This window comes from Jaculus jaculus, chromosome 5 (assembly GCF_020740685.1).
Source record: "Jaculus jaculus isolate mJacJac1 chromosome 5, mJacJac1.mat.Y.cur, whole genome shotgun sequence".
NCBI lineage: Eukaryota > Metazoa > Chordata > Mammalia > Rodentia > Dipodidae > Jaculus > Jaculus jaculus.
Window position 1 is genome coordinate 151582783 of NC_059106.1, and position 72089 is coordinate 151654871.

A 72089-nucleotide genomic window follows, 5' to 3' on the forward strand; every position below is an offset into this window, starting at 1 on the left:
TGTAATGAGAGCAGTAAGAGTTAATGTTGAAGGTGGTTTTGCAGTTTGAGGAAATATCTCAGTGCTCTGCCATGTTGAAGAAAGTCCCATCCAAAAGCTGTGAAAAAGCAGGTGATGCAGATGGCAAAATCATGCAGGTGGTTGGTCCCTGCATTGCAAAAAGGAGGTAGAAGAGTGTCTTGACCTAATTAGGGAGACCAAGGGAGGTTCTCAGCCCTGAGTGTCGGCATCACTAAGGCAAGCAGCAGCAAGGCCCCAGAAGCCACAGCCGTGTGTGCATCTGGTACTACACGAGTGGGCTTGAAACAAATAATTCTATTTATTTACATATGTTTTAGAGCTCCTATAATAAAAATAAAATGTGGATACAGATGAAGAATGACCATTCTGAAGTGTTTTCTCAGTTAATATCATATTAGTCTACATGGTCTGTTAGTGGAGATGCTTTGGGCAGCTAGGTAAGATTTTCCTGGAGCATGATTCATGTCCAACAAATACCTAACAAATTGACAACATATTAGAAATTTCTTCATTCAAGTCATCCCCTGGTCCCTCACTCCACTCCACTCCACTCCACATACATAAACTCTCTTGTAATTATTACTTGGTTAAGTTCCGAAGCTCCAATTGGAATACTACAATCCAATAGTACCACTGAATCACTTCTGCGATATGTAAAAGACTCTTGGGATGAACACGATTTTGTGTGCTCTTTGTGAACATGGATTTGATCTGCTCACAGGACAGGTAGCATAGCTGAACTGAACGGATGCTATTATTGTCTGAATCTATGTGAACTTCCAGACCTGCTACTGCTCACACACAAAGCATTGTAGGAGCTGTACAAAGCAGATTTTACCAGAGAGGCACCCATGGTACTTTAGTTTTATTTAGTTTTCATGTGCATGTGTGTATGTGGGGAGTGCTTGTGTGTATGTATGCATGTGTATATGTATGTCCTTACATATAAGGACAGGTACATGTGTGCATGTGCACATCTGTGTGCAAAAATTCAGAGATCAATATGGGCTATCTTCTTCAATCACTCTTCACCTTATTTTTTAGACTTAGTCTATCTCTGACCCAAAGGTCACCAATTCATCTCGGTTAGGTTGCCAGTAACTCTGACTGCCCTACCAGCACTACCTTCATTGGCCTTAGTATGGATACTGGGGACTCAAATTCAGGTCCTCATGCTTGTGTGACAAGAAGTACTTTATTGACTGAGCCATCTTCCTAGACCACCTACTTACCTTTGTAAGGGTTGATCCCATCCTACACATGACTTCAAAAATGAAGCTGTCAGGCATAAGAACAGTTTTCCTGAGGTAGGGAAGTTTGAGTAGGACCCTGAAATAAAATCTCCTATAAAAATGTCATTTCTTCCTATCATGGAGGTTTGCAGGGTTATTCAGTGAACTGAGCCCTGACTTTTTAACTATATCAATGTTTCTTTTTCTACATGGGTATAACACAGACTTTAATGTGTTATGTCTCTTCTATCAGACTGTCACCCCACACAATTTGTGAGCAATACAAGAATAAGGCTTGAGTGTGGTTTATTCTTGTTCTCCTGGCACATATCAGAATGTTTTTCACATAGTAGAGCCTCAAAATGTGATGTTGACTTAATTTTCCATAGTGAGTCACTTAGTCAATTATAACCCTTGATGAGCTGTTTAGATGGAAAAGAACTTTATGTGACTTAAAGGGTCAAATAGATCTAGGTAGAGAAGTAACCAGGATTGGACGATTTATTCATTCTTCTTTCTTTTCTTCCTTTCCTCTTTCTTTTTTCCTTCCTTCCTTTATTTCTTCCTTCCTTCCTTCTTTCATTCTTTTTTCTTTCTTTCTTATGCTTTCCTCTTTCTGCGTTTCAGTAAATATAATTGAACAAAGGACCTCAATGCAAATATTCTACAATTGAGGTATTAAATCTTCCACCTTGTAAATTGGAAGCTTTATAGAAGAATAATCAGGAAAAGTTTTCAAGATGATCTACACAAGTCTGGACACTTCTGTCATCTTTAGTCTCTTCTACAGATGCACAATACACTGCTAAGGAACCCAGCTAAAGGCTACTTGCAGCTTATGATCTTGAGGAGTGGATGACAAGGTGAATTAGTCACAGAAAATGTATCATTCTATAATGGTGGAAACTAATTCCCAAAAATATGAAAGTGAAAAATGATAATAACAAGTTAACAGAAACTTGAAAGCAACGAGAACATTTACCAACCTCTGAACAACTCTTACACTTCTCTGTGATACCACTTGTTCTGTGCCAAGGACTGCATAGATCTTAACATGTACCCTTACCCCAGTGATTAGCCAGACAGGATGTGCCCACTGGTGCAATAGTGGCCAGCCTATTATAGAGGTAACCCATTTCTCTATGACTGGGTGTAAGGCCCACTCCATGAGAGAGAATTCCTGACCAATGCTGACAACATAGTTTAGAGCCTATGTCTTGGGAGGCTATAGGACCCAAAATGGAAGCTATTACTATAGTTTGGCTAAGTGGCTAAGTTTAACAGCCACCAATTGTCATCTAAATACAAATGCCTATGCCCATAGATTTGCGTCATTTTCACCTTTGGTTAGAGAAGCTTCTCTTTTCTGATGGTTGTTGGCAATTATGGATACACAAAACATCAAAGTGGTAAGGATGAATGACACTGGAGTGTTCCACACTAAATGCTCCCTCTAGGGCTAAGAAAACCATGTGGAAAAGGTGGTAGAAAGAAGGTAAAAGCCACAGAATAGGAGATGCAAGGAGTTCTATAGAACACTGTCATCCTTCCATAACATGGCAATTGCTTTTATGATGTCACATTGACTGTCATAATCCACACAGGACCCATGGAAACCTGAGCCCAGCACTATTCTATAATGGCTGATGGTGGTTGGCATAAAACCCCCGACCTCTCTCCCTGAGTAGTTATGGTTAGAGATTCAGGACACCCTTTTTAATATATACCCATGTGATATTGTAAATAATCCTACACTGGTGCCTACACAAGCAACCCTGATTAAATTCAGTCTGTCATTCCACACAGTAGAAAAATGAAAAGAGGCATCGAAGTAAATGAGTGACTAGTTGAGAATAATAAGGGATTCTGTGGGAAAAGAAATGGGAGACATGTCAAGAGAAGATAATGGGAAAAGATTATGACTATGACTGAAATACCTTATATAACATGTGTGAAAATTGTCAATAAAATGTATGTTATATGAAATACTATGAAAATAATTTTGAAAAATATATCAACATTCTCAAAAAATTCTGGCAGATTAGAGGTATATATTTTCAAAGATTATAAAAATGTCATCATGTTGTATGGAAGTTATAAATTAGAACTAGGATTAAGTAAGGGCATTGGAAGGTCAGACAAAAGTGGGAGGAGCACCCATGATCCATGATGGCCTGAGAATTATTTTACCAGGGAGGATTACTTTCATTTGGAATCCCAAATCTGGATAAATTTCAGTCACTAGAGAATAAAGAGGAGTACATTACAGAACGGATGATAAATGTGAGTGAAGGTATTGATTTTGGCCTTTGTAAGAATTATTTGTTGTCTGGATACTTGAATTTCTTTTAAAATCCACAGACTAGTAGAAGATAAGAAAGAAGGGCTACAGATATAGATGAGTGGTGGAACATTGGCCTAACTTGCATAATACTCTGGTTCAACCCTCAATGCCATGAAAAAAGTGAGGGAAAGGCTAAACGTTTATGTGTGAACATTAATGCTATACTGCAGACATAGAGAATATTAATGTGTGGGCAATATAAATACAATGGGGCAAAGGTGGTAAATGAAGTGAATAGTAATATAGATCACAGGTTATATAAATGAGAGTTCCTAAATACCATGCTTTTGAAAAATAATAAACAGCTTTTTGCTAAGTTGCCCATGCCATTTTTGGAAGAAATCCTGGAAAAGAAAATGGACTATCAATGTATTATAATCTACCGAAAATATACAGAAAAAATACATGGTTTGATTAGCAATTGAGAATGTGGATTAGTGAATCTCCAGAGCATAAGAAGTTGTGTGTGTGTGTGTGTGTGTGTGTGTGTGTGTGTGTGTGTGTGTGTGTTTGTGTGTATATAGAAGAGAGAGAGACAGAGACAGAGACAGATAGGCTAAGGTTCAGTCCTCAGCCTCACACATGCTAAGTTCGGCACATACTCTACCACTGAGCCACACTGCAGACCAAGTCAGCGTAGTCATGAAATTATGAAATGACTGTCAGTTTAGTAGTTTGGGTTGGAGTGGAATGGAGATTGAAAGGCTGAATCCTTGTCACTGTTTCCTTCTCTACATAGTCAGGACCTTCAATACCTTTGTTCTTTTCGACTAATCCATCTTCTCTCCTTCCTCTGTAGGCATTCTTAACATCACCTTCTTATCTTTCCTGTCAGAACACAAAGTCTTTTTTACTCTTCTCCTCATCCATCCCTAAATTCATTTCTCCCTTTTGACTAATTTACTGTTTGTAGTCAGGAAGACAAACACATAACTGGGTATCTCAAGCTCCCACAACTAGGCACTTTAAGTAATGTATTTACTACATTCTTTAAATTGTGAAAGGATTGATTCATCTTGGCAATGACCACCATTCATTAATTTTATTGCTTGTTTTTTATTGTAACCTTAAAAGGGGTAATGTTACTGTGCTTCTTTTAACTATCTATTTTAATATCCTGCCTTGAGAAGCAAAACAAATTGAAGTTCCATTCTAGAAGTCCTGCTGATAGGAGAAGCAATGTAAAGGGTGTGGTGACAAGAAATGTCTGTTGAAAGAAATCCATTGAGAAAGATGTACAATCTCCCTGTAACGTATTAAATCTCAAGGTGTAAAAGGAAGGTGAGTTCTCCCCTTCTTTTGGTAACAGGAGTTTATGAAAATACTGAAAGTATTTCCTGTACTTTAAACACAACAATTTGACAAAAGAGCAGCCAAAAATAAGGATTTCTTAACAAAGGAGGGAAATTCTTCTGTAAAGATAAAATTATTTAATACAAACTGAAGATGTATTACTGAAGTAGGCAACAGGTGATGTTAGAACAATTGCATAATCATGTGGCAAGGGGATCCTGATTCATTCTGTACCTATAATTAAAAAATATAAAGTTTGCCCAGTTTCTTGGTCTGAGTTGCCTGCAGTGGATGGTGGTGCAGGTAGGTGCAGTGGTGTGGGGGGAGTAGGCCAGACCATTGTTTCCCTGTTCCTCACAGCTCCCTGGGTCAGGTTCCCTACATTAGCCTGTATGTGTGGGCAGGCAGAGGCATGGAGTAAGTAGGCTATATTCCAGTTCCCTGGCTCTTCCCTGTTCCCTGGTCCTGGTAGGGCCCATTGTGCCTTGCTTGTGAAGGCCTGGTGCTGGTATGGGCTATGAAATCAAGCCTTTTGCTCTCTTATCATGACTGGCCACTGGGTACCAACATCCCTGTTCATCTGAGTCAGAGGTTGCATGGGCCAAAGAACAAAAACTTGCTTCCTCCTTAATAAAATAAAGAGTCTCCCTAAAATAAGTAGACCACAATGCAAAACAGCCAATGAAAGTCAGAAAACTGAAAGATCTCCACAAAGGATGCCTAGTCATACAATGCTCCATTGGAGTCAGAGACTTCAGTACTCCACTATCATCAATAGACAGATCATCCAAGCAGAAAATCAACAGGGAAATAATAGAGCTAAACAATATCATAGATCAATTAGACCTAATGGACATGTACAGAACTTTTCACACCAACTCTGCAGAATACATATTCTTCTCAGAAGTCCATGGAACCTTCTCCAAGATTGACCAAATATTAGGCCATAAAGCATGCCTTCATAAAGTCAGAAAAATTGAAGTAACTCCCTGCATCATGTCAGATCACAATGCTTTAAAGCTAGAAATTAACAACAGGAGACACATTAAGAAATTTTCTTCCACCAGCTCCTGGAGACTAAACAACACACTTTAAAACAATAAATGGGTAGAGGAAGATATAAAAACAGAAATTGTAAAATCCCTAGAATTGAATGCTAATGAAAACACAACCTACCAAAATTAATGGGACACAATTAAGTCAGTCCTAACGGGAAAATTCATAGACCTACCTGCCTTCATTATAAAGACAAAGATATCCCAAATCAGTAACATGACTGAGCACCTAAAGCACTGGAAAAACATGAAGAATCAAACCCAAAGAGCTTGAAACAGAAATAATCAAGATTAAAGCAGAAATTAATGAATTGTAAACTAAGAAAACATTTTTTAAAAGGAATCAATGAAACATAGCACCGGTTCTTTACAAAGTAACAATTTCATGAATCAAAAAAAAGAGAAGTCTCAAATTAACAAAATCATAAATGGAAAAGGAGAGATCACAACAGACATCAGTGAAATTAGAATGATAATCAAGGCATACTTCCAAAACCTGTATTCCACAAGATTGAATAATCTAGAAGAAATGGCTGAATTCCTGGACACATAGCACTTACCAAAACTAACTTGAGAGCAGATTAATATGCTAAACAAAGATATACATCAATGGAGATTGAAAACGTAATCAAAAATTCAACAAGCCAGGCATAGTGACACATACCAGCACTTCAGAGGCAGAGGTAGGAGGATCACTGTGAGTTTGAAGCCACCCTGAGACTACATAGTGAATTCCAGGTCAGCCTTATCTAGAATGAGACCCTGCTTAGGAAAAAGAAAAGAAAAGAAAAGAAAAGAAAAGAAAAGAAAAGAAAAGAAAAGAAAAGAAAAGAAAAGAAAAGAAAAGAAAAGAAAAGAAAAGAAAAAAGAAAAGTCCAGGACCACAGGACCACGTGCATTCTCAGTGGTTTGTTTGATTTTTTTTTTAATTGTTTAGTTTTTTGAGCTTTTTGTTAATTCTAGATATTAGGCTTCTGTCAGTGCTGGTGAAGATTTTCTCCCATTCAGTGGGTAATCAATTGGTTTTGCTTATGGTATGCTTGTTTGTGAAAAGCTTTTGACTTTATTATTTTATTTTTTTATTAGTTATGTACATAGTGTGTATACAACCATGCTGGTACCATCATTAGCCTCCTCCCTGTCCTCCTCCTTCTGCAGGGACCCTCCATGTGATGGAATGTGGATTGTGCATTGTGGGATTAGCCATCAGTTATGGGTAAGAGGCAATGTCTTTGTGTATAAAGTCCCAACATGGGGCTCTAACAACTTTCCAACACCTCTTCCACGAATGAGCCATGTTGGGTTTGTTTTAAGTCTACATCAATGATAAAGTCTTGGTAGCTTCTGTTTCTCGATATCTGGTTTTGTAGGAGTTAAGTGGTGTCTGTATCTATCTCCTTCACCCTTGTGCTGGTACCAGGTTCACCAAGAAAGCAGCACTCTTGCTCATTTCCCCAATTACTCTATGGTTTCATTTTTCAAAGTGTTTGGCAGTCACTGACACAAAATATGTTTGTTACATGAGTAAACAATCTATCTAATTTAGCTATTTCCTAAGAAAAGTAGAAACATATATTCACCCAAAAGTATATACCTGACTCTTGTTGCTACTTTTTATAGTTACATAAGCAACTCAATCTATCGATGACTAAATGGACAAATAAGATATGGTGTATGTATGTAATCTAGTAACAAGCAATAATAACTAGCTTACCCAAGAACACAGATGAACTCCAAACACCGAATATAGCAATTGCTAAAAGTTAATCATAGACAGATATGGTGGCCCATACCTTTAATCCCAGCACTTGATACTCAGAAGTTGGTGAGCAACTTCCCAGCCAGCCTGAGATTACTGACTACAGAGATTACAGGTCAATCTGGGCTACATTGAGATCCTATCTTGAAAAATCAAAGAAAGTTTATAATTTCTTCATAGAAATTATTATTCATCTTTTTAAAGAATGTGCTGGACTACTTGCGTGCATGAATTTGTTAAATATCTGTTGTTGTATTGTGATTATTCTGTGAATTCTTTCTGCACTGTCTACATTACTATGGCTCTGACATGAGTATAAAAATTAGATGGAGTTAGTCTTCCAATGTTGGTATTGGTTTTCAAAATTATTTTTATAATTCTAGCTCCTCTGCATTTTCATATCAATTTTATAACAAGTTTGTTAATATTACCATAAACTCCTGGCATTTTAATAGAATTATAATTTAATTAATAAATAATTTAAAGAGAAATGACATATCTTAAATTGAAATTTTTAATTTTTGAAAAGAGGAATTCTATGTAGATAAACTGAAATTGAATTCTAAAATTATCAGAAAAAACCGGTGAGATTGAAAATATACACTTACTAAGTGTAGGGATTTATTTTTATTGGATTTAGATATATTAAATATGTATTGACACAATTTTTTAAACATTAATTTTAACCAGTTGTCACTTTTTCAATGTGTTTTTTGTTTGTTTGTTTACATTGGAGTAACATTTAGGAAAACAACAGATTATCTCTTCCTGTTCTGTTTTATATCTTTGTTCTTTATGCCACTATAAATGATAAAGTTTTCTAATATCCCACTTTGACTTCAGCAAAATATGTATTTTAAGTTATTCGTTCATATTTACAGGTAAATTATCAGTCAAGTATTGTTTTTATTACTCCAGAACAACAGAAAATATCTTTAAATTTTATTCTGATTCAGTTCCTAGTTACTGAAGGATTGCTTTTGTTCCCTGTTAAGATGGTGAATAACTCTACATTTTGCATAGTACATTTGGGTTCAATATGGGATCTACCATCAAAACATTTAGGAAAATCATATTTTCTGTTATATTATAACCATTTTTTTTAGTATTTTAAACCTCACTTTTTCCTGATACTACTTTACTATAGTTACATATTTTTAATATTTCCCTCCTATTTATTTATCAAATCAAACCACAAGTTTGAAATACATTAAATTAATTCATTAATGCTTTTCTTTCTGGGCTGGGGAGATGCCTTGTCATTAATCCAAAAGCAGTTGTTTGCAAAGTCTATCAGCCCAAGGTCAATTTTTCTGTACCCTTGTAAAGCCAGCTGCAAAGTGGAGCTTGTGCTCATCTGTGATACCTATATGCTTGCAACAATGGAAGGAAGTGCCAGGACAACCTGAAGCTCTCAGGCCAGTGCGACAGTCTCTTGAAGTCTTGCAGTTTCCTATGGTGAAAGACATTGTTGCAAATAAGGTGAGGCATGAACACCTTCACATCCTCTGACATCTCATGTGTGCTAAGACACATGTTAATGCCACCGTCCGCCACACACACACACACACACACACACACACACACACACACAGAGGGAGAGAGAGAGAGAGAGAGAGAGAGAGAGAGAGAGAGAGAGAGAGAGAGAGAGGGAGAGAGAGAAAGGAAAATTTTAATCCTGAGACATGCCAAAGAATCTTTAAAATTACATTTTAAATTTGTAAATATTCTTATCAGCTGTTCATAAAATTGTACTGTGATTGGATTGGTGAGGGAAAACTGACTTATGTACAATTTGGCCTAAAGAGGTGAAGAGAGAAGTCCAATTTGCTCACCGTTCACCTGTGGTTATCTTACAATGTATAGAAAGCCATGGACAAAAGTTAGGGGTAGATGCAAATATCAAGGTTAGATAGGGTCACGGGGCTTTTCTTCTTGGGGATGAAGAGATCAGATTCCCAAGTTACTTTTGCTTTTTGATTCAAAGAAGACTTTTTATTTGAGTCTAGAATGAAGAAAATGGGGTGCTTTTAAAACATACTTTTATTTATTTAGTCGAGAGAGAGACAGAGAAAGAATGAATGGGTGCCCCAGGGTCTCTACCCGCTGCATGTGAACCCCAATGCCTGCGCCACCTTTTGCATCTGCTTTTACATGGGTACTAGGGAAGTGAACATGGGTCCTTTGTCTTTGCAGGCAAGCAACTTAAGAGCTAAGCCATATCTTCAGCCTGAAAATGTCTTAAAGTTTCCACATTTTAAGAGAAAAAAAATGCGTTTTGTTTAAATACAAGATTTCTCCCCATTTCAGGCTTTGCAATGTTGATAGCAAGGCTATTCCTTTGATAGATGTAGAGTATTAGCCTTTGCCATCTCTTGTTTAGAAATGAGCTTTATATCTCATGTCTGCATTTCTAATAAACTCCCGATATGCAGCCTACTAATAAAAATGAGACAAACAGGTGTCTTTCTTCAGACCTCCCTTCTGTCTTCAGTTCCTCAGCATAGGATCATCTCACAAGAGAACTCAGCATCCTTAATGAACTGTAAGAAGGTGAATATTACTAGAGTAACTCCTGGTGATATAGAAAAAGGGAAGCTTATCTGTACTTGAGCTAATGCACCTCCTTGCTCACTATATCTATGTATCTGGGCTTGACTCAAAGAACAATGGTTATAATGGAGTAAGTAAAAGGAAATCATCACTTACCTTTACTGGATCATTTATTTTTTAATCTTAAGAAGTTTGCTATTAGGCATTGTTACTACAATATATTTGACCATAGACAAACAAGATGCCATGGCTTGGAAAGTCAAAACCACATGGCTCCTAAACTGGGAAGGGTCACTTGGCCATCTTATAATATGGTTGAGAAGCAGAGAACAAATCATCTGTATTCAATAGAGAGTACATGTGGGAAGGAAAAAGTAAGTGACTGTGGAGAAGCCAAGCCTTTTCTTTTGTAACAGCCTACGCTCAGGAGAAATAAGCCAGTCCTAGAAGACCCAACTTACTCCTGCAACATTATTGACCTATTCATGAGGGTGGAAACCCATGAGGACCTAATTACCTTCCTCTAATCCGCACTCCTTCAAGGTCTCACCACTTCAGTATTGCCCTTCTGGGGTCGATATTTTGAGCACATGAGGCTGTGGAGCACTTGTGAATGAAAATGACTAGGCTGTCTATGTCTGACAAAGTACTTTTCCTCGATGATGAACTTAATACCTTCAATGTGAGTATGATTTAATACACTGAATGCATTATACATGTATGCATGCCAGTTTCTGTTTCTGGGAGGCAAATGGGGCTATGAACAAAACAAGTGGTAAGTCATGTTTAATGTGAGTTTAGGGATATACAGGCGATCAACTCATGAGATCATCTTGCATGCCTTTCCTCGCCAACTCAGTATGGATTAAACTCTAGCCTAACCATTTCCCAGGGGTGTGCCTAGTCTAATTTTAAAATAATCTAATGAAGAATCTTCAATACCTTGGGGGAAATCGCTGCTTGTATTAATAGATTTAGTTGCTAGAGAATTTTTCTCTGATAGTCTCATCAAATTTTCTTTCCACAATTCCCGTTACCTTTAATTCTGGTTTAAAATGATATGAACACTCTATTTTCCTTTAAAATGGTCACACAATCACTTGATGTTAAAATCAGTTGTTGTTTTTTTTTTTTTTTTTTCTTTTAGTTCGCAGATTCTATTTTTCTCAAAAGTGTTTGGACTGAAATTTTTCTTGGGATTTATTAGCTCATATATTTTAGATCTGTTTCAATTTATTTTTTATTTGGGCTTTATCCATTTATATCTTCTTTTTTTATTATCATCTTCTCCAGTCGTGTTTGCATCATGTCCCTGATGAGGATAATTAGTGAGCCATTTGTTCCCATCTCACAGCCTCAAATAAAGATGTTCTGTAAAATAAAATCCCCATATTGATATTTACTAGGTCCCCTGGGAGGCTTCCTCACAGCTATGTACTCTGTCATTACCATGCCTTACTTTTTTCCTTTCCTCCAGTCTTCGAAGTATGCTAATAGCAAACTATGAAAACCTACTGAACAATTTCAAATGTGGGCTGACGAAGTACAAGATTTAACAAAGAAGAGGCAATTCAATGTGTTTTCTACTTAAACATGATCCAGTCTTAATATTCATGATTTATAGTTTTTACGGATTCCAAAAGAGAAAACAACCACATGGTAACTTGCACACTCAGCAGAACTGTAGGGAACAGGTTCTGGAAGCTTTGGCTAATGATGCAGAAATGTTACCAGGGGGTTGACTTTCTGCAGTGCTTCAGGCTATGGCTTTTAGAGTTTAGGCAGAAGCTCCATAGGGAATTATTTTTGTATGTTTGGCTACTTTTGATTCGGAAGAATCATTATTCTAGGTTGATGAGCTCTCTCCTATGCCCTCAGGATATTTTTATTAGCCAATCTTTATTTTCAAAGGACATTTTCAATATTGCTTGCTGGTCTCTGTGTACGTACATAAACACATGAAATATATGTGGGTAAGATGCCAGTCCTGAATGCATTAGTTATTTTTATCCAATGAATTATCTTCTGAATAAAAGATGCACTTTAGTTGTAACAAATGGAAGAGTAACTCAACAAGGGACACACACTTTTTCAGGCTATATAGAGTAATTTTCTCATGTTGTAGAGAGACTTTATAAGGAGCATATAGATGTATTCCTGATATATAGGTTAAGAAAATCAAGATTAGAGAATTTAGTTAAATTTTCCAGAGTTCTTCAGGACTAAACATTGTATTTGTATTCACACTCATGGTTGTTAGCTAGATAAACCCATTTGTAATCACTATAGACACATTAATATGGGTAGCTCTATCAAATGTTGCTTCTGGCATAGAGTCACATTTTATTACCCTTTTATTATTGTTAGCAACCTGTATGGATAACATACAGTTATAGTAGACAGCCTCAGGTCACTGGAATGAATGCTTAGACCAAGTACAACAATGTGAGGAAGGGATTTACTGAAGTGATGGAAGTCTTATAATGGCAGAAGAAGCCGGCCCACTCTCACAGATCCAAGCTGAGAGAGAAAAAGCCACCACCAAAAATCAAACAAGCAAGCACACATTAGGAAATCCAGGAAAAGCTCAAGCACTTTTCACTCTTTATACTGGAATTTCAAATCAACCCTCACATTTAGGGCTAGACTCTCAGATCTGCTCAGTGAGACCAAGTTACAATCTTAAATAAAACTCCTGAAACAATTGAGGGACATTTACTAAAACTACCACATTCTACCCTTGGCACCCAATAGATTTATAACCATCTCACATTATAAATTGTGTTTAGTCCAATTGTAAAGGTCTCCATAGTTTTTATTAAAATAAGATAATTCTAAAGTCCCAAGTCTCATCTGAGATTTAAGATTGTCTATTAACTGTGAGTCCTGGAAAATCAAACAAGTTATAAACCTTAAACATATAAGGGACAGAATAAAAATTGTCAACTTTTATAAGGGATAGCAAGGAGAGCCTGGAAGAATGTAAACTAAATAATAACCACCAAGCAAACATCATTTTTCTCCATTTTTCTTCAAATTTCATTGTGTTGTTTATCCTTACTGCTGTGTAGAATTCCATTGTGTAGATATACCACGTATTAATTATCCATTTGTCTAATGATGGACATCTGGGTTGATTCCAGCTCTTGGCTATTATGAATTGAGAAGTTATAAAGATGGTTGAGCAAATATCTCTGAGCTGAGGCATGGAGCTTTTAGGGTACATGCCCAGTAAGGGAATAACTGGGTCCGTTGGTAACTCTATAGTCAGTTTCCTTAGGAATCTCCATATTGCTTTCAATTGTACCATATTACATTCCCACCAACAGTGGATGAGAGTTCTTGTTTTTCCATATCCTTGCCAGCATTTTGTATTTTGATGTTTGCTATCCTTACTGGGGTCAGATGGAATCTCATCGTTGTTTTAATTTGTACCTCCCTGACATTTCCTTTTTAATTTTTTTTTGTTTATTATTTATTTGAGAGCGACAGAGAAAGAGGCAGAGATAGAGAGAGAGAATGGACACACCAGGGCTTCCAGCCACTGCAAAGGAACTCCAGACGCATGTGCCCCCTTGTTCATCTGGCTAACGTGGGTCCTGGGGAATTGAGCCTCGAACCAGGGTCCTTAGGCTTCCCAGGCAAGTGCTTAACTGCTAAGCCATCTCTCCAGCCTGAACATTTCCTTTAGCATGTGTTTGTGATTTGCATTTCATCTGTGAACTGCCTGTCCAGTTCTTTGCCCCATTTTGTGAGGGTTGTTTGACCATTTTTTGTTGTTGTTTAGGATTTTGAGTTTTTGTAGATTCTAGAAATTAGGCCTCTGTCAGTTGGATATTCAGCAAATATTTTCTCCGATTTTGTGGATAATCTATTGGCTCTGGTTTGTATGTTTGTCTGTGAAGAAACTTTACCAGGGTGTTAGAGGGAACACTGGATTCACAAGGTCCTGGAGAGGGTATGACAAAAACTGACCATTATCTCCTCCTACTTTGTTCTCTCTCTCTCTCTCTCTCTCTCTCTCTTTCTCTCTCCCTCTCTCCCTCCTTTTCTCCCTCCCTCTTCTCTTTCATGTCTCTATCTCTTTTATATCAATTATCCTTTGCTTCATCCTCTTCTTGGGTGCTGACCTGTAACTCCCAGTACCAGCAGGTGGATATCATCCACAATGAGCTTTTGATCACAAAGATCTACAAGGTCTCCCAAAAGAAAACACATTTATGTCAGAGTGCTTGATGACCCACCAGAGGTTAGTGGTAAGACTCTACTGCTAAATACACCATATATTGTTGGAATGTATCATGGAGTAACATGGCTGGAAGCTAGAAGAGAGTCACTCCCCAGGCAGTTAGCACATCTAGTGCCGGAACGTGCTACATGAGCTAATGGGGAAAAAGACCAATATCTCTCCAAGCTATGCATGGTATAACCTACCTAGCAGCAAACAACCTGATGTGATGCTCATACAAAGTGCAATAGTGGCATATAGCCATGGTGGGAAACCAACTGCTCTCGATTTGGCTAATTGATCTGCTTAGTGGAACAGAACCCATAATGGGAGGTGGGAAACAAGTCAGAACCATATCCAAAAATGAGCCTGCTCTCCAGTAAACACTCTCTAAATAATAATGGTTATCACATTTACTTGGTGCTGACTTTACACTGGAGAATCTGCTTCTCCTTTTCAGATACACACAGATCCTAAGGAGATAACCACCCTATCATACCTCAAAAGGGCCCCAGCTGAAACTAAGAATAGTCAGGGAAACATGAAAGAATGCTGTTCTCTCGGCGAACCGGGAACCAGCACAACAGTGAAGGAGATAAACACAGAGAACAATCAACCCCTACCAAATCAGATATCCAGAGACACAGAGGATCCCAAGATCTCAACACAGAAGCTGACCTAATATGAACCCAAGATGGCTCAGGGAAATTTGCAGATCAGGGTGTGGAAAGAAAGTCAGAGCTACACGTTAGGTCATGACACACAGAAAACTTTCCTCCTACCCAAGACTAAAGGCTAATCCCACAGTGCATGACCCATATATCCCAACAAGGAAGATCCTTGTAGAGGGGGGAGGAGAGGGAGGAGGCTAACAATAGTTTCAACTTGACCATATTCACTGACTACAAAAGAAAAAAAAAAAATTCCTAAGGGTGTGTGTTGTTCTACACCCTTAATCTTGTCAGCTGGGAGGTAGAGATTCCTGTTCAGAATTGCATCCCAGTTCAGCCAGAATTTGAATCAGACACTGTACCAAACAATGATAGAAGCAAAATACAAAGGCCCTATAAATATGAAATTATCAAAGAAAACAATATTCAATCTCCAAATACAGCTTATATGAAAATGGTAACACCAAATATGAATATCTAACCCATTACCTGCCCTGACAAGGAAAGAGAGAATAGCTCTTCCAGTGCAGGCCTATGTACCTGTTTTTATTATTATTATTATTATCATTATTATTATTACTTTTTTGCCCAGTGTGGCTTCCAATCTCACTAATGCTGAGTGCCCATCTCAATCCCTCAGTACTTTGCTGTGGGGCTGAAGCTCTGATCAGCTGTGCTGGCTGTGCTGCCACTGGGGTCTAAATGCTGGAGGTTTGCAGTTCTTTTTTTTTTTTTTATTAGTTAGTACTCAGCGAATACAGTCAATTTGGTACCATTACTAGGCTCATCCATGACCTACCCCCTCCCCTTGGCCCCTCCTTGTTGAGATATATGAGTTCTGCATTCTGGAGTTAGCCCACAGTTATGGGTAGGATAAATGTCTCTGCATATCATGACCCAGCATGTGGCTCTGACATTCTTTCTGCCCTCTCTTCCACAAAATTTCCCTGAGCCATGTTGGGTTCATTTTTGGTCTGCTTCAGTGATGAGGTGGTGGGGCCCTCTGGGTCTCTGGATCTCTCATTTGGTAGGAGTTGATTTTTCTGTGTTGATCTCCTTCACCCTTTTGCTGGTACCTGGTTCACCAAGAAAACAGCACCCTTGCTTGTTTCGCCAATTGTTCTTAGTTTCAGCTGGGGCCCTTTGAGGTGTGATGGAGTGGCTCTCCCCTTAGGATCTACATCTATCTGAAAAATAGAGGCAGATTCTCCAACAGAGAGTAAGTTAGCACCAAACAAATGAGGTAACCCTTACTTTTTTATAGAGAATTTAGTAGGTGTATGCCCTCTTGTAGTGCATGATTGGTGGTAGCTTGATAATGGAGAGTGAGCTTATGTTTGGATATGGTTCTGACTTGTTTCCCAGCTCCAGCTAAGGGTCCCATACCACTGAGGGGATCAGTTAGCCAAATCAAGAACAGTTGGTTTCCCACCATGGCTGTGTGCCACTATTGTACTTGTGTGAAAATCACAACAGGTTATTTGCTGCTAAGTAGGATAGACCATGAGTTGCTTGGACAGATATTGGTCATTTTACCCCAGTCACCCATGTAGCACCTTCTGGCACTAGGTGCACTGACTGGGTGGGGACTGAATCTCTTCTAGCCATGCCATTCCATTTTACATTTCAACCACATAAGGTGTCTTCAGCAGTAGGGTTTTATCACTAACCTTTGGTGAGTCATCAAGTACTCTGACAGAAATCTGTCTTTCTTTTAGGAAACTTTGTATGTCTCTCTGATAAAAAGCTCATTGTGGATGATAGCTCTATTCTGGTACTGGGAGTTACAGGTCAGTGCCCACTAATAAAAGGAAGATAAAGATAACTAAAATAAAAGGGTTAGAGAGAAGAGAGAGAGTGAGAGATAGGGAGGGAGGGAGAGAGAGGGAAGCTGTAGAAGATTAAGCTCAGTCTTCATCATACTCTCTCCAGTGTCTTGTGGCTCAGGTGTTCCCTCTAAGGGCGTGGTGAAGGTTCAGCCATTTGGTCTACATTTTAGGATGTAGAATTTTATGGTACCATTGCTGCTTGGGTCTAGATTTGTGTTTCCCACCCCCTCCGTTGCTCTCCCCTCCCTCCATACCCATCCTATTGTGTAGTCCACAAGATGCTTGCTGGATATGTAAGGCATCTTGGGTAGATTCAGGTTAGGTGCTGTAGATGAGAGAGACTATGTGGCAATTATTTTTCTGTGATGGGGTTAGTTCACTGAGAATGATCTATTCCAGGTTCAACCATTTTTCCTCAAATTTCATTGTGTCATTTTTTTCTTAATGCTGTCTAGAATTCCATTGTGTAGATATACCACATCTTAGTTATCCATTCTTCTAGTGATGGACATCTGGATTGATTCCAACTCTTAGCTATTACGAATTAAGGCGCTACAGATGGTTGGGCAAATCTCTCTGGCCTGTGGTTTGAAGGTTTTAGGGTAGATGCCCAGTAAGGAAATAACTGGGTCTGTTGGTATCTCTATAGTCAGCTTTTTCAGGAGTCTCCATATTTCTTTCCAAAGTGGTTGTGATGTTTGCAGTTCTGATGGCTGTGGTATGGTAGAGTTCAGAATCCTGTAGTTGCTCACACAGTTCTGCCTGTATCCCTTTCAGTAGCTCCTTAGATGATCTCAACTGTCTTTCCTCCAGACTTCTTAAATTTTCAAGCAGGTTGATGAAGTTGAAATACCTCCTTGTTTGGTCTCTGCTGCTGCCACTGGTGCTGCTGCTGCTACTGGTTGGTGTGCCTGGCAGGGTGGTGCTGTGCAGGTGCATGGGTCCTGTGCATTGATGGGCTGTATGCACTTCAGTGGGATTCTGGCAGTTTTCCTCCTTTCTCGTGGTTCTTGGTCTTTCCAGCTTCTCCAGTGTGTCTAAGATTTACCTATATTCTTTCACTTTCCAGAAGAACAGTGTATGGTGTTGTGGTTTTGCTTAAATCCCTCCCTTGGATGGTTTGGTGTCACTCCTATGCCACCATCTTACCCCTGATTTTTTAATATTTTATTTATTTAAGAGAGACAGATTATACATATATACATACATATATATACATATACATATACATATACATATACATACACACACACACACACACACACACACACACACACACACACACACACACACTGGAAAGGGGAGAATGGCCATATCAGGAGCTCTAGCTATTGAAAATGAACTCTAGATATATGCACCGCCTTGTGCATCTGGTTTATGTGGGTATAGGGTAAAAGAACCTGGGTCCTTAGGCTTTACAGTAAAGCTCATTGACTACTAAGCCATCTCTCCAGACCTTTCTTTCTTTCTATTTTTTTTTTGAGTGTGTGTGAGTGCATGAATATGTTATGTGTTGTTTGATGTGTGACATTTGCAGTGTTTACGTATGTACAAGGAAACTGTCACATGTTCCTGTTTCCTTGCTCATTCACATGTCCTCAAGATGGAAACTTACTCAACCTAGAGCTGCGGTTGTGGTCAGTGACTCCCTTCTCCATACCCCACAGGACGGGAATCACAGAATTGCATCACCGTGTCCAGCTTTTCACAAGGGTGCTGGTTATGTAGGATTTTGGGACAAAAGAGGGGCTCCCAATTTTAAGGACCCCAAGTTTTGGTGCTGTTTTATAGTTAAGAGGAATTGATAAAGATAAGCTCAAAGGGGTTGGAGAGGTGGCTTAGCGGTTAAGCGCTTGCCTGTGAAGCCTAGGGACCCCAATTCGAGGCTCGGTTCCCCAGGTCCCACGTTAGCCAGATGCACAAGGGGGCTCAGGTGTCTAGAGTTCATTTGCAGAGGGTGGAAGCCCTGGCACGCCCATTCTTTCTCTCCCTCTCTCTGTCTTTCTCTCTGTGTCTGTCGCTCTCAAATAAATTATAAAAAAAAAAAAAGGATAAGCTCAAGGAAGATAAATTCTGAATTATTAAGTTTGTTTAGGAAGGAATCAAATTGTGAGTTTTATTTAAAGGAGATTGTATCTAGGAAGAAGGCTAGAGCAGAGTCATAAACATATGGGAGGTAGTAAATATGCTCTCATGTAGAAAACACTGCATAGTTCATCATGTAAGAAAAATTGACATTGTTAGGGAAGGACTGGAGGGAAGCCACAAGCACATGGAGGGTGGAATTTAGGTGCTTGTATATGGAGATTTAGAAGGAATATACAGAGCATCCACCCTGAGTTTCCCCATGGGAGAAAGTTAAAAAAAAGGGCAAATGGTGGTGACTTAAGGAAAGGATAGCACAGAGAAAATATCAAAGCAGAGACCAATAAATCAAAATGAGAAATCTTAATGAGGAAAGAGAGTTGTACCCATAGATACCCTGGGTTTAGAGACATGGGTAACAGGCCTCAAGTTAGTGAAAGGATTCAGCTCATAGATTTGGAGTGCAGGGGAAATACATATGGGGTAGATTCAGGGGATGGAGGAAAATCACACATCTAATTAAAATGAGAATTTACCCCAATGTATGGAACTGAAGCAAGCAGAGAATTATGCTGTTCCCCAGCCCACATTCTCTTCACCATGGGGGGAGGCCATAGTTTCATGTGTTCAAGCAGTATAAAGTACAGCCAAGAGATTCACATAGAATGGAAAGAAAAAGCAAGACAGGAAGAAGATGAGAACCCTTACATGCAAGGGGAAGACCAGATTGGTTTGTAGATTTAGAGGGCGAACCCAAGGGCTAGCTCACCTGGGCCATTTATCTATGTGGCTGCTATACTGTGGCTAGCAGGAGGTTCTATAGATCTGTGTTGAACAGACATGTGTTGCATTTCTGCCAACCATTTCATTCTTGTGCCAGGGCAAGGGGCCATATGGAGTGGCATCTCCTAGCTTTCTCTGAGCCTCAGTTTCTAACTGAAGCTGCCTAAAAGAAGCTTGCTTGCTTCTATTCTCCTTTACTGGGAACTCAAACTCAGGCCTCCTCAGATCCTTCTATGTGTGTGACAAGGACCCTTACTCCTTGAGCATCTCTCTAGCCCCTGGTATTTCTTTCTGTAGAATGTAATTGTGCTTTATTCCAGGTATTTTTTACCACAAGGCTTTTACATATCAGATAAGGCACTTCAATTCATATATCAAAAATAAAAGACGATTCAGTGGAAGGCATTGTTTGAAATAGAAAGATGTGCCCTCATTCTCAGGCTGCTTACAGTACATAGTTATAAAGCGAGGGCACATTAACTAGTAATTATTGTCACGGATGCACCAAGAGAGGACTTAAAGGCTTTTGCCAAGTGCTGCAAGTATTTCCAGTTGTGGGGATCAGGAAATGATTAATAAATACCAACAAGGTTATAAGTGAAACCACTAAAGACTTGGGCTTAAGAGAAAGCTAGAGATTGAGGAAAGTTGCTTATATTTATGGGAAAAGAACACAAATCCAGGAGAGAAAGAATACAATGAAAAAGTATCACTGATAGAATATTATTCCAAGCAGGAACTATTCACTGGAAATTTGTGGACATGTTTCCTTTGACATCTGTAAAAAGGAGAACCTTTTACCAGAGAGGTTGAAGGAAAACCTTGTGGAAACACAAAGAGAATTTTAGGGGAGGAGGATGATTGAGAGATCACACACCAGGTGGTCGTGATAATCTCAGTACACTATTGGTGAGGTCATTTGTTCATCTGTTAAAATTTACGCTCCCAGGGAGGTTGGGGACTTCAAGATGTTGAAGAAGGCTTGCATCTGTTGCTATAGAGAATCAAATACAGAATCAACAATGAAGTTTGAATCACTTATGTTTCTAATGAAATCAGCAAGTCGAAAGTCATTTTTCCCCAGGCAAGCACTTTTATCCAAAGAGGGATGAGGGAAACAGACAGTGAGAACTTCCCAGCACTGGAACTGGGAAAGAAGAGAGCACCCTGCAGGAGGCATGATAGCTACATGGCACCAACCTTTTCAAATAGTTTAATAAGCTGTGACTAAGTTGAAAGAAAAGTGAAATCACATGAGCATAATTGTCACACGCGTGATGGGAGAGGGAGAGCCAAAGGCCTGAGGTTCACATCAGAAACAAGTTAGTTCAGTGTGGAGGAGCAGGGCATGCTCCCAGTGAAGTAGTGGACAGAATCTGAGGCCATGAAGAGAAGCAGCGGTAAGGAATGGAAGAACTAGATTATAGTTGTTGAGTGCAATGGAGATAATGCCACTGGAGTTTGAAGGTCTTAAGTACTACTTCCAAGCTTCAGTGTGATAACACTGAAGGACAAGGGTAAAATAAGATATGGATCAGGTGATATGAAGAAACAAGTAAAGAAAATTTCATGAAAGTTGGTCATACAAGATAAAAAGAGGTGATGGTGGAATATTACCTATATGGTTGTTTCCAGTGAGCTTTGTAAAGGGGCTTGTTCTTCTGGGGAACTGTTCACTTTATACAGCCTCCGCTTGACTTGTTATGTAGGCCAAAGGTGAGATTATGAGTTTTGTATCAGTTTTGATAAATGCAGTATTCTTTACAAAAATAAAATCATATGTTGAAGCATGGTATCCATCAGTCTTGTCTGAGGTGGAGTCTCATATTACTTCATATGTTGAAACACCAGTCTAGAGCAAACAGGGTAGCAGAGGAATTCAAGGGCTTTATTGTATTGGGGAAAGTTATCTAGGGAAGAAGACTTAAGGGGGAAATATGTCCCAAGTTTTATGTTTCATGTAAAATGATAAATTGGTTTTCTTGTTTTATTGTTTGGTTTTTCAAAGTAGGGTCTCACTCTGGCTCAGGCTGACCTGGAATTAACTATGTACTCTCAGGGTAGCCTTGAACTCACAATGATCTTCCTACCTCTGCTTCCTCAGTGCTGAGATTAAAGGCATGCACCACCATGCCCAGCCATAATAGGGATTCTTAAACAAGTGAGAATTAGGTTCAAGGGATGGTAGTCATTGAGTGGCACATCTTGATTTAATTCAAGCAGAAAACAATTTGGACTAGCCCCAGATAGAAATCACTGCCTCTAAAAACAGTGAGCTCCATTCCATGGCATTTGTTCAAAATGCACTAGAGTTCTTGCATGTTATGAAGTCCACAGAAGAACAGAGTTAGTGTGGCCAGCAAACCAGTTAGAAGTTCAAACTCTCAGCACCTGAATTTGTGCCATCTGCATTGTAATGGCATCTGCATTGTGTCTGTGTACAAGGCAGTGTTGAGCTGAAGATGCTTCCTTCCACTAAGTGAATTGTGGAGCTCAGGCTTCTCGAATCTCTTAACCTAGGACTTTTCTTGGACATTCTGACTAAAAGCAATTCTCTCCTTGGTTGCTCCCTGTCTCTTAAAATGTCAAATTCCGAAAGAAAAAGTCTACCCCAATTTGAGGTTTTGCATTTCATTTGTCTTCATAGGATTATTTTCACTGGACATCCCTCCAAACTTCATTTACACTAAAAGAATTTTGAAACGGTGTACATTAAAAAATTAACTTTCACTTTAAGGCCAGGCGTGGTGGCACACGCCTTCAATCCCAGCACTCGGGAGGCAGAGGTAGGAGGATCACCGAATTTTGAGGCCACCCTGAGACTACATAGTGAATTCCAGGTCAGCCTGAGCTAGAGTGAGACCCTACCTTGGAAAACAGAAAAACAAACAAAAATAAATAAATAACTTTCACTTCATTAATACTGTAACTAGAATGTTTTCTTAGCACTGTATTGGGGAACAACAAAAACACCACTATGTCAAAAGACCCACTTTGCTCTCGTATTATGTCCTGGCTGTCACAGACATCCGTTTTTCTCCAGTACAGATTGCACATAGCTGGCCAGTAGAATCTATCTGGTGATGAGTGCTTGCAGAATGTCTGCTTTACAGAATCTCTGTTTTGGCTTTGCTGTGTTTTCTCCATGTAGAAGCAAACTAACTTCTCTTATTCTCATTAGTCAGCTTTGTTTAAGTTCTAGAGTTTTTCCTCTGGCACAGCTAAATCCTGTTTGGCTTCTAAGAGTCTGCTCAGTGTAACAGTGATTCATAAATCAACAGAGAAAACAAATTGACAAACTGTGGTAGTAAATGTTTTTATTATTATTATTATTTTCTTTTAGAAAGTACATTCCTTGAGTTTTTTTTTTCCAACTGGAAGGAATTTTTCATCAGCATAAATATAATGCAGCTTTTCTGTAACAGGAAAACATCATAGAAATGAATAGGGCATTTGAGTACAAGCCTCTTATGACCTGATATTGTTTTGTGTGTGCACAATGACTGGTCTGTCAGAAAAAAATGCCACTGTTAGTAATGGTTCATCATAATTTACAATGCCTCTCTTCCAAATGCAGTAGTATCATGCCCTAGAAAAGTAGCTGAATTATGGCAAGTGGTGAGAAGTAAGAGCTCTTGGTTTTCATAGGAAAAAAAAAAAATAGAAGATATCACAAAGTTAAACTTCCTTGAATTTGGGAAAGACTGTGTGTGATAACTAACATTTCTAACAGCCAGCAACTAGGGGCCAATCCGGTTCTGCCCAGTGGTCACAGTGCTGTTGACAGAAACATGTAAAGTACACATTTCTCATTTTCTCCTTTTGAGCTGGGTGTGGTGGCACACACCCTTAATCCCAGCACTCGGGAGGTAGAGGTAAGAGGATCTCTGAGAGTTCGAGGCCACCGTGAGACTTCATAGTGAATTCCAGGATAGCATGGGCTAGAGTGAGACCCTACCTCGAAAAGCAAACAACAAAAAAATTCCTTTGTCTCTTTCTTGCTCCTTTCACTGGTATGTTTCTATAGTTTATCCTGTTTAAAAAGTAAGCTTAGTCATCTATTTGAAAATTATTAATATATAATGTATAAACATTGGAAGATTACTAACTTTTTTTGAGACAGTGTTTCCTGTAGCTCAGGTAGGACTAGAACTTACTATATATCTAAAGATGGCTTTGAACTTTGGGTTTTCTTGCTTTTACCTTCCAAGTGCTGTGAATTTTGGGACTTTTTTGAAGGAGCTAGGTTGAATCACTTCATCATTGTAAAGCATGGTTAGCAGAGTGGGATCAGCTTTGAATTAAGCTAAGAAGATATTGCCATAGCCATAGAATGTATAGAAATCTTCCACCTTCAAACAGAAAGGCCCATGATTTGTTCCCAAATGCAGTGCTCAAAGACTAACCCTTCATTAGATATTGGCTAGTAAGGAAATAAATCTCTTGATGAAACCAATAATACAAATAGGCATGAACAGAAACTGATTATGCCTGGAAGGCACTGGAACTACAGAAAACATGCTCAAGCTTCTAAGTTTCCAAATAGTTCTCTCTTTAGCTCAGAAAGAATTAGACATACACCAACAAAAGTTAATTTACAAAGAAGATTTATACTTAGACCATATTAGCATTCTAAAACATTTTGTCCTGACATATAGTACAAATGAAAAGCCAAATTATAATTATAGGGTTGATGGCTCTAATGACAGAATATGGAAAAGGGCCATGACCTTTCTCATTTATTCTCATAAAGCTACCTGCACTATGGATAAGTCTATGATGATAGAAATGTGAAATGTTAGACTATAATGAAAGATATACATTGCAGTAACATGATAGTAATGCAGCTTGAGTCATTGGTTTAATATTTTATTTCTTGTTTCTTAAGAGAAGTTTGGATAAATGTTACTATAGCTAAGATTTGGAGGACATTTTTATTTATTTATGAGAGAGAGGGAAAGAATATGAATGGTCACACCAGGGTCTCTAACCACTGCAAACAAACTCCAGACACATGAACCACCATGTGCATCTGGTTTATGTGAGTTCTGGGAATCACATCTGGGTCCTTAGGGTTTGCAGGTAAGGGTCTTTACTCACTAAGCCATGTCTCTAGCCCCCAGATTTTTAATAAAATATGTGTTTACAAACACTGAATTTTTAAAGAAGAAAATCATCAGCCAGGTGAAAAAAGTGAAGAATGCTGAAATGAAGAACAGCTAGAAATTTTCTTTTATATCTGTGTTTCTTTTGTATTTCTTACACTTCACACAGGTTGGTATATAGAGACCTTCTAAGAGAACGTGTGATGAAGCATTTCAAAGGCCGTGTCAGTGAGTTATGACCACTGAAAGGAGAGATGAAAGTTCTGGAATCTCCTACTGATACTTTCATGATCGTCTGAAGGCACATTCATGGCAGCAGCGAGATGCTACTTGTTAGAAGTTCAGAACATTTTATCCCTTTGGAATGTTTCCCTTCTTATTTTTCTCTTCTAGAAAATAAGCCTGCAAAACATCTTCATCTTGGCATTTGAAGAGCAACTGAAGCTGCTTATCTTGTCTGCATGTTTACAAGTCTAAAATTCAGCCTGATTTGTGAGCAAACATAACCAAAACATTAAATCTAAATGGATAGCTGACATATTCTAAAGCAGAGTACATTCTAAAACATTACTGGCAAATTATTTGAAAATTAAATTTCAAAAATTAAATCTCAAAAAAGTCTTGCAAAACCTTTTAGCATTCTGAATACATCTGGACATGTTTTTTGCTGAGTCACTGAAAGGAATTATCTCTGTTTTCACAGGAATAGAATATATTACTTGAGTTGAAATATATAATTTCTAGTAAATGCTAAACAAAGGGTCAGAAATAGCCAAAAGCTAAAAGTCATCCTGTGTCTTTGTACTCCCAACATCACTGGAGAATCAATTATGTTAAATGTGTTGGTCTTTTTATATGCCATTTAGCTTACCCTGTGTCTTAATATTTCTGGGGTTCTGTGTTAACCTAGGCTAGAGTGAGACTCTGCCTAAAAAAAAAAAAAAAAAAAAAAAAAAATGGAGAAAGAAATAAATACAGTAAAGCTTCAGTAGACAAGGTTTTGTTTTCTTAACCATTTTCATAACAAACATTATTCTTGTTTATTTTCCCAATCATGTACCTCTCTAAGCATTCAGCTTTATGCAGCAGTATCAGCCCCACCTTGCTTGACAGAATACCATATCCTAACCACCTATTTAGGGTACAGTCATCACATTTCAAACATAATCTTATTTGTTTCAACAAATTTTTGTCTTAGTCTTTATAGATAAAGAATCATGGTCAGACTCAAGATAGAAGTTCATACTGGTCTATTCAAAAGGGCTTACAATTCACAGAGCTTTGGTTCATTTTTAGTGTGAATTTATGATTATAATTAGTTGAGATATAAATGCATGCATATATACAAACATTCAACATAATCTACAAAACATGTATAGTGTTAACTGTCAATCTCATGTAGTTTTACTATGGGTTCTTTCATGTACTTACAATCTTGCTTTAAGTGTTAACATTTTACTTTCCCTGTGTTGGCATATATTCTTTTATTTATGTGCTCTTCTATCTACCCACTGATATATTTTATCTTTGATGTATTTTAATGTAAATTACATATAACACTATATTACTTCAGAAAAGCTCCAGTATAGTATTTTTTGTTCTCTGTTTGCCCTCTTCATGTAAAACGGACATTCAATGGATAAAAATCATGAGTTTATTTTCTGAGAGCTGATAAATAGATAAAAAATACATTGGATACTTTGATTTGAATAATACCCTGGTACATACAGGGAATATGCTGATTTTCTCCATTATCAATCCAATTTTAGTGCATAAGTTGCTAATGTAATCATTTACAATCATTGTATGTATGTGGATGTGTTACCAGGGATTGAACACAGCAACCTGCACATTCTAAAATACTTTTTTTTTCATTTTTGTTTTCACAAAAAGATTCTAGAATCATTATATCAACGCTAGAAATACATGTTTGATATCTGCAGTATGTTGAAGGCTTCACAAAGAGTTAATGGTGATGGAATCTATGAAATGGGACTAGGGAGAAGGCTAGTGTGCATATCACACTATTTTCACATCTAAATTATCAGCAATATCACTGCTAAGGAGTGACAGCAGAATAACAGAAACATAAGGATCAGCTATTGCTAACAAAGCCTGAAGAACATTAAGAGTAACAATGACAAAGTACAAAATCCTAAAGAACTTCAATCCAAGTATATTTCTGGAAAATAAATAAGTAAAATGAACCTGGATAGGCTAATCATAGCAGTCCTGCATTCATTCTTTAAAATAAAAAGTGACATTACCAAGTGGATGAATTTATATATTTTTGAAAAGACTATAGAGCTTTCCACAGAAGATGACTTTTGTGCAGTCGTCTCATTTTATTGCATCCTTAGAGAATCTTTGGAAAGCACCTTGGGTACGGATCAGCTTCCTTGCTATTGTGGTAACCCTGGGCCTGACATCTGGGAGTCATAATGTATTTTTATTTTTGAACCAGTTCTCATAGCTGTATTTTCCTCCTACTTCACAAAAATGATTGGATCTCAACCTCGGATACTGAGAAAACCAAGCCTTGGTTTTGGCGATGAAGCAAGATGTGGAAATTGTGGTTTGCCTTTGGGCTTCATTCCTCAGAGCAAATATGCTCTCAATGTTAAACATACGGCCATGAGGCTCATCCCATCTCACATTTTAATTTGTTTTAGTGTAAATCCCTGAAGACCTTCCAGTCTTGGTAAAATTTTCAATAAACTGTACAAAACCAAAGTGCATTAATAATTCAATATACGTAAGTTTTCACTTTTCTAGTAAAGTTAATACAGACATAGCAATTTAAAGCATCAAAGGTATATTTGTATTTTCTCAGACTCTTGTCCAGAGATGTGTGTAGGCTACACTGGGCACTATGCTTGGGTTTCCAAAGACCACAATCAGCGTGTCAGCAGGGCGTTGCCCTGACCGTGGACTCTGGGGAAGAAGCGGCTTCCGACTTCATTCATGTTGATGGTCAACTGCACATCCTGGGCCAAAAGGCTGAGGCCCCTGCTTCTTTGGGGAATGTAGCTGGAAAGCAGATATCCCTTCTAAAGGATGTCTGTATTTCTTCCTAGACTGTTTAAAGGACACTTAATGCCATGGTCCAGGGTATTTCCCTCTGTTAATTTCTCTCTCTCACCCCTTCCCCAAACCACTCTCAGTTGTGCTTGTTTATATTATGGATTATAATTTCAATATTATCTATGCAAATGAGTAACATCACTACATATCGCTAATGCATATTTTTCAGTGTTATAATTTTCTATTATATGCGCATGCATAATTAAATGCTCATTATGTTTCTGTTCAAAGAAATATGGGTTATTAAATTTATTTTTAGTCATTAACTTATTTTCTCTAATACAACATGTGTATCCACACCAGTATGCATAAATTTATTCATAGGCTAAATGGCAAATGAATTTACAAATGAAATGATATGAAAAGTCTGTTCAATTTTTCAGGATATGAAATCATTATCCATAGTATTGGGGTTAAATTACATATCATTATGAGTGTAACTTATTGTTGACCCACTTCCATGACAATTGGGTATTGTTAATCTTTCTTCTTTTCACAATTACTAGTGATACAACCTTTACATTTTTTCTTAAAATATTTCTAATCAAATCGTCCCATCAATTTGGTAAAATTAAATTGAAACTGTTGAGTGATTCCATGTTTTCACTCTCACCACAAACTGTCTGCTCAATTCTCTACAGAGCTTTTCAAAAGATAAATCAGGGCTGGAGGGATGTCTTAGCGGTTAAGGTGTTTTGCCTGCAAAGCCAAAGGACCCAGCCTGGATTCCCCATGACCCATGTTAGCCAGAGGCACAAGGGGCACATGCATCTGGAGTGCATTTGCAGTGGCTGGAGGTCCTAGCACGCCCATATTCTCTCCCTCTCTCTCCTACTTTCTCTGTCAAATAAATAAATAAAAATAGAATATATAGAAAAAGATAAAACAAATAGATCTTGAAGATTAGAACAAGTCAGGGTCCTCTCTATACTCCTTCATTGCATTTTGAAAAGGCACGTTATATGCTAAAAACATTTTATATGGGTTAAAATGATGTTTGTGCCTTCCTGCTAAAACTTCCCTTTGTCAAAATCCCTCCAACAATTCCTTGGTTGGCAAAGCTTCTGACCATGGAGAGCTTTACAAATACAGTTTGCTGTGCTTGAAATTCTCACCCCTGACTTCTTTTTTTGGCTTGCCTATAAGAAACAGCTTATGTTTCAAGGAACTTCACTTTTTGTTTTAGATATCAGCTAATGATGCAGGATTTGGGGTGAGGGACGGGGATTCAGGAGGGATCTCCCAAACTTGTGCACCCCAATTTCGAGTCCTTATCTTATTTTAACAAAGAATTGATAAAATGGACACCAGAGCGAAAAATTAGGAATTATTGAGATTATTTAGTGAGAAATCACAACTTTTTTATTTTAATTTACAGAAAATGTATATCTAGGAGAAGGCTAAGGAGTTCCACATTCATAGAAGGTCAGACATAGAAGTCCCTTCAAATAACAGCCCAGAGAGAATTAGGAAAGAGTGAAGGACTCAGATCTCAGAGATCAAAGGAAAATCATACATGTAATCAGTGAGAAAATACCCCAAGACATGACATAGAAAGATGTTAAGCAGAAAAATACCTAAGTCAAGATTGGCAATCTCCCCTTCTCAGTCAGGCTGGAAAGGAGGGACAGACTTCCTGTGGTTGTTCAGTCCAGGTCACAGGACAAAGAGAAGAGAGAGATAGGCCCTGCTGTAACCTTCTATTTACAGATAACATCCAGTCAGGATGAGCCTCCTCCTCATCAGTCTCAGGTATATAAAGAGAGAAATGATTGGTGTAGACTCCAGGGGGTCAGGTAGAGCCAAGATATGATTACTTCATGGACTCGGAGGCTGAGCTGAAGAAGGAACAGGAAGAACCTGCTGGTCATGTCACTGGCAGCCATCTTGGATAGACAGGATCAGATCCAAGTTTAAGTTTTGCTATGATGGACAGAGTGGCATCTCCTTATTTCTTCTCCAGGCCCGTGTCTCTAACTAACAGACCGTTTTAAAGAGAGTGAGAAAGAATAAAAATCAAACAAACACATCTTCTTTCTCCTGTTTCTTCAAAACTTATACCTCTTCTAAAAAGGAGCCTCTAGCTGGACTGTGGACATTAGTATCTACATCAAAACACACCTTTGCCAGGTTACTTTCCTCATAAGACTAATCATGATTTTTTGTCTGTTCACTAGGTTCACCTTTTCTCTACTAAATTCCATAAAGGGATCATACCCGGAATTTTCTTTTCCTTTATATTCCAAACACTGAGACAATTCAAGAACTTGGTCTTCATTTAATATTTTAATACATCTCAATACAAAATATAGATTTTTTTAAAACTTAAACCTTTGCTAACAGATACATCAGATCCACTTGTTTATATTTAGAAACACTGTATCTAAACAAGTAAATATCTTTGGAGGGCAAACCCTTGGTTTGAAGCCCAGCAAAGGGAAAAAGAATGAAATTCAATGCTATTTGAAGTAAATAAAACAAAGAATAAAGTAAGTGAGAAACATTGAACCACCATTTTATGTTGGTAAATTAGTCACGTGTATATCCACATTGCTATAATTATTTAAATATTAAAAAATCATAAGGCAATTTCTCTAGCATGGATTTCCATGGTTAGTAAATTAGTGAGACTCTTATCTACTGGTAACTGGGTAAAGCATTCATATTAAAGATTTTCAGAGTATATTCCTTGCTAGGTGGCCCTACTTACATGATTAGAAATATTTGGGCCCTTCATTTGTCCAGCATCATGCTTAGGACTCTAGGTGCATTACTATATTTACCACCAAATTCAGGAACTAAGTCCTGTTGTTTGCAATTTTTTGTTAACAGACTGGAGCCACGTGTGGAGGGGCACTCCTTGGGCAAGAAGATCATAGCCTTGAGGCCAATAAAGCCTTGTGTTCAAAACAAAATAACATAAATTAAATAACTATAGACTGGATCTGGGACTTGACCTTGGTGTGGTATTACTCCAAAGTCTATATTTTTAGACACTATGGCTGCAGTTGGGCATAGCAGCTCAGACCTTTAATACCAATATTCTAGAAGTAGGAGGATTGCTATGACTTCAAGGCAAGCATGGGCTAAAGAGTGAGTTCCAAGTCAGCCTGGCCTAGAGCTATGTTATAAACAAACAAACAAACACTATGCCCATGGCATTCTTTATTTAGCATCTGAAATACAAAAATCACATTATTTAAGAGTCAGTAATCAGCATTTCCCAATTCTCCTCCTATGCACCATGTCCATAGTATTATTTTATTTACTTAGAGGTAATTAGGAAAGAGTACCAAAATATGCAGGCCTTAAATGTGCAAAATATGGCGTAGGAGCACCAAAGGATGAATGCAACAAAATGTAGTTCTCCAAACTTGAAAATTATATAGATTTTACTCATTCAGAAAGAGCAATCCCCCCCCCGAAAAAAAGAGCAATTCAACAAAAATAAGCTAGCATATCTAACATTACAAAATAACTTGGGAAAAATATCAAAGTATATTGTGATATCCCAAATCACAGAAAATAATAATGAAATACACAATGTGTTTTGAAAGGTTCCATACTGCACTTTGAAGTTAATGTGCATAAAGTGAAGCTGGGTAAGGCTCATATTCACTATAGATGAAGGAACTTGAATAGCATAAGTAAAGTCTTTATAGCCTGTGACAAATAGATTATTCTTTACAGTATTGTTGTATATATAGAAGAAAGGCAGAAAAGTATTAAGTTCTAATTTAAACAGCTGAACAGATTGGGACTCACACACACAAAAATGCACATACAAAAATAAAGCACATCCTGTTTCTTTAAGCAATTCTCATCCAGTGAGCAAGTCATAATTCCATTTTCCCTCCATTACCCAATGTAAATCCTTTCTTTCCCCACTCATTCCTGGCAGATTTGTATGTTTACTACTCTAGATTCTGCACTTCTCTCTTAATGGCTGGCCATCTTCCTCTAACAAGATTTATCTTAGCCAAATTGGCTTCAGGAGGGTGAGGTTCATTTGCAATCTCTCTCTCTTTCTCTCTCTCTCTCTAGATCTTTGATTTCTTTCAAATTTCTCCTTTGCTTTTCAGTTGCCTTAGTTGTAGGAAGTATCTTTTCTGCCAACTAGTGGTGAGAAGAGCAGACACATGCAGTCACATGTTTGTGTTTCACCAAGAGATTCAAGGGAGTTGTCATATACCAGGTCCAAAGAACTAGGTCAGTACCAATAAGATGCTAATAAGATGCTTGTAGAAAAAAAAAAATCATAGTTCGACTTGAGTTTTCATATCCTGCCATATATGTCCTAGAATGCACAGAAGAAGCTAAAGAACGGGTAGGAGAGTTGGGTAGGACTCCACTTCACTGCCTTATAGCTGTCCACCCTCATGAAGCCCAAGAGAAGTTTCCTTAGGTCTCTCTTTCTCAGGCCACATGCTGAGATTTGGAGGATTTGGAAAAGAGAAGCAATCTGATGGACCTGCTCATTTATGCTTGTGTAGAGTTCATGGAGACTGATGCATGTGTATGCTACCCATAAAATTTCACAAGTAGAGGACACAATTGATATTGGTTTGTAAAAGGGATATTATACTCATTTGCCAAGATTAGGTAGGGCCTAGAGAAATGATTCAGGGGATAAAGTGCTTGCCATGCAAGTGTGCATGAGTTCCAATCCCCAGACTCTAGATAAAAGCCAGGTGCATTAATGCAAATAGCGGTAATTCTAGTGCACTTAAAGTGGGCTGAGAGGAGAATTCCCTGGAAGCTCATTGACCAGTAAACCTGGAAAGTGGACTGAATGAGAGACCTGCCTCAAACAAGAAGGACAGTGAGAAATGACACTTGAGGTTGTCTGACACATATCTTGGCATGCATGTGCTTCTACTCATATACATGAAGGAATACAGGCACACAAGCACACACATAACACTCAAAGAGAGCAAAAATATAAAATTGAAAGACATTATTGTGATACTATTTCAAAGGCAAAAATATGAAAATGTAAAGTGAGCATAAATTGAGAAAAAAAAGGGAAGGAAGAAAGGAGACAGGAAGGAGGGTAGAAAGGGTAGGCATTCTGAAGTTCCCATAATGTACTAATTTTTATTAACATAAGATTTTAGACAGTTACAAAAATATACTCACTTTCTAAAAATGACAATTTGTGTATCTTTACTTACTCATAGCCTCTCTATATATCAGAGCAAGAAAACTGAAAACTTGTTTTGAGTAAAAAGGGAGAAAATCAATCAGAATTTCATGTGATACAAAGCACACCATTTAAAGACAGAAACATCTGGTTCTACTTCTACTTAATGTCATTTTGGATAAATTAATTAGCCTTCCTGATTTTCATTTCCTTATCAATAACAGTGATGTAAGCAGGTCTTATTTTATGAAGTTTATTAAAAATAAGTTAGTTAGAATACATACATATGCACATGAAAAATATTGTGGCACTCTGTTAAGTAACTGTTTATTATGTACTCTTTTCCCTTCCCTTTCCTCTATAATAGTGGGTATAAATGTGTTTTGGAGTTTTACATTTATTCCTTTCACTATCTGAGCTCTCAGCCTTTCTGTGTTTTTCTATTGAACTTAAAATTGAATCTTTGACTTACACTTGGTTCCTGTTTTATATATTTAAATTTATATAGTAATTTAATATATTACATACATAATATATTATACATGTCTTTAATTTTTTGGCTAGAACTATTTTACAAATATCTTATACCAATTGCTACAGCCTTTTTCAAGAGATAGGAAAAATATGTAATTTTGTCCCCACAGACTTACAGGTAGCAGGACAGATTGCTGTAAGATTGGAGGTGTGTAATGATATGCTCTTTATTTATTTGAGTTGTGGTTTGTTAATGACTGTATTAAGTCATTGAGGAAAGATCAACCTTAACTGCATGACTCACCTCTGGTAAGAGTTTTCATGAACACATTTTTATAATTTTGTTAGAGTTGGTAACATAGCATAAATGGGTATATTCCTGAGAAATATGTAATATTAGAAATAGCAATTTTATGAAAGTCTACCACAGCATAGTTTCCCTATGATGCAGCCCCATTAGCACTCTTTTAAAAAGTAGAGTGAATGTCCACTTTATTTTATCGCTGAAGGATATTATCCATATTCAAATGTCATATACAAAATATGAAGCATACCTAGAATACAGCAATCATTTAATCATGTGGCTCAATTTTCCTTTTTAAAATTTTTGAGTATTCTAATTTATAAGGCTAAATAAAGTAACGAAAGCATATGATGACAACTCATTGTGGAGCATGACTTAATTTATAAATGATTATAGTTAATAGTATGGAAATAGCTTTAGAGAAATTGTATTGCAGTTTACTGTTTCCTGGCTGATGTCATTAACAGGAGTTTGCTTTATAGGGCCATGTGTGGCTGAGAGTTCTTTTCCTCTGGATTAGTTTTACGTGTCTTATACATTTATATATTTTGCTACTTCTTATAAAGGATTCTTTACTGTCCATTTATTACAATTAATCAGTTGCACTTTCAGCACTTTAACCTAATTTTATTACAGACATAAGGTGATAGAAGTTTCTCATTGTCATACCATTTATTTATTTATTTATTTATTTTGAGGTAGGGTCTCACTCTAACTCAGCCAGACCTGGAATTCAATCTGTAGTCTCAGGGTGGCCTCGAATCCCCAGTGATCCTCCTACCTCTGCTTTCTGAGTGCTCAGATTAAAGGAGTGTGCCACCATGCCCGGCATGCACACACATGTTCATAGCCTATGAATACAAGACACCATAATACTACACACACTTGCACACCAAAAAAAAAAAAAATCTGTTATAAGAGAAATTGAAGAAAATCAACTCTTCTAATTTTTCCACTTTCTTTCCATGTGACACAGTGGTGAACACTGTTTGGTTGAAGCAGTATATAGGAGGAATATATTTATCTCAGAAATTGTTCAGCAATGAACAGTAGAGAAGAACCACCTTTCAGGCCAAAATAGACCATGTTTATGGGAAAAGACTAGGATTGTTGCCTATATCCTCATGACATAGACAGAGAGAAAAATGTCTTCTTTGCTCTGATAATTACTGTTTTATACAACTGTATATGAAAATAATTTTAAGAATCATGCCAACTTCATATTCATGATAGAAAGCAGTTTCCTCATGTCTAGCAATATGATGTTATTATGATAAATCAGTTGAATCATGATGGAAACACCAAGCAACAAGTCCTCAATACGCAATGTAAGAAAAGTTGCTTAAAAGTGAAGAGTCTTGGAGAAGTCAACAGTTATTTATAGGTTCAGGGGTTCAACTGGATTGGAACAATAGCTTCTTGTGTTCTGTAACACAGTAGAATAGCTACATTTGTCCTCATTATATATGTCAAAATGGCTAGTAAAGACTATTGCATGTTCTTAAAACAAAGAAATGATGAACACTTGAAGTAACTGACCTGCCAGTTATACAGACCTTTACACTGTGCATTCACATGGAATTATCACCGAGTACCTATGAGTTTGTGTAATTATCATCTATCTGTAAAAAGAAATGGGGTTGTTTCACTTGTCCTTTTCAAAATTCTTGGAATTTTTGTTTGATTCAGCAGCTGTTAAACATACAGTACTCCCCTCCATTCTTTCTTGGAAACATTTATTTAAATTTGTTTAAAAAATTCCTCACTCTAGGTCTTCAATTGTGTTCACCAAATAATTCTATACTTCTAGAGAAGGACTTTGGTTTGAAAATACATTGCTTCTTAATGTTCTAATAATTAAATCATGTTTTCATCAAGGAAAATGAGCTCTTACTGGATGGGTAAGCATGATATATGTCATCTTTATTAACAAAACAAATAATTGTATTCTAAGAATAAGTGAGGGTCAGAGGGACATAATGATATGATTTTGAGCACTTTGAAAATGTATATTTAAAGCTATTACAGTAATAGATTAATGCATCTCAGTTACTGGCATGTTGTCTAGGTTTTTATGTTAAAGTTTGTTCTTTTGGTGGCAGTGGTGCACCATCAAGGGTTTACATGTGAAATAAAACAGAGTACTTAAAATTTCAAGCAAGCCACTAATAATCCCAGTAGCCTTTGATTCATCTTCACTCCCCCAAAGTAGACTATTATTGTTTAACATAGAATTACATGTGGAGGGAACCAGAACACTCTTTAGGCATCACCATTCCATGGTTGATAGCATGTGTGTACAATTTCTAAGTATATGCACACCTATGTATATATACAGTGGCCAGTTTCAAGTTACCAACTAACCTGAAAAATATTATTGTATTTAATAATCAAGTCAACTAAGAGACAAATTAAAAAAAATAAAGAGAGACTATCTTGGACAGAAATACCCTGCTAGAATGGGGAAAGCTTTACTCTGAAGCTATGATTTGATGCAGGTGTATATGTGCAGTAGAGATGGGTCACCCCTTCATCTCAATCTATTGGATGGAGAGGCCCTCTGAACTCTGCAGGCTATTATTGAAGCTCTTGGTTACTCATCAGGACAAAATAGTGAAACCCTATTACTTAAGAAAGCACAGAGTGCAGTCTGTGAAATCAAGTCAGAAATAAGATGGGAGCCATCTCTTGGCCAGAGAGCTGACATAGTGCTGGAACATGCAAGGCACTATGCAAACAGCTAAGGGATAAATGACATTTAGAGTCTGTTAAAGCAGTGGATCCTAAAAGGCACAAAATCAACCAGTGCAATAGTGGTCTCTGCTCTCTAATTGGATAAGAGCACCATTCAGTGTGAGGAATTCACACCTAGTACTGAGAAGAAAATCAAAAACATATGGCTTAGAAGGTCATAGACCACCAAGAGAAACTTCCAATGTCTTGCCTAAACAGAAATGTTTTGTCTATCAAAATCCTAATCTCACTTTTTGTTAATTAGCTTTCTTTTTAACAGGTGGCAGCAAATCTGGGGGAGACCCACAACTCATGAAAATGACAAGGAGAGAAAGCCGAGGGCTTAGCATTGGATGCATCATCCCTATCACACCTACTAGGGTTCAAGAAACACTGCAGAGGTAGTCTCAGAAAGAATACGAGTGCTTCTCTCACTGCTAGCGAGAGGACCTTCTCTAGCAAGATGGCAGTAGACGCTGAGGAGATTCAAAACTCATCATCATAGAACATAAGATGTTTACCAGAGATCAGCACTAAAAGAGCTTTATACAGTGCTCTCCAAGGCTCAGGATACATTAGGTAGAGAGTGAGTAGTGAGGGGCTACAGGCTGTGTAGGCATATAGTGTAGCACTCTCCTGACATGAACTGACTTGTGCATTTATGACCCCATGATGGTCATCTATACCCCCATAATACCAGCACAGCTCTGAGCCTGTCAACAATGTGGTACAAGGAGGATGAAAAGAAAGAGAAAACAGGACAGAGAAGGTAATATCTTGTAAGTGAAGGTCCTTGGGGAAGGGGAGGTACAGAACAAAAGGGACAAAAATGTTAAAGGGATTAAAATATTGTCAAATTCCTATATGTTCTTATTTTAAAGTTCTCAATTAAAAAAATCTGGAAAATTCAAATGAATCTGTTACAACACACCATTTTCCTTAAGAAAAAAAAAAATCCAATGATTATTTCAATGTAACCTGTTGCTTATCCATATCAGGAAGTCCAAAGTGGCTGAGAACAAGCAAAAACCATTGTCACCTCCTACTTTGTCTCTACTTTTATGACAGTGGTTAAGGACAAAGAACTACATCGGCTTGCATTTGGACATAGAAATGTGGAAATTTGAGTAGCTTCACACCCTTCCATAGTTGGAATATGGTAGAATAAAAATAACAGTTCTGACCTCCTTTGTGGACTCTTGATCTATTCTGAAAGAGGGACTATAACAGACCTTATGAAGTAAGACAGTATGAAATAGAGAATCTGGTAGGAAACTTGCTGCTTCTCTATGGAGACACTTAAAACTACCCTATTTAGGATCTGGATTAGTGTGTAACAGAAATGGTCATTTCCACTCCCAATTGGAGAACCTGCTTATAATAATTGTGTAAGCTGCTAAGTGGAGGAACTTCACTAATTTTTATTTTATTTTATTTATTTACTTTTTTTTCTTATTTGATTTCCCGAATCCTTGTGAAAGTTCTACTCACCACTTTCTTCCATCTTTGCTGACAATCAGACACCCATCACAGACTGTAGAAATACCAACTGATACATTTCAGTGTCATTGGTTTCCCAGGCTGTATTTCCGAAGAAAGAAACATGAATTATTATTTCCTTGAACTTACAGCTATTAAATTGGAATTGTAATAGCTGTTCTTCACATGAACAAGGAATTATAAAATAGCTAGATTTCGTCAGGCTGCATGTCTAAAACGTCCTACTTACAACCACTCCCTTTGTACTTAAATTCACTTGTTTACAAGTTTCTCAGCCAACATAAATCTAAAGTTGGTTCTCAAATTTGCTATGTTTTTATTTGATGCCAGGAGGACAAGATACCAACTTGCATTAAATTTAAAGGGAAATACATTCATAAAAATGTTTGTGGGACTTTTCAAGATATCCCAAATGATCACTATCCTCAGGAGGAGGGAAAAAACAAAAACAAAAAAACTGAAGCTCCAAAAAGAAGTCTTTGGCTGCAAAAACAAGAACATATAAACAAGTTGAAATCCTTTTATGATAACAAAAGGTCTCTCTCACACACATACCAAAAAAAGGAATGGACTTGGTCCATCTTTTAGGAATTTGTAAATATAAAGAGTTAGTTAATATCACCATCTCTGGTTCTGCCATGTGTAACTTGAAAAGACTTTGTCAGATAAACAATAAAAAAAAAAAAGTTGGAATGCATGGATGTCATTGGCACCAGGAGCTTAAGAGGCTCTTTCCCTCTTATCTTTATATTTCTTATTTTTATTTAAGGTTTTCAACATGGCAGAAACATTGATTTTTATTCATCACTTACCCCACCCTTCCTTACTCTGAACCCTGTAAATATTTGGTTCCTGCAGTGAGAATTCACTATGAAGGCATGTTGTAAGAATTCAGTATGCCTAGATTCCTAACACAAAACAGTGTGATATAACATAGCTGACAGGCTACTCTTCCCACCACCCCTCCCCTCCGACCTCAAATGTCATAAAGTTTTAGGCAGAGAAGCGCATGAGGTAATATAACACACATGCCAATAGGATATTAATTTCTAAAGAATGCATCCCAAACATTTGAACATTACAGGAACACTTTCTCATCTCCCCAAAGGGTGTAACAAAAACTAGATGTGTCTGTAAAATGGAGTTTATAAAACATGTATTACATTATGTTTGTGTGAATAAGATCTTAGAATTGTTTTCAGATACACCATGCAAACTCTCTACTCTCTCACTCTCTAAGATTGTCATGAAGATCCACTCCTCAAAAGTAAAACATTTTTCAAAACTCAAAATGATATCATTTAGGTAGTTAGATAGATAGACACTTAAAACTTTATTTCAACAGAGAAATACTTTAGTTAAATTCCTTAGAGTTAATGAATCCTGCTTTCTCAATGTTCTTATGAACTCATGCTATGAACACATAGTAGCTGAGGCCAAATTTGTGTGCACAGAAGATGGGATGGTCTGGACTCCATTAGACAAAGCACATTGATAGGCAATTTTATGCCTAGTTGTTTCTTAGCTCTGCTGCATTGTATATTCTCATTGATTTGAGGAAGAATCTTGCAAAACCACATGTGTTGTGCAGTGAGAAAAGTGAAGGGTGGCAATGGTGAGGGTGGGGGTGGAGAAGAAGGTAACTGGAATGACATTTGCTCTCTATACAGATGAAGCATCAAGACAAATTCAGTGGCCCCAATCACACCATTACTGACTACCGACGACAGAGTCCAGGAATTAATTACTTTTATTTTAAGATATTTCTTGAAAGTATTCATTTGAGGGCTGGGGGTATTGGTCAGAGGGTACAGTACTCTCCTAGCATGCTTGAAACCTAGGGTTTAAACCTCAGCAGGGCATAAAATACATGTTGTAACCTCCTACAATCTGACCATTCCACACGTAGAGAAAGGAGGATCAGAAATTCAAGGTCATCCTTGAGTGCATAGTGAGTTTAGAGCCAGCCTGGTATTTAAGAGATCCTATCTCAATGAGAAACAGATAAGTAAGTAATTAAATGAATGAATGGATGAATAAATTAATTAATAAAACCAATTTAATCTGAGATTCTCTACCTTTCGCTCTGAAAATATCCCCTCATCCCACTTTGCACTACTTGCCCTAGTATTTCAGTGATAATCTCTTTTTTTTTTGGTTTATGCAACTTTTAAAAATTTCTTAATTAATTACAAATTACTTAATATAGATACATCACATGTTTGTACCATTCTGTCCCTCATTCCTGCCCCAGTTCTGCTGGGGACCCTCCTCAGTGGGGTTGCAGGTATTCCCCATGGGATTACGAGTTATGCATTGTGGGAGCAGCAATCAGTTTTTGGAGGAAGGTAATGATTATCTGTAGTGTTGAAACTGGAAACTTTCCAAGGCTGGGCTGGCATACATTCTCTACTCCACATCTACCACTAAGACCACTAAGACCAGTACTCCTCAGATTTACTGTTACTAGTGAAATTCTGTAACGAGGGGCTGACTGTTATTTGCTTTCTACCCAATGCAAGAATCTTATGTGGCTTTTAAACTGGCTCTTCATGAGTTAGATGGTGAATTGAGGCCCAGGTTTTCCTTTTAGATAGATGTGAAGTCCGAGGATTAACATCTCTGCTGAGAATGAGTCTACCTTACCCAGCACATGCATGCACATGGGGTATATACATTTATACACACTCACACACTCATTGCACACATATATCACACTACTATATTTATATTAGAATTAGCTGCTACATAATAATATTTATTTTTCAGACAAAATTATCTAACATCATGAAATTATGCCATAAATGCTGATTAAACATATTGCATGATTAGTCTTAGCCTTAGATGAAATATGTTCAACTCCCATGAAAACTATTTTATAATTCATAGTAATATGTGAATGATATACAAGAAAAAACTAATCACAGAATATTAAAATACATACATTAAAAACCTATCCATTATACACTACAGAATAAACATAATTCATTAAGTGTTCCATAGTTGAAACCATTTAGTAGAGTCATAATTGAATCCTAAACAATCTCTTTACCGATTTCTTTAATTTACTATTGTAGTTCCTATTTATTTTGTTAAAAACAATACATAATCCATATACCCCATTTGCAGAAACTATATATATTTAGCCTAGAGTAATGTGTCTATGTTTAAAAGCATAAGATTTCAGCTTTTGAATAGAAATTAATGAATATTTATTTATACAACATTGCAGGCAAAGCACATTTGAAATAATATGTAATATTTGACTTTCCATTTCTGACTATCTTAATAGCATCCCTATCATGAAAATAAATTATCATAATGCCCAATGTCTTAAGCCCTTTTAGGTGCCTATATTAGTTTTGTAGCCACAGCATTTACCAAGCTGGAGTACAGAATTGGATGGAGAGATTATCTCACCTAGAAGAAGAGAGAATGGGTGACCTGTACACTGTGCATGTCAAGCTGATAAAAAATAAGTAGAAGTACACAATGATCCTCTGGATGGATGGATGCTTTACCCATGAGGACTGTCAATACTCAAGGAAATTATCTGGACATACGAAGTGCCATTATAAGTAAAATTCTGTATTGAGTCAATAGAATTACCATCCGTAAGAAAAAGTTAACTTTTTAAATTGTTTTCATAGTAGTTAGTGTCTATAGGCTTTATTAAATAAAACAAAAAGTGTATTTTTTATAGTCTTTGTCAAGTTTCTCAATGAAAAATATACAAATTTTCCTAACATAAATTTGTTGCCCTGGTATTAAATAACCTATAGGTTGTGTTCTCACTATTCATAATGATGAGTACTTTAAAATCACAGCCATGTTCAGATAAATTTAACATATACAACCCTTCTAAAGATTTTAGGCATCTCATGTAACAGAAATATATGTTGGAAAAAATCATGGTCAACTCACATAGAACAAAACACATCTTAAATTCCACCATTAGCATGTACCCTGTACTCGCTTCATCACATAGTTATTTACATATGCATTCATTTTTTAAATTTAATTTTTTTTATTTATTTGAAAGAGTGATAGAGGCAGAAGGAGAAATAATGGGTATCAAGGATCTCTAGCAAATGAACTCCAGGCACGTGCGCCACCATGTGCATATATCTTATGTGGATACTGGGGTGTCAAACTTAGTTCCACAGGTATTTCAGCTAACGGCCTTAACCATTAAGCAATCTCTCCAGCCCTACATTCATTTTTATGCACCCTGAACTGCTTCACCTTAGATGCATCTCAAAGCACATGGCATCATCCCGGCGGTTTAACCTGAAAGGCATGCTCTTTCCAGAATGGAAATTGTCTTCTTATGTTTGCAATATTTATTATATCTGTGTAAATTCAGTGAGGCAAAACTCCACTATCTTGAAAATGTTTTCTGTAAAATTACTTGTGAGTGTTGTGAATGTTTGTGATGTGGAACTGTATGAAAGTTATACGTGTGTGGGCTTATGGCTGTGTGTGTGTGTGTGTGTGTGTGTGTGTGTGTGTGTGTGTGTGTGCACGTGCACATGTATGTTGATATGTGCAAGCCAAAGATTGATGGTACATGGCTTCCATAGTTACTTCTACCTTACTTTTTGAGATGAAGTCTCGTGCTGAACATGAAGACCATGGTTTTGTCTTGTTTATTTAGCCATCAAACCCTAGAGCTCCTCCTCTTTCTGCCTACCCAGTGCTAGAATCTAAGGTACATGCTTCCTTGCCTGGCTTTTTACCTAGATGCTGAGGACCTGAACTCAAGTCCTCAAGCGTGTATAGCAAACAGTTCCCCACTTTCCCATTTCCCCGTCCTAATTTTTCTAATATAATTTTATGTTTTATTTATTGATTTGCAAGGAGAGAGTAAAAGAGAGAGAGAAAGAGAGAGAGAATATGGGTGTTCCAAGGGCCTCTAGCCACTGCAAAAGAATGGGACTGGGAAATCAAATACAGGTTGTGCCTCAACCACTTAGCCGTATATCCAGGCCTCTAACATTATTTTAATATGTATAATACATTATAGCACTTGAAATTCATTTCTGTCAGTCTTAGACACCTCACTTGCACATATTTTCTGATTGCAACCACGTTTTGGTGAAGACCACTCACGGTAGTGGGAAAATCTGTAAGGCACTTCCCTTAGCTTTGAGGGGAAGATAATAGGTCTTAGCAGGGAATTGAGTTCAATTTATTGAGCATGTGCCACAGATTTATTATCAGAACTATTATAAGTTATGCAAATATGATTATATTGAATGTAGGAAAGAAAGGTGAGAGATGAAAAGACCTACACAACTTTTTATTGTCATTGTTATTCACATCTGGCATTTATTGTTTACTGCTATTTGCTTCTTAAAGTATTTAAATTTTATGTTCAGTAATGTATTTTTCATCACTACAAAGTGAAAATATTTTTAGGTTTATGCTTCATAAGTTTCCAAAGGATGTTCAGAGAAAATGATTTCAATGTTTTTTATTTAGAATTATACACACACACACACACACACATATATACATGTATACACACATATATATATATGTGTATATGTGTGTATGTTGAAATATATACTTGTGTTAATTTTTATTCAAATTTAAATATATTGGAATGTTTTTGTTTAAATTTTTATAACTCTATATGTGATGCGGTGGGGTGGTATTATGTGTTCTAAGACATAATCTCTGTGTAGTTGAGTAGATAGAAAACTTACTAGTTATTTTGGTAGTCTTTGAGAAAATTTCAAAAAATATTTAAGAGAAATTCTGTGCTTAAATAAGGGAAATGATTCCAGAACGAGTGAGAAAGGGTATGCTGGATTCCAAATGAAAAAGGAACAAAGATTATAGTTTATGAAATATATAAATTTATATGATAGCTTATTTGTTTAATTTTTATTTATTTAGACATAGGCTGTCACTAGTAACCTAGGCCAGCCTCTAAACTGTGATCCTATACAGTCAGCCTACCAAGGGTTAGGATTGATTATAGACATATGACATATGACCACAAAACTAGACCAACCATTTTTTATGCATTTATTTACTTATTTATTCATTTCTTATTAGTTTTGTACTTAGTGTATACAGTCAAGTTGGTATTATTGTTAGGCTCCTCGCTCTCCTCCCCCCTCATTGGGGAACATTGGTCATGCATTGTGGGGGTTAGTCATCAGTTATGGGTAGGAGGCAATGTTTCTGTGTATCACCACCCAACTTTTGGCTGTAACATTGTCTCTGCCCCCTCTTCAGCAAATTTCTCTGAGCTATGTTGGGCTCATTTTATGTCTGCTTCAGTGATGAGGTCTTGGGAGCCTCTGTGTCTGTTGATATCTGGGATGGTAGGAGCTGATTTTTCTTTGTGTCTATCTCTTTTACCCTTGTGTTGTTACCAGGTTAACAAAGAAAACTGCACTTTTATTCTTTCCCCAATTACTCTTAGTTTCAGGTGGGGCCCTTTTGAGATGTGATGGTCTGATTCTTTATCTGAAAAAGAGAAGAAATTTTCCAATGGAGAGTAAAGTTTGCACTAGATAAATGGGATATTTTTGTTTTTGAGAGAGAGAGAATTTAATAGGCTTAGGCCCTTTTGTAGCCCAAGATTGGTGGGAGCTTGATAATGGAGTGTGGGAACATTTTCAGATATGATTCTGACTTGTTTCCCAGCTCTAGCTATGGGTTCTGTTCCACTGAGCAGATCAGTTAGCCAAATTAAGAGCAACTGGTTTCCCACCATGGCTGTGGGCCAATATTGCACTTGTGTGAACATCACATCAGGTTGTTTGTTGCTGAATAGCTCAGACCATGAGTTGCTTGGACAGATATTAGTCATTTTCCCCCAATCACTCATGTAGCATCTTCTGGCACTAGATGAGCTAACTGTCTGAGGACTGACTCTCTTCTAGATTCCAGACATGTCACTCCATGTTATGTGTCAATAGCATATGGTGTCTTCAGCAGTAGTATCTTACCACTAACCTTTGGTGAGTCATCAAGTACTCTGGTAGAGTTCTGTCTTCTTTTGGGAAACCTTGCAGGTCTCTCTGATAAAGAGCTCATTGTGGATGATAGCCACATGCTGGTACTGGGAGTTACAGTCAGAACCCAAAAAAAGGAAGGAAGAAAAGTGTAAGTAATATAAAAGAGACAGAGAAAAGAAAGAGAAGAGGGAGAGAGAGAAAGAGAGAGACAGAGCAGAACAGAAATAGGAAAAGATTAAAGTCAGCCTTCATCGTATACTCTTCAGGGCCTTGTGATTCAGGAATTCCCTCTAAGGGACTGGTGAAGGTTTAACTATTTAGTTTGTCTTTAGGATGTAGAATTTTATGGTATCATTGCTGTTTGGATCCAGTTTTGTGTCCTCCACTCCCACCCTTACCTCCATCCACCCCTATTCCCTGGTCCTCAAGATGCTTGTTAGGTATGTCAGCATCTCGGGTAAATTCAGGTTAGGAGCTGTAGATGAGTGAGTCTATATAGTGAATATCTTTCTATGATTGGGTGAATTCACTGAGAATGATCTGTTCCAGGTTCTACCATTTTTATTCAAATTTCATTGTGTTGTTTTTCCTTACTGCTGTGTAAAATTCCATCATGTAGATATACCACATCTTAGTTTTCCATTCATCCAGTGATGGACATCTGGGTTGATTCCAGCACTTAGGTATTATGAATTAATGTTACTATACTGTATGCATTGTTTAAAATGGTTAATCCATCCCAAAATATATAATGTTACTATTGGAATTTCACAAGAATTGACACATGGTAAATAAGCTTGAAGGGTTGAATTAATGTGCAAACAAAGGGATAAAACTGTCATAGTTCCAACTGCTGTCTGGTTGGATGCCAGGATTCCCACTCTTTGGGAGTGGATCCATGCCTGGTACTGAAACCAAAGTCAAAAGCCTATGATTGAGAAAGTCATAGACACAAGTGTAGAAAACTGCTACTACTGTTTGATGGACTCATCAAATTGTCCTCTAAGGATTGACATTATATTTATACCCGTAGATTTCAGTGGTGTTCCTACCTTTGGTCAGGGAAACTTATTTTTTTTTTAATTTTTTATTTATTTATTTGAGAGCGACAGACACAGAGAGAAAGACAGAGAAGGAGAGGGAGAGAATGGGCGCGCCAGGGCTGCCAGCCTCTGCAAACGAACTCCAGACGCGTGTGCCCCCTTGTGCATCTGGCTAACGTGGGACCTGGGAAACCAAGCCTCGAACCGGGGCCTTAGGCTTCACAGGCAAGCGCTTAACCGCTAAGCCATCTCTCCAGCCCAGGGAAACTTATTTTTAATTATGGTGGTGATAGGGCTGGAGAGATGGCTTAGTGGTTAAGTGCTTTCCTTCAAAGCCTAAGGACCCTGGTTCAAGGCTGATTCCCCTGTACCCATGTAAGCCAAATGCACTAGGTGGCACATGTATGGGGAGTTCATTTGCAGTGGGTGAAGGTCCTCATGCGCTCATTCTCCATCTGCCTCTTATTCTCTCTTTCTCTCTCTCTCTCTCTCTCTCAAATAAATAAAAAATTTAGGAGGATCTCAGTGAGTTTGATGCCACTCTGAGACTACATAGTGAATTCCAGTTCAGCCTGTGCTACAAACAAGACCCTACCTTGAAAAACACAAAATACAAACACACAACAACAACAACAACAAAAATGATGGTGACTAAAAGAGAGGCTCAAAATGTCTCACAGTGTTGTGAATAAGTGAACGCGGAGCGCTCAGTGCTAAATAAGGCATCTTTATCCAGCCCTTTAAGCCTCAGAGAACATTTTGGAAAAGGGGCTGGAAACAATATAAGAATCTCAGACTGGGGAGGAGGGCTTTGAATTGCTGTCTTTTGTATGTGAAGCTGCTGTTGCATTTATTACTGCATAGTCACTGTCATTATCTTCACAAAATCGGCACTATATTGGGAACATCACTATTTAATCATGGATGATGTGTAGGGAAAAATAACTCAGAAGAGAGTCAAGTTGGAAAGAAGAAGAGATTCAGTAGAAGGGGAACAAGGGAGGATGGAATAAAAAATGGTACTGAGATTGGATTATGATCAAAATACACTTTGTAAATGTATAAAAAAGTCAATATATTTTTAAATGGAAAACAAAAATAATTGAATATGTCTCTACAACAGAAGCGCTTATACTCAATTCTAAAATCAAGTCCTAGAAGTAAGAGGTTAGATATATCAGTGAGAATGGAAAGGAAGTTGTGACCAGGATGAAAACGGGGCACGGAGTAGGATGGGCAGAGCCCCTTAAGGGGGTATGTTACATTGTCACCTGTTCTGCATCACTGTTTAATACGACCATACATTCCTCCCCTGTAAAATAATATCCAACAAATACTTCTTTGGGAATTTGTCCTGTGTATTAGAACCTCTTTGTAACAAACAAATGAAGAAATTGGCAAAGAAAGTAGCAATAGATCCTAGAGTTCAAAAGGCAACTTTGGGAAAAGAAGAAAATTGGAGTTATATGCAAGTAATGAAGCCCTACAGAGATAGCGTATGGACAGGGAAGTGATTTATAGGTGATTGGCTTCTCTGTTTGACATCATTTCTCTGTAATACCTTGGAAAAAGAATGAATATAAGCCCCAAATAAAAGGAAGCAAATAAAATAAATCCTGCTAAGCAGGAAAAGTAGAATGAAGTATTTAGGAGATTCTTAACAGCATTTTTGAAGGGAACTCATAACTTGAAGATTCATGGTTGCCAATATTACATAATACTTTGTGAAAGATGCATCCTGCACAAAGATAATTCATTCTATTCACAGTTGTCATTGCTTATGTTGTCAAGTTGGCCAGATCTGGAATAAATAAGAGGTAGATCACTTGGCCATGTCTCTCAGGGAGTTTCTATGAAGGATTAAGAGTGGGTTGTACCTCCAGTGGTGTTCTATATATGAAATACTCTAAAGAACACAGAACCTGTTGCCTAGTTGTCCATTCAGCTTGCTGGTGTGTATATCTGTCAACTCAGTTGCTGCTAACTTCAGGCATTGGAAGCTAGCTTGATTGACCTTCCAATGTTGACTAAAGACTAGTGGCTCTCCGAGAGTCCTTTGGACTTTCAGTGCCAGATTGGACTGCTGAGGCATCCAGGCTCATGGAAGATCCTGGTTCATTGTCCTCCAACACTGTGCCCTGCACTCAGCCATTGTTGGACTGCACAGCCCACATCTTGTAAGCCAATCAGATAAGTCCCCTTCTTATGCTTATTCATTCTGTCAGTTCCACTCCTATACATAAGTAATAGATTGCTATAACATATTAATCCTTTGTATATTGATTAAAACAGCACTTGCTCAATTTTTCCAGAATGGTAAAGGAGACCCAGTTTAAGAGGGGGCATAAAGATAGGACAGTTAAACACAAGTATCTAATACAACAATGTGCTAAGAACACATTTTGCTTCATTCACACATTGCATGAGTAGTAAACCAATGAAGAGATGAACTAATGAATGCACAATATATAGATGGAAGTTAGAGTGCAGACAGGTATTAGTCAAAGAGAAGTATGTACAAGTAAGCATGTCTAAATGCAATGCAAGCATCAATCCTTAAATTAAATAAAATCAGAAAAATATAGACTTGATTTGTATTCAAGCTGAGTAACAAAAATGTTTAATATAATCATTTTAAAGTTAAATCATTTCAATATGTCATATTAGTGGAAATACATTAAGAAATAATTGGTTACAGATCTTATATCCCATTTATTTGTCCTTCACTAAGTATTTCTCAGAGGACCTAAAATAATTGTACCTCCCTTCCTGCTTATTGTTTCTCTTGGTGAGGCTTAACTTTAACTATGATCAAGCACTTAGCCTATTTTAAAAATAAATAGTTATCTAAAATCAATGCATACCTATTACAGAAAACGTATTTATTTTGTAAAACCACATATTCCAGAAAGAGGAAGTTAACCCAAGAATAAAAACAAACTTGAAATACTTCTATTGCTAAAATATTCTCCATTTGTCTAACTTCCATATGAATGAATAAGAGAAACATAATTTTACCTTTGGTTATGGATTTGGTCCCAATTAACAATATGACTCTTGTGTTCATTTAGAAGTATTTTTTTAAATTTTTTTATTTATTTATTTGAGAGCGACAGACACAGAGAGATAGACAGAGGGAGAGAGAGAGAATGGGCGCACCAGGGCTTCCAGCCTCTGCAAATGAACTCCAGATGCGTGCGCCCCCTTGTGCATCTGGCTAAAGTGGGACCTGGGGAACTGAGCCTCAAACCAGGGTCCTTAGGCTTCACAGGCAAGCGCTTAACTGCTAAGCCATCTCTCCAGCCCTCATTTAGAAGTATTGACTACACTGTGTTCAACATTGTCACAGTTATCATGTGTTCTTGATGGTAGTAATCAATCATGACTCTGTCAGAAGAAGAGCAAAAAATCAGCAGATGTGAGGAGGCTGTTGAGGAAATACAACTAGTTCATTGAAAGGCTCCTGAAGGATTTCCCATGATATTCATGCTCACTATGGATTCAATTTAGTAATTTTTAATTGAGGATTTTAATGGTGGGCTTGACCATGATCCCTCGCTGCTATCTCCCCATCCTGTCTCCACATTTTACTGAATTTCCGCCTATTTAAAAGTAGTTCTTTGTCTGTTCTGAGGTCTCCTCTTTATTTCTCCTCTGTTTTCTATTTTGAGATGCTGATGGGCACAGTATTATGAAGATCTTTTGAATGTAAGAACATCCACTGTGAGTTCATTAATGTACCTGGCAGCTCATGTCCAAAGGACAGGGTCTGAAAGTACCCTTCTCCACTCTATCACTCTTACATTCTTTCTGCCATAACTTCATTAATGTTGCCTAAGCTTTGAAGGGCATGACAAGAATGTCCCACTTGGCATTGATCTCTCAATGTCCTCTTATTTTCATTGATTGATTTTTTTTAACCTATACAAAGCAATAATTGAGCAAACTAATGTAAATCCAATTTTCCACATCAACTCATATGTTACACTACATGTAAAATACAGTAGTAGTCACATTTCTTTGGTTTTTACCCTCAGTATCGTTGTAACTTGTATCCCATTAAAGTTCCTTAATAAATGAAAATACGAAACTAATAAAATAATAAAAGAGAGGTTATTTGAGAAGGGGAGGGGATATTATGGATAGTGGAGTTTCAAAGGGGAAAGTGGGGGGATGGAGGGTATTACCATGGGATATTGTTTACAATTATGTAAGTTGTCAATAAAAAAAAGAAAAAAAATGAAAATACAAAATGTCATACAGGCTTCCTACCTATTTTACTAATATATATCTGTGTATAGCTTTTTAATTACAACTTTTGTGCATCCAAGTTTAAAACAGTTACATTTTCCTTTTCCCAGAGAGAAAAACCTTTTAATAATAAAATCATGGATATTCTGTATTTCTTTATAGTAGTTGATTTGGATAGGGAAAATTTTTATCAACTAGAGTATTAGAAATTTCACTTAATGTAAAAGCTAGGCAAAACAACAACAAAAACAAACTCATGTCCAATGGCCCAAATACCTTCCATATTAGAAAATTCTGAATCTATAAGCAATGAATATAATATGAAATTTCTTGAAGAAATTGTAATAAGTAAAACATAAACCAAAGGTACTTTTTAAAGATGGGAAATCCATCTGTCACTGAATGTACCAAATCTTTTTTTTTTGTTTTGTTTTGTTTTTCGAGGTAGGGTTTCACTCTAGCTCAGGTTCTCCTGGAATTCACTATGTAGTCTCAGGGTGGCCTTGAACTCACAGTGATCCTCCTACCTCTGCCTCCTGAGTGCTGGGATTAAAGGCGTGCGCCACCACACCCGGCTGTACCAACTCTTAATTACACTTAGGATAACACTTCATGCTTTGAAGTTGTCCTCACTAAAGGAAGCAACGAAAAGTGATGTCAAATCCTCATGTGCCAATAATAGGCTTTCAAGAAGCTGACCTCATGATGGGCTCCAGAATTCCCACATAGATGACTGCCATTAGGATTCTAGCAGCAATAAAAAGAATAAAAAAGTTACTTCAGGGCTGAAGAGAGTGGCTGGAGGAGCTTGCTTGCAAAGCCTGATGGCCCCGGATTTGACACCCCAGTGCCCATGTAAAACCAGATGCACAATATAGTAAATAAATCTGGGGTTCATTTGCAGTGTCAGGAAGCTGTTAAGTACCCATACACCTCCTTTCTCTGAAATGAATGAATAAAAAAAATTAAGAAGTGACACTGCTTTTTCTCTGTAGATTGAAGCAGAATTGGTTGTAACATAGGCATTGTTTTCTCTTTAAATATCTATTTTTATAAGATAATGGTGGGGGGTTTTTTACTGGTTAAGGTACTTACCTGCAAAGTCAAAGGACCCAGGTTATAATCCCCAGTACTCCCGTAAACCAGATACACAAGGTAGCTCATGCGTCTGGAGTTCCTTTGCAGTTGCTGGGGGCCCTGGTACACCCATTCTCTCTCTCTTTCTCTCAAATAAATAAATGAAATGAAATAAATTTAAAAAATAATGGCATGGTAGAAGTCAAGCCACATTCATGGAAGAAAGTTTAGAAGTGATTTTTTTTTTCCTTGTTTAAATATAGGGAAAATAATCCTTGCACTCACAAGGCTAAGGCAGATGAATCATGATTTTCTAAGCTATAGTAGTAATCTGTACAATAAAATACAATAAAATAAAACAAAATAAATAATAATAAAAAAAGTTCCACACAATAATCAATTACCATTCTGGAAGACAGTTTAAATGATTCTCTGAATGGACATGAGGCCCACTAAATGGGAGGGAATACAGACCTGGTACTAGAAACCAAGTCAGATTTCTATAGCCAAGAAACTCAGATAGCAGAGAGATGCTCCCACTCCTCTCTGAGGAAGTAGACTTGCACACTAAAAATCAGTCAAGCAACTTTGCACACCCCTCTTTAACTCAAGCTGCTCTCACTCTTGTTTGGAGATTCTGCTTTATTTTACAGATGGTAGAGAAAACAGAGGAAAGAGAAGATCTTTCAATAAGACAAGAAGATAATCGACTGCCTATTATGAGTCTTGCTGCCTCTTCCACATCTGCCAGGGCCCAGAAGAACTTAGATCTGAAGATATGGTGCTTTTTAAAGGATGGTTGGATGTTGAATATCAAATGCATTTAAGAATTGGAAGTGGGAAAAAAAAAGAAAAAAAAAAAGAATTGGAAGTGGGGCTGGAGAGATGGCTTAGCGGTTAAGCGCTCGCCTGTGAAGCCTATGGACCCTGGTTCAAGGCTCGGTTCCCCAGGTCCCACGTTAGCCAGATGCACAAGGAGGCGCACGTGTCTGGGGTTCGTTTGCAGTGGCTGGAAGCCCTGGCACGCCCATTCTCTCTTTCTCCCTCTGTCTGTCTATCTCTCTGTGTCTGTCGCTCTCAAATAAATAAAAAATAAACAAAAAAACTAATAAAAAAATTAAAAAAAAAGAATTGGAAGTGGTCATTGTAATTAGGTGATTTGCAGTCCTATTCAATGAAATATAATGTAATCCTCAACATTAGTCTTGCCCTAACATAGTTCTTATATTACTAACTGATTTAACATTGATGTTAGAGATAATTATGAAAATGGTAACATTATTAAAACTGTATATTTATATCACATAATACATTATAATAATCATATCCTATTGGGTTACATTTATCATACTCAGCGATGTTAAATACAGTAGAAAATATATGTAATATTTAAAATAAGGTTGATAAAACTTAAAATCAGTGAAAAAATTGAAAAGCCTAGTCTCACCGAAACAAAACAAATAAAACATTTGAACAGACATCAACATTACTGGGAAGTTAATTGGGATTGTAACAGGAAGTAGTACCTTTAAATTACACAATGACTGTCTCTCATGATATTTGCACATGGTTTGAGTATGTCTCCAAGACTCACATGTGAGAAGACTCATACTCAATTTGGTGGTGGTTGTCTTTTGAAACATAGAATCTAATGGAGGGAATTGCCTCATGGGGCTCAACCTTATGGATGGATTGATTTTGGTTTGCCCAAATGGATAATGTCATGGTGGAGGGAATGAGTTCCTGGGAGAACAGGTTGTGGTACAAAAGGTAAGCCTGCCCCTTGAAGCTCTCTTCCTTATAATTTCACTACAAAATGCAATTAATAATAATGAATGACTCCTATAAATTATGGCAGACAGCCTATCCTGAGGTGGTTGTGGTAATAACTCAAGAGCAATAAGTAATACCATATTACATATTCATCATGGGTAAAGAATATTGCATATAATTTGTAATCACACAAAGAGCCAGACAAAGGGTTGCTCATGACAGTAAAATGACAGATGCATAGTAATCCTTCACTCTAGGGATATCACATCCAATATGGGATGAAGGCATTATAAATGTAACAAAAGTGTATTGCATTTTGTGATAAATTAAACATATTTTATAAGTGGATAGAAAATGGAGTAAATCAAGTGAAAATTAAATGCCTCTACTTAGTTCTATACTATATACAGAATTGTTTAGAAACAGGTGGTGGCTGGTGATTAGAGAAGATTATCTCCCTTGACTGGGCTACTCAAAGCCTACAAAACCCCCACAGAGGAGGGGACATAGAAGAGATTCCAGAGCTGAGCAGGAACATAGTTAGCAGGATATTCCACACTCCTACCATGTGATAGACTAATGTGAGGCAGTTGTATTTCTTTTAAATTGTATAGTGATTTCAAGAGCTTTGAGTACTTTTATTTGTATGTATATGTATATACATATATATGCATGCATGTAGATAAATAAATAAGGGGTGTGTGTGTGTGTGTGTGTGTGTGTGTGTGTGTAAGTAGGTAAGTAGGTAGCATTCTTTGGAAAAAACAAATAATCTCCAATTAAGAGTACTGCGACCCATTTTCATTAACAAGGAGGGTCTAATGGGAGGGGGTAGATCACAGATGAGCCTAAATAATGGTACCAAACTGCCTGTATTTACTGAAAAGAAAACTAATAAATTAAATACAAAAAAAAAAAAAAAGGTAAACGTGGGCTGGAGAGATGGCTTAGCGGTTAAGCACTTGCCTGTGAAGCCTAAGGACCCTGGTTCAAGGCTCGGTTCCCCAGGTCCCACGTTAGCCAGATGCACAAGGGGGCGCACTCGTCTGGAGTTCGTTTGCAGAGGCTGTAAGCCCTGGCGTGCCCATTCTCTCTCTCTCCCTCTATCTGTCTTTCTCTCTGTGTCTGTTGCTCTCAAATAAATAAATAAATAAATAAATAAATAAATAAATAAATAAATAAATTTAAAAAATATTTAAAAAAAAAAAGAGTACTGGGATGTAAAGCTCACAACTTTTAGATTGTAAGGACTCCATACTCAGGCATAAAACAATGGTGGTTATAAGTAGATTCATTATCATGTTCTCTCCATGGGAATTTTTTTCTGCCATGCTAAGACAAAATGTAAAAGCCCTTAGTATTTGCAGCTCCTCAGGCTTGGACTTTCCAACTCCCCAAACCAGGAACAAAATGAGTTACTCTTGTTTGGAAACTATCTCATCAATGTTTATCTGCACTAGCAGTACAGAGGAAAGTGACAAGGGGCCATCCTTAAAGTAGTTCCCTAATTTGATATCTCTTCTTTCAGTTGTTGATGTTCCTACGATTATATAAAATTACTGTAGCAATAAATCTAGTGGGATATGATGAACATTTAAAAGTTAAGCTATTCCCATAATTTTTCCATACATTATTTGTGTGAATAGGAAAAATATGTGTCTAGCTGCCTACACACAGCTGGGAATTAAAACATGTCCATTAGACAGAAATATTTTTCCTTTGAATTCATGGAACCGATTGTACTAATTTCTTGCTGTGTGGGGCTGTTCAGTGCAGAGCACTGCTCCACTGGTTATGATACAGGAATCTTAAGACTCAAAAAGAGTAACAAACATGGAGCATTGTGCAATGACACAGTTATGAAGCAGGAGCTAAATAATGATATATTAAATAAAGATTCAAGTAAGGTATTCAAGAAGTAGGGCACTAGAAAGATGGACCCAGGAATGAAAATATTCATTGGGCCCTAATCTAATCTACTCTGTTACAAATCAAATTCATATACAAACCACTGGAAAATAATATCTCTATGATCAGTTATGTAAAAATAGACTGTTTTCTCCCACTTGTAAAATAAGAAATTAATATCTTTTCTATTTTTATATGCTCTAGTTTATTCTTTAGAAAGAAATAAACATAAAGTTATAAATGCCTAAGGGCAACAATTGGTTTTCATAAAACAGTTTTCTAATTAAACAAATATGTAAACATAAATCAACCATTAACACAAAACATGGGATGGTTCATTCATATTAATATTAGCATAGTCACAGCAAGAGAAGGCAAAACATACCAAAGTGAATTGTTGATTCTAAATATTTTGGATATTTTTGTATTTACATATACGTTCTTACATGCTCATATGATTGTGTGCACTTACATGTATGGGGATTGCATGTGCACATGTGTGTATGTGCATGAGGAGACCAGAGGTTTATGTCAAGTGTTTTCCTCTCTTGCTCTCAATTTTATGGTTTGGGACACAGGGACTCACTGATAACAAGTCCTGGAAATCCTGGAAATACCCTTTCCCTGACTTCCTACTGCTGGGAATTTTTATTTGTATTTTTATTTTTTTATTTAAAAGTGTGATGGAGCCTGGATGTTTAGGGCTTCTAGGGATCTAAACTAATGTTCTTAGTTCTTAGCTTGCATGTTAAGCAGATTATTGACTGAGTCATAACCCCCAGCCTGGCAAATATTCTTGATATTTTTAATGGATGTTAAGTTAAGAAGAAGTAATTGGGTTATGTTCTCACTTTGGAATAATCATTGAGAAATTGTTATTCTGAAATGGGCAGAAGGGATCTGGGACTTTCATTGCACTTGTATCATCCCCTGTAATAGATTCCACTCTCATTGTGCTTCATGATAGGAATGTAGTTCCTTTGTTTCCATATTTGACTTCTGTCATGGGTTGAAACTATGTTCTCTCAAATGATTACAGTATAGTCCTCAGCTTCTGACTTAGAATAAGCTGGATAATTTATTAACAACATAATTTTTTTACAGCTTATGAAGCTGAGAAGTCCAAGATTGAGTGCCACACAGGTTTGGAACCTCATTAAATCTTTCTTCTCCGCTCATACACATTGCTTTCTAGCTGTATATATGTGATGGAAGGTGTGAAAGTCCTCCCTTGGGCCTGTTTTATAAGGACACTGTTCCCATTCAGAAAAGCTTCACTTACTAATCCCACAAAAAGCCTTACATCCTAACACCAGCATTTTGGGGTTAGGCTCTCTCTCTCTCTCTCTCTCTCTCTCTCTCTCTCTTTCTCTCAGCAAACATTTAAGCTTAGCACCCCCAATACCTTAGAATGTGGCCTTTTTGAGACTGGTCTTTATATAACATGTCTGGTATCCTTACCAAAAATTCAACTGACACACAGAGCCACACGGAGAAGGAAGATAATGCGAAGAGGCTCCGAAAGAGATGAGTCATCATTGCACACCTGAGAGAAGGAGAGTCAGGAACCACCCTTTTCCTTCACAGATTTTGGAGAACCTTAAAACTTGAGCGCTTGTACTTCAGATATTCAGTGTCCAGAACAGAAATCCAATAGCTGTCTATTGAGGCAGCAACCTGACCATGACACTGTGGTACAGGTAGCAGCTCTGGCAAAGTGTAAAAGCTCAGGGCTGGTTCTGTGCTGAGCAATAGAGCTCTTGCCTGCCATGAGTTGTTCCCTGGGTGATCCTACCTGCCCAAAGGACAACACAGGACAAGGGGAAAAGTAGAGTTCTCTTGTTTTATACTAACTGAACTTATCTCTTTAAAACTAGAAAACATCTGTTATAGAAAGCCTTGGGCATATTGCTATCCAAGTATCATTGCTCAGAATAAATTTATAGCATCATTCCAAAGTACAAACAGAGATAATAGTGTTGGGAAGAACATAGTAAGGCTGGGATTTCACTCTGATTTTTACCTTTCTTATTTTAAGTTCAAGAACATTTATGCTGTGACCTGGTAACATATACCAGTTAGAATGAAAAAAAAAATGCCTACCAAAATGAAGATTGTGTTTATTTTACTACCTGCATGCTATTAATACACTGATTATTTAGTGAAGCCTAAATAACTAGACATGTAAAAGTGATTATTATTTAATCAGACATGTAAGATAAAAATAAGATGTAATAGTAGCAAACAGCATTTAATAAACCTTGGGGAACTGGGAATAAGGCTAATATGACTTAATTCTACATAAATTATTTAATCTTTCTATACAATAAGCTCTTCTCAACAATCCCCACACTCCAAAATCACAAGGTTTCTTTTAGACTCACCTATTTAAAATTTGGTATAGGAATTATAATATGAGTATATCTAACAGCAATTATTTTTGGTTATAGATATATTACTGCCTTTAACAAAATAAAGAAATTCTAAAGTGACAACAGAAATTAGTTTTTATATACTAATGTTTACAATTGCTTGAGTTCTAAACAGTAACATTTTAATCAAATATTATTTCAAAACTCATTTCTAAAAGTGTCATTCCAGTACTGGAACAATCATCATTTGATGAGCATAACTGTTACCCAGTTCCTTGACTACTTAACAAATAAAATATCCTTTAATATAAGTCTAACTTGACTAGGGGGAACATTTGCTATATAATACACTAATACTATTTTTACTGGACAGTCTATTTTTATTTATTTACTAGTTTATTCATATACAGCGTCTCAAAGCCCAAGCTGGCCTGTCTCTGACTTGATAGACATGGTTGAAAAGTTGAACTCCTGATCCTCCTACCTCCATCTCCATGGTGCTAAGACGACAATCGTGTACAACCATGCCCAGTTTATGTACTGCTGGGGACCATATCCAGGGCTTGGAACATGCAAGGCAAACATTGTACCAATTGGGTCACAGATGTAGCCACTAATAATATTTTTGTATATAAAACTTTCTTTTTAAGAAGGAGGGGTTTTGAGGTAGGGTCTGGCTGTAGCTCAGGCTGACCTGGAATTCACTATGCAGTCTCAGGGTGATCTTTAATATGCAGCAATCATCCTACCTCTGCCTCTGAAGTGCTAGGATTAAAGGTATTCACAACCACACTCAGTTGATTAAATATTTTTAATTTTAACTTTGCTTATATATTAGACTTTCTGCTTTTCTTTCACTGTAGAGCAGTGGGAACATTGTTTCATCTCTCCATTTCACCTTTCCCCCATCTTTTGTTCATATGTGATGTGCCCATTGTGGTAGTCCACCCTGTGGAGTGCCAGTACAAGTGCTATGTGTCCACTGTGGACTTGAAAGGTTTTCATAAACATAAATGGGTGTGCTCCTTCCTGACCTAGCCTCCTCTGCTGGCTGAAAATTGGTGAGAATAGGGTCTTCTTGTCTGAAGGAACAATGAAACAAAAGGGGGACAGGCAGATGACATGCTCTAAGGCAGGAAGCAGATCCCTTAACCTGAACATCATGCTCAAGACTGACAGATAATTGGGAGCATCTATCTCTCTAGATCTGTTTTCTGCAGCCCATAGCAATGAATTCTCCCAACTATTCATACAGGCAACTTTAAATGATGAATTTGGTGTTTTCTAGATTGTAGTTTTTGAAAGAACTTCCTTGGTGTGTAACATATTCACTGAGAATTCTAGACTTAGAATTCTAAACTCCTGTCAATTTGTGAATGCCCAATAGGTGTTCAAACAATGAAACGATTTAAAATTGTGTAAGATTTATGTTTGATTTGTCTGATCCACAAGCAAACATATGGTTCTTATGCTTTTAGCTAATATCTAGCTTTTGTCTCTCAACACAGATAGAATCCTTCTCCCCTGGGGTCCTGGCAGAACATCTCTATCTGTGTGAATGCTGCAGAGCCACATCCTGACAGATGTAGAGAAAGAATCAATACGGGTTAATGATCCATCTGCAAGTGTAACAATTTTATTTCATCAAAGAGACAACGTACTTTCCCTCTGCTACTATTTTCTTTGGATTTTGTGCTGCTGAAATTTTGAATTCAGAGCTGTGACTATAAATCCTTTTCAGTTGTTCACTATGAGACCCTACCAGTGAACACATAATCAATCCTATGAAGTACTGCATATCTTCCATACTTCATTAGGAGCCAATGGGAATGAAATGACAAACAAGTCATTCTTCCTTACAATTTATGTTTCATTTTTATTTGAAATACCCATTATTCACCTCCATGAATGAATCAAGTTATATCTTTTGTTTTCAACATTTTTTACAGTGGTGAAATTGAAGCTATCAGACAGGGAAGGCTAGTCAGAAATGACAATGTGGTCCCCAAGCCCTTAGTTATGACAATAGAGACATACATGTGGGGAGTAAGGAAAATAATGCATTGTGTCCTAAAAAATGATTTTCTGGAATTTCATTAAGCTTCTTGTTTTAGATTTTTTATTAACACACTGGCTTTATTTTAAGAGATTCCAGTATATTTCTTTAGGGCATTGCTTCCTCCACCCCTGACGAGATGTGTACCACCACTGTACTTGAAGTAGAATACAAATGAGTGTGTGCACTTGCAAATCTGTGTGTGTGTACTCTTTTTGTATTGCTATTGCTTTTTAAAGAATATTGGTACAATCAGAGAACCACAGGATCTTTAGAAATGGAGGAAATGTTCTAGTCGAAAAAATTCAACTTCTACAGATGTTAGGGAAAACAAAAACAGTAAAAATAAATCACAAGCATTTTTGGCACAAGAGTGGTGCTATTGATGGTCTTTGGTAGCTAACAGTGTGAGGCAGATACCCACCTTTCCCATCCCTTTGTGACTGTTATCAGACTCACTTTGGTTTGTGCTTAAAAACAATAATATGCAGACATCTGCCAGAGTGGTTATGAATGTAATTTCCTAAATTGAAATGAAGTTGTATTCAAAAAGTCCTAAATTTTCATGTGCTCAGCATTGAAGCTCTGAACACAGAGCATATGTAGATAATAGTGCTCCTGTTAACATGTGCATTTCATCAGAAGAGCTGGCTTTTTGCTTTAGAAAACTTATTTACAGGGCTGGCAAAGTGTTGTGAGAACTGTTTCGTTCTCCTGTGATAATGGAGATTAAACCCATGTCCTGGTGTGTGGCAGCCAAGTTCTCTACCATCAGCACCATCCCAAGTCCCAGTTTTAAAGTTATTGGGGGTTTATAGTTTTTTAATCTATAGAATTGATGCTTAATATGTAATTGTCAAGGTAAAAATATTTCATTAATATGTCCTTTCCACTGGTACTTTTCACAAATATTTAATTTTATGACATCACATACACATAATACGTAATCACTTTGCACACTGATTTGAGCTAGGTGAAATTGCCACCACAAGACAGAGCTGTTTAAATTTACTTGGATATCTTTAGATTGGGACTACTTCATATATTTAAATTTATAATTTTTAAAAAGTCAATTGGTAAGTTATTTTTTCAGATGTATAGTAAAGTTTCAAAATGATTGAAGCAAAGTAGATTTTGAAATCCTAAATGTATATATATATTATATTCAATCAGCAACTTAAATTATACTCAAGTTGCATAATGTTAAATTTTTTTAATTATTTATTTATTTGCAAGCAGAGACTAGCAGAGAGAAAAGAGAGAGGAAAGAGAGAGAGAATGGCTGTGCCAAGGCCTTTTGCCAATGAAAATGAATCCCAGATGCATGTGCCATTTTGTGCATCTGGTTTTTTGTTGGGTACTGGGGAATTGAAGCTGGCTCATTAGGTTTTGTATGCAAGTGCATTAAGCTCTGAGACATCTTTCCAGCCCCTGTTAGTTTAAAAAAAAAAGAAAAGTAAATAAGCCACTTTTGCTCTTATACATCATATGAAGTGATAGTAATTCACTACCACTTTTGTAAATCTGTAGCATTATGATAAACAGTATAAATTTATTCTTGAAAGATAATTAGAATGGAATCACTTGAGAGGTGTATCATAATATATAAGGACTTTGAAATGAGAATGAATCATGATGTTTGGGATGTGCTGTCAAGGAGATGATATGAATGAAAGAGGCAGAAAGTCTAGATTAGAGTTCCAACCAAATGATTGTAAGGACATCCTAAACCCTTAACTTTGTAATCTGGCAGGAAGCTGGAAAGCAAAGAAAAATGAGAGATCAAGTAAAGAAATAAAACATTAAGTTGGAAATGGAAGAATAAGCCTACAGCAAAGATTACAGGGAATGTAAGATATTTCTTTAAGCTTTAGGAAAGCAAACCACAGCTTGTTGGATGTTCTGTATGCATTTGTCTAATAGACATCTCTGAGGAGAGGCAGAGATAAAGAGACCTACTATTCTCTCAATTTCAAGGTTAAATAAACATATTTTCTTCAAAAATATGAAGAATGACACTATTTTCAGTATTCCATGTATGGAAACTCTACTGTTTTTTACAACTTGAGTGGACTTTGAACTTTTTTTAAGTAGGGAGAGATTATATGGTATATATGCTTAGAATGATAATGTTTGGCATTGCAGAGCAAGTAGTGAGCCGGTTTCCAATGTCACATTTGTATTTAGATGAGGAGACTCTGAAATCTACATTCTACGTACCTGTACTTTCAGCCCCTGTGATGACATCAAGGAACATAGATGGGGGTGGAGTTATAAATACTGTTTACACCATGTATTCTCACCTCTGAAAGCTGCTCTTGTTTTTGTATATGTGTGTGGGGTATGCACATGTATGTGAGTGAACATGCTTGTACCTTGTAAGCACTCATCTGAAGACCAGAAGGCAAAAACACTGTCCATTTTTACCACTCTTCTGCATTCTTTCCTTCAGAGTCTCTCACTTAACCCAGAGCTGCCAGTCTCACAAGTAAATCCAAGTAATTATTTTGTCTCTGCCAACCTCCCATATTACTTGGGTGTAGGCATGTGTGGCCATGCATGATTTTTTATGTCAGTGTTGGGATTGAACTTACATGTTTTTAGGCCCTCATTATTGTGGGGCAAGCATTCTTTCTCCTTAAGCATTTCTCTAACTCTCCCCACGCCCCCCAAAAAACTAATTTTAAAACAAGCAAATCATGATTGGAAAGTGTACTTGCTTTTGTTTATTTGCTCCCTATTTTCAAGCATTTATGGAATGTTTCTTTAAGCTTCAACATCCTATCAATATTACACATGGTCTTAGCCAAAAGACCAAGAATGAATTGTTATCAACTTTACAAAAGTAAATGTATGTAAAGATGAAAAACTCTTGGGTGTCTTCATGCCTAATAGAAGACACAGAGCAAATTTGCCTGGACAAAATATGTGCTTGTACAGAATTACTGTGATCTAGGTCAATTATACACTTGGGAGGGCCAAAGCCTACTTACTGTGAGTTTGTTGAAATGCTACAGCCATTTTCCACATAGTTTTACAATTTTTTTTTTTTTCTTACAAAGCTTTTCCCATTGTATGAAAACTCAACAGGACTTCAACAAAACTGGGAAATGTAATCCATATGTTGTGGAGCCTTTTTCAATTAAATCATAAAATAGCCATCATCAAAATATTTCTCTTATTTAAAAAGAAAGGTCTTTTATGTACATACGTAAGAAGATATTGTAAAACTCATTGAATTATTTTTTTACTGTTTTATTCATAAATATCCTTTTAGTCATGTATGGCATATTAATAAAAACATGATGTGGTTGTATTGCTAGTAATGTATGACTTTAAAACCATCAAACAAACTTACTATTAAGCAGGAAAATATTCCACAAATGTAAATAACATATCATAATCATAATCCCCTCTCTCCTCCTCTCTTCTCTTTCTCCCAGATCTTTCCCTCACTAAATCCATTCATTTTTTCAATTAGTCTTTCCTATGTTATTTTTGATACTTTATTTATTTATTTGACAGAAAGGCAGATAGAGAGAAGGGGCACACCAGGATCTCCAGCTACTGCAAATAAACTTCAGATGCATGTGCCACCATGTGCATTTGGCTTACATAGTTACTGGGGAATCAAGCCTTGGCACTTAGTCTTCACAGGTAGATAACTTACCTGCTGAACCATTTCTCCAGTCCCTCTCTTCTATTTTGATGTCATAATATTTTTCCTCCTATTATGCAAGTCTTGTGTAGATAGCATCAGCCACTGTGAAGACATGGATATCAAAGCCACTTTGTGTGTCAAAGATAGCATTGTAAACAGTCCTCCTCTTCTTTGACTCTGCCATTCTCTCTTCCACCTTTTCCACAATGGTTCTTGAGCCTGGAAGATTGTGATAGAGATGTAATTTAGTGCTGAACACTCTGCAATCACTTGTTCTCATCACTTTGATGAGTTTTGTTTAAGCCCAGGTGTTACCACCATCTGTAAAAAAGAAACTTCTCTAACCAAAAGTGGGAGGAGCATTAGTACATACACACAGGGCTAGAGAGATAGCTTTGTGATTAAAGACCTTGACTGTGAAGCCCAAGGACCCATATTCAATTTTCCAGATCCCATGTTAGCCAGACACATAAAGATGAGACAAAACAAGGTTATATGTGTCCACTAGGTCACACAAGTTCCTGGAGTTTATTTGCAGTGGCTGAGGCCCTGGTGTAACAATTCTCTCTCTCTCTCTCCATTTTTTTTCTGTGTCTCTCTAAAAATAAAATAATATATATATGTGGGCCTATTCATAAGTGTTTAGAGGGCAGGTTTATTAACTGTTCACTTATCTATCATTTATTAATTCACCAAGCATGTAAATATTACTGTAAATTTAAAAATCTAGGTGAATTCAGGCCAACCTGGAACTACAAAGAGTTCCAGGTAAGCCTGGGCTACAGTGCTAACCCTACCTAAAGGGAAAAAAAGCCCAGCTGAGGCAGAGTAAACAAAAGTAACTAAGTTTTGTTATAATCAATGAATACCTTAAAAATATTTTTGGTAAATAACATGAGCATTTACCATTTGGTGTCTTTATTTTAATATCTATCAAATGTACTCTTTGGAAATATAATATTTCATGCCTTCACAAAAGTAGTTTAAAAAAGCAATTGATTTATTTCTTCACTGAATGGATTAATCTATTCCCATATCTATGATTTGTATCTTATTTTGTGTAGGCTGTTTAGAAGAAACATTCTCAAGCTGTTAGAATAATAGACTGATTAAAAAATATATATATATTATTTTTATTTGGCAGAGAAAGAGGGAAAGAGAGAGAGAGACAGAGAGAGAGAGAGAGAATGGGCACACCAGGGCCTCCAACCATTGTAAATGAACTCGATGCATGCACCCCCTTGTGCATCTGGCTAACGTGGATCCTGGGGAATCATACCTGGGTCCTTTGGCTTTGCAGACAAGCACCTTAAGTGCTAAGCCATCCTTCCAGCCCAATAGCCTGATTCTTTTTTAATTAATTATTTATTTATTTGAGAGCAACAGACACAGAGAGAAAGACAGATAGAGGGAGAAAGAGAGAATGGATGCGCCAGGGCTTCCAGCCACTGCAAACGAACTCCAGATGCGTGCGCCCCCTTGTGCATCTGGCTAACGTGGGACCTGGGGAACCGAGCCTCGAACCGGGGTCCTTAGGCTTCACAGGCAAGCGCTTAACTGCTAAGCCATCTCTCCAGCCCAATAGCCTGATTTTTAATTTGCCTTTAATATGAGGCATTGCAGAATTTGAGGTATCATTTTGGATTATTGGAAGTGAGGCAAGTCATGCTCCACACAGAGAGTCATTCCAAGTTTTCCTTTCCTCAGAGTCTGTTCCCTTTCCTAAGTATACCCATGGTTATTAGGACTTGTTTTTTCCTTTTTTGGCTAAACCTCTAAGAATTTTAACAAACATGTTTAACATTATACTCAACAATATTTATTCATGTAACTCTGAATTTGATAGTACCACTTTTTATTATGAAATTATTTATTTGTTGCTGAACATTTAAGCAAATATAGATTACTAAGGGAGCATTCTTAAACACAGTGTCCCAATTCATTTGTGCAAAACCCTTTGTTACAGTATTTATTATTAATGTGCTTTGTATCTAAAATGAAGTTTTTAAGTCCCAGGAAACCTATTTTTTGACAACATTATTATAAGCAAATATGTAAAATAAGATCACATGCTATTTCTGATTACTTTTACTATTGTTGTTGAAGTCATTGGAGGGGAAAGGCACTTTCTGTTTGGCTACTATATTGAATATGCAATGGCATATGTACAGTTACTATGGAGTAGGGTAACATGGTCTATTTGTGAAGACATAGACTCTAGCCATATGGTTTGCATTTGTGTACTATGAAATTGTTTTCAGCCGCACCCTGAACTTCCACAGAGCAAAATAGATAGATAGATAGAGGGATAGATAGATAGATAGATAGATAGATAGATAGATAGATAGATAGATCGATAGATAGATATGCACATGACTTGCAAATTATAAATTTCTTGGAGGAAATATGAAATACTTTGAGATAAATTAATAAAAGAGAGATCGTCCTTCAACATTGAGAATTTTATGACCTAGCAAGAGGTGGACTTGAAGTGTGACCCATAGACTTGCACACAGGTGAATTATTCAACTTTCCTGGCATTGAACTTTTCCATTTTAAAAGTCAGACTACTGAACTTTTGTTCATTTGTTTGAAAATACCAAGAAAATAGACTGCATGCAAAAATGGCTGTGAATATTTTTTTTTATTTCTCGTACAATCACACTACCACATATAAATTGGAAGTTTAGGGCTCCAAAGATTGTTCAATTGTTAAAGGTTCTTGCTTAAAAAGCTTGGAAGCTTGGGTTAGATCCTCTGTACTCATGTAAAGCCAGATACACAACACAAAGTAGTATATTCAGAGTTTGTTTGCAATAGCAGGAGGCCCTGGTGTATACTCTCTCTCTCTCTCTCTCTCATATTTAAAAAAATAAAATTTCAGTTTAATTTACTACATTTTTTCATTAAAGGTTAATGGCAATCAAAGTAAAGGTCACATGCAATATCCTGTAACACACTATGCTCCTTAAATGTCAAGTTTATGAGTCAAATCATTAGAAGAATCAGTTAATTAGCTCATGAACGGCATAAATAAATTGACCTTCCTTATACAAGAAAATGGATAGTTTAGTAAGCATTTAATGTGCTGCCAATAAAATTTAGATACTGGTCCATCAATCACACTCTTTTGTTTTTATACAAGTGAATAAATACTTATATCCACACAAAAACCTACACAGGAGTGTTGGTAGCAGCTGTCTTTATCCTTGACAACACTGAGGAGAACAGAAGTGCCATATGGCCTTCCAGAGGAAAGTAAATAGATAAGCATTCATACCATGGATTTGGTGACTGAAACAAGTCACTGTCATTCAAGCCAAAAGTCACTTAAGTGCATATTGGTAACTGAAAAATGTCAGTAAGAATCGTACTGTATGCTGCACTCTGGAAAAGGCAAAACTATAAAGAAAATAGAGAACAATGGTTACCAGGTGCTTTAGGGGAGCAAGACATGGATAGGCAGAGCACAGAGGATTTTTAGAGCAGTGAATCAATATGTCCACAGTGGTGGACAGGTGTCATTATACATCTGTCACCATCCAATCCAGAGATTGCTCAGTGGTCAGGCACTTGCCTACAAATTCTAATGACCCTAATTAGACTCCCAACACCCACATAAGCCAGCGACACAAAGTGCCACATGTATCTAGAGTTCATTTGGGATGGCTAGAGGCTCTTGCATGTCCATTATTCTCTATCTCTCTTACTTTTTCTCTCTGCTTTCAAATTAATAAATAAACAAAATGTCTAAAAAAAAAAATCTGTGGGCTGGAAAATACCAAGAGAGAACCCTAATCTGTACTGTGAACTTTGAGAAATGATGATAATGAATTAATACGGGTTCAAAAACTTTAGTAAATATACCCAATCTGAGGTATGACATTGATAATGGCAAAGGCTCTGTGGGCATGCGTGCATGCTCCATGTAAATGGATACTCATGCCTGTGTGCGTGTGTACATTAGGGCAGTTAATAAATGGGCAGCCTATTTTTATTCAATATATTATAAACCTAAAACTAAAACTATAGGCTTTAGACTTTAACATTTCATATTTTAAAAAATTTAATTACTTATATATGTATGTATGCATTTGAGAGGGGAGGGAGGGAAAGGGAGAGAAAGAGGAAGATAGAGAGAGAGAATGGATGCACCATGACCTCCAGCCACTGCAAATGAATTCCAGACAAATGCACCACCTTGTGCATCTGGCTTACATGTGCACTGGGGAATTGAATCTGAGTCCTTAGGTTTCACAAGTAAGCACGTTAACCACTAAGCCATCTATCCAGCCCCATTTCATATTTTTTATAAGGGAAATATTTTCATATAGTTTAGGTATAACATTAGTTTGAATTGGGAAAAAAAAAAGACTTGTATGTCCAGCTATAATACATGAAAAATAGCTATTGATGTAGCAAAAGACATTTTGCATTATTCCACAGATAGGCAGCTAAGTACATATTCATTCATGGACACATGGGGCATACCAGACCCATTTGGCTCACTATCACAATGAGTAAAATTCTTATGTGCAGAAACATGGTGAAGAAGGAAACCTCTACTCATCACATCCCTCATGTGCTTCCACCAAGCACAGCTGGACAAGTGCACCAGAGGAAGCAATACCAGAGCAAGCTTTCCTTCAAAAGACATTACTTCCATGAGGACAAGGGGACAGAACATGGGAGAAGATCCTGTGTCCATGGGCAGCTTCCAGTATGGAAGGGGTGTCTGCTAGATTTGCAGGCAGCTTGTTCATACTTAATTTAAACTCCACCATTAGACATTAAGAAATGGAACCCAGATGGGTCTTAAAGATGATTGGGACACTGTCCATATAAACAGATGAGTCAATTTGCATAACTATATATGTATAGGTTGGTCTATTGGAAAAGCCATTCTGTTTGTCTCTGCCAAGCTGGTCCATGCCATCTGATTCATTAGGCCACCTCAAGATCCTGCCATTATCAATTATGAGACGTCAACTATAGACCAGAAACATGAATCAAAAGCAATCTCATAACTGGCTTAGTCTGTGATACTATTGTGAGCTGGCATCTATAAAGAGACGTGAAATAATGCCTTATTGTAAAGAAGAGACTGTGAAACTGCCATCTACCTTGGGTGTTTTGGCCCCAGTGTTCTCTTGGAGGAAAGAACATGAGCTGCCAGGGGTGACCCAGCATCCCTTTTCACCTCCCTTCAGAAAGGAAAGGAGAAAACAAATCTCACTGTATGATGAACATGAAAATGAGTGAGATTGTCTTTTCTGTCTCAAGGTTTAGAAGGAACTTGGTTCTGAAAAGATATTACTTTACGGGAAGGCCTTCCTGAGTCAGTGGTCCTTGAAATTTAAAGACTAAAACAAATCTTGACTCCAAGATAGTCAGCAGTCCTTGAGACAAAAGCAATCCTTAAAATAGCACTTCCATTTCTGCAACTGGCAAGAAGTGCCTGAAGACTCCCTTCCTTTGGTTTCTCCTCTGATGACGGTGTCACTTTTAGCTAATCTCAGACAAATGTGAGGCTGACCTCTGACCAGACAACCCAAGTGAGGCTCAAAACCCTGCACTTTGCCTTAAGGAATAAAAATGCCAACAGATTTCCTGGTGCTGTGTTTGCTTGCCAAAACTCTTTAAATAGGCTATGCTTCTTTCTGCAGAAGTAAACATTGCCTTGCCAATATACTTTGGATGGGGTAGTCATTTTAATCCCTAGACTTGTTTCTATTAACTGGAGTTTATAATGAAGCAAGGGTTTAGGAACCATATGAACCATCTCCTCCAGTGAACTGTTTGGTAGATGGTGAGATATGCTAATAGAGCAAAGAATTGAAGACTATCCACTCACAATGTGATGGTTTCTACTAATTGTCAACTGTCAGAACCTAAAATCACCTGTTGAGGGCTATTTAGATTGGGGATTACCTTAGTTGGTTATTTAAGGTGGGAAGACTCACCTTAACTGTTGGTGACAGTATTCCATGGGCTAGGGTTCTGGACTTTGTAAAAAGGATAGAGCTGGCTTGCTGAAGCATCCATCGCTCTGCTTCCTCACTGTGGACTGAATGTGACCAGCCTGCCTCAAGTGCCTGCCTCTTTGCCTTCTTCTCCATGGTGGATGATATAACCTGGTACTATATCCCTAAATTAACCCTTCCTCTCATGAACTGATTTTTGTCAGATATTTTGCTTTAGCAAGTAGAAGGTAAAATATTAACAGGAAGAAGGAAATGCAATTTAAACCTCAAGCTCACTGGATCCAAAGTCATAGCCATAACACAGTCAAAATTCACTTTACTTTAATTAGAAGTGTTACTGATTCTATTCAAAAAGAAATATATGGTCCTTATGAAAGCTGAACTCATGCTGTCTTACTTGGGAAACAGTCCCTCAGTGTACTAGTTTGGTAACTGGAAGAAAGTACTAACCATTGATTTTTCTGAGAACTTACTATGGATCAGGCAGCAAAAATTACAACAAATGCACTGGGAAACAGGGTTGAATGAAAAGCACTGAAGGGAAGTTGTTTTGGAAAGAAGTTATGGATGCTCCGAGGAGATTCCTGAAAAATAGCTATGAAGGACCAGATAATATAGATCTCATCTTTGCCCCATTTTCCATATTCCCAATAGCAAGGACTCTCTGAGACCCTAAACCCACTAACAATCCAGAATTACTACCACAGATCTTTATGTTATCAAGATTCAAATTTCCTTAGGCTAGAGAAATGTCTTAGCAGTTAAAGTGCTTATCTGCAAAACCAAAGAAGCCAGGTTTGATTCCCCAAGTCCCACATAAGTCAGATGCACAAGATGGCACATGCATCTGTAGTTTGTTTGCAGTGACTGAAGGCCCTGGTATACCCATACACACACATTCTCTTTCTCTCTCCCTCTTCCTCTCTGTCTCTAATAAATAAATATTTTTTTATATATATTTTTAAAAAAGATTCACATTACCTGTTTCGGCCTATCCTCCACTCTTCTATTTTCCCAATGTTCTCTTCTATTTTTCTACCATAACCTTTTATCTTAATTATGCTGATTTTCCCTAACTCTTAATCTTCTTTGCCTTTATGATAATTGTATGGCATATTCATTGGGCTAGGCTAAAATTCCCCAGAGCTCCAAGGCTATATTTATATATAGAATATAGATCATGTGGGAGATGCAGGATGATTAACAAGGAAGGGTCACTCTGTAGCCATAGCTTTCTGGGTTCAACTAAATGCTAGTCATGTTTTCATGTATATAAAATGTGGCTATTTAATTTCATATTTATGAGAGTTTGTCATTATTAAATTGAATAATCATTTGGCAAACCTTTAGAAGATGGCTTAAGCTTTCTTTGAAGGAGAAAGCAATCCCAAACTGTATACTACAAGAATTGAGTCAAGTCTGTGGGGTTCCTGTACTTTCATGGTTGTCCCTTCTTGACTGGGAGCAGTGAGCCTGCCCTTGCCCATGGCTGTAACCTTAAGAAGATACTTCCTCAAAGGCATGCCCAGAAGTTAACCTAATCTACATAATCCCTCACAGGTAAATCTTGGTACTATCAAATTGATAACCAATATAAATCATCACATAATGCTATCTTAGAACCAGTCTAAGTACAAAGGAAGTTATATAGAATGTATTGTGTTAGAAAGATATTATTTTGGTGGTCATAGGTTTAATCACAAATATAATACTGAAGACATTCACTGAACTTCCCTGAAGTAAAACTTTTTATTTAGGAAAACCTATCTTTTACCATTTTCAAAACACCAGTGTGTATTTAAATATATCAACATTGTTTCTCATTATACAATGTTATTTTAAATCCTTGTTTTTAAAATGGGGTTAGACTTAATGATCTCTCCAATGCCACACTAAGTAACACCATCAGAACCAGAATATGAGTGAATTTTATTTAAAGAACATGTTGCTCTTTTAAAGGCTGACATGTAAGGTGTGGTAGTAGTAATCTCACATCCATGCTACAGTCATGAAGCAAATTTTGGAAGCTCAACCTCTCCTACATTAACTATTGAGATGTGCACCCAACTGTGTTCTATAGTTAGCACTGAGATTGCCCTTTCAAATCTTCTGAAACTTACCCTGAATTGTAATTGTATGAAAAACCTTACATGATGAAGTTCAGTGATCCTACAAGGGGTTGAATTTTAGTAATTTGAGCGATGAGAGTTCTTGTGTAAAGGCTCTGGGTATAATCTATTTAGTATCTTCTGGTGCTTAGTAGAGTCCAGTTCCTTCCAGTTGTAGATGGAGTCTTGTTTTTACACTGGCTGCCAGCCAGAAACTACTCTGAAATCCTAGAAGTTGCTCTCTTTGTTTGCAGCATCAAAGAACGAATGTATAAAACCAGATTCAAAGTGGCACACACATCTGTAATCCAAGTATGTCTACAGCAATACAGGAAAGAAAGAAGGATCCAGAAGCTTGCATAAAGCAGCAACAAAACAGACACTGTCTCGAAGGAAGTGGGAATGGAAGGAGAAGACCTCCAGGCTGTCCTCTGACCTCCACATGTTCAGTGTGGCATGTGTGCAACATACAATACATTGAGAGGGAGTCAGGTAGTTGTGTTAGGCAGTTAGGGTGACTGAGCCCCTAAAAGTAAAGGCAGACATGTCTCTCCTCTGCAATCTGCACTAGCTGGAGATCAAAGTATCTTTTCCCTAGATCTCTTTTTCCACAAACAACTTGGGACCCTCCTGGGAAGGAGGTCTTCTTTTTCAGGATTTAATCTTAACATTAATGTTGCTGG